This window comes from Lemur catta, chromosome 6 (assembly GCF_020740605.2).
Source record: "Lemur catta isolate mLemCat1 chromosome 6, mLemCat1.pri, whole genome shotgun sequence".
NCBI lineage: Eukaryota > Metazoa > Chordata > Mammalia > Primates > Lemuridae > Lemur > Lemur catta.
Window position 1 is genome coordinate 46,055,705 of NC_059133.1, and position 72,089 is coordinate 46,127,793.

The following is a 72,089-nucleotide window of genomic DNA, read 5'->3' on the forward strand; positions in this document are numbered from 1 at the left end:
AACCTCAGGCAGAGACATTTCATCCACTAGTAAACAGGGTCCCAAGACTGTCAGCCTATCACCAATCCTATCAGCCACTGGCCTCCTTCTCCTCCTCCTCCTCCTCCTCACTTTTCCCTTCTTCCTCTCCTCCCTCCCCTCCTTTGGGGAAGCAGCATGGAGACAGAAGGAAATAGGCTATGATATAAACCAGCAGTGTTTCCTCGAGTCACAGCTATTTGGAGGAATAGCTGCTTCCAGATCAGGGCCGGGATATATTCATGGTGACTCTGTGATACCTTGTGCCAGAAAGCAAAGAAGTTATCAGAATGAATGGATCCTATCAAAAGGACACAGGAGTCAACATGACAGACTGCCTATGGCCCAAGATGAGAGTATTTGAGCATCCAAAAGAATAATGATGCAATTAATGGAAATGCATTGAATACATAAAGACCCATAGCTTCATTTTGATACTTAAGAAAAGCCTCCCCCCCACACACACACACATTCTTATTGAAATACCACTGGAAGTATTTGGCACACTAATTCCTTGTTCTGAAATTGGAAGGAAAGAATTAGCATTCATTCTGCCCATTTTATAAAAACTGCATTTCACAGTAAGCAAACAGCACTAATTGAAGGAAGGAGAATTCTCCTTTACAAAATCATTTTAGCTAATAAATAGAAAAAATGTTAATAGGATTAGAAAAAGATTATCACTTTGTAAACCCCTAGTGAAATTCCAACAATGATCATCAGTGGATGAAACCATTAGATTAAAGGTTGAGGAGGAACCTTACAATGGAAGAACTGGGCTGTCATCACCTGAAACCACCCAAAGTGGGACAACTAGACATTGAGTGATGTGATCTCATAGGAAGCGTTCATAACCTGTCTCTACTAAGTTTGTGGAGCAGCTCTTGTTTTGGTTTGAACCAGGTCTCTGTTGCTTGCTATCTGTTTTACCTTAGGCAGGTTTCTGTCCCTCTCTGAGCTTTCACTTCCCTGTCTATGTGATCTGCTCCGCAAACTTAGTAGAGACAGAAGTATGTTTGCTTTTTAAACGTCAAGTCCCATAGGCCTTATTAGCGAGAAGCCCGGCATCCCCCACTGGGGGACCCTCCACCCTGCTTCCCTCACTGCCCAAGACTCTGGGTTTCCTCAGCCCACAGGCGGCACAGGCCTGGCTCCAGGGCCAGAGGGGCCCTCACTTCTCAGGGACACACAGCGTCAACTTTGGAGCTTCATCCTGCCTGGCCACCCTGTCCCTGGATGGCCTTGCTAATTCCCAGCATGGCCTTGGGTGAGGGGTGAGGGGGGATGGCTTGAACTCCAGAATTAAATCCTTCTTGGGTCACACACACATTTTCTGCAATGGCTCATAAAAGCACCACACGTCATGGCTGGTTCTCAGCCACATGCTGTGCCAAGATGAGCAGTTTCTATTTGCCAAAATACCAACCCTACTATGTGGCAGGCACTGTTTTAGGCACTTGGGATATGTCACTAAACAAAAAATACCGCTACCCGCCTCAGGGAGCTTGGGGGCATCTGCCACATCCCTGAGCCCAGGTGGCCAACAAAGACCCCTTCCCCGCCCTCCACCAGTGAGTTTTGCCTGGGGGGCCCTCTCAGTCCCACAGTTTGACCCCAGCCTGCTTCATCAGTGTGCATGTCAGGTGGAGGGCTGGAGCTTACTATGCTCCACACGTGTGCATGTCTACAGACACACACCCACGCACACACCCCTTATTTAGTAAAGTGGGGCTTGCTAATCTATACTTGTGTGACTGAGTGACACAAAAGTGATCCTTCACAGAAATCAGGACATTTCTTCAGACTGGAAAAACTTTATATATGTCACCTCACGTCAAATTAAGGCTCTTACCCATCTTGCAGAATTGTTATGAGGATTAAATCAGGTTTCTTCACTGGACTGTACTCACAAAGGCTGTATTTTGCTCATTGCAATGTCTATTTTTTTTTCAGGACATCCTTCTATATTAGTCCTAAAACAGCACCTGGCACATACTCAGGTGTAGTGCATGCGAGTGCACACACACACACACACACACACAAACACACACACACACACAGTGATGGAATGCGTCTGCCAACAGTGTCATCTCAATAAACGTTAGACCTGCAGATTCCCGTCAGGCTGGGCTGGGGCCTGAGACTCTGCATTTTAACAGGCTCCTGAGAGTTGCTCCTGCCTGGGAGGACACTCTAAGTGGCAAGGCATAGAGGCACATTTTTTTTTCCCTTAAAGCAAAGTTGCAACAAAGGTCTGCTCCTTACCTTCTGACGTACTTGTGGGGAAGATGCAGGTAGAGGTGGAACATTGATATACCGTATTTCATGGGATGGAAGATGCCATCGATTATAAAATACAGTCTGACTTCAGAGATTTTAAAATGTGGAAAACAAATATATCTTAGAATCAAAGAAATAAGGCATGTTGAGTGGCAATAGAGTATAAATGGTGAATCGCTTGATGTCTGGAGTCTGACAGACACGGCTCCGCCATTCGTCACCTTTGTGGCCTGGGACAGGTTACTTAACCCTAGAAAATTGAATTTCCTCCCCTCTAACATGGCAATAACCACTTAGGGCTGCCTGGTGATTAGTATTGACCCAGTCAGCTTGATATTTCAGCTCTCTGTCCAGTAAAATAAAAATCCACACACTGATCACTTTTGTATTTCCTTCGGTATTCCATACCTCTCTGAAGTAAAGTGACTGGATAAAAAATTAACCTGCAATAACAGTTTTTATCTTCACTTTGCCCTGTAGAGCTCTGAATTTTTTTTACTATTTTACAAGACTGTATTCATGTATTAGTTGTATAAAAATAAATGTGTGTGTGTATAATAACTGTATAATTACAGTTAAAAAAAAAAAGTGAGCCCAAATAATTGCTTGAAGTGCACTTCATTTCTGGTGAAGGGCATCCAGCACATCTTGATAGAAACCGCGGCCACCTCGAAGTGCTAAATGCGTGTAAAGCGCCGAGTGTCCAGCACAGCGAGTGCTACGTATCCGTGTGTTTGCCACTTGAAGGCAGGCTCTTCTTTCTCTCGTTCTGCTACTGGTCCAGCGTCCTAAACTGTGCTTAGAATATGGTAGGGACTCAGCAAACCTTTGACGAATGCACAAATGATTTGATCTTTTCACCTCAGACTACCCTTGCAGGCGGGCAGGGGAGGAAGGAGGACTGGGGCAGGCTCTCGCTGGCAGCAGCAGAGGCCTGCAGCGCACGGGGGTGGGTGCCTTGAGCTGCTAAGCCAAACCCTAGGCAAGTGCCGAGGGAGCGAGTCGGGCCAAGTCCCAGGGCCAGGTGTTTGTTATAGGAACACTTTCAGGTCCTTTAGGTAGTGTTCTGTGATGGTACCGATTGCGGAGCCAGAGCACATAAAACGATGCACTGTGTGGTACTTGAGCGAAGGGAGAGGGCACACTGAGCACTGTACTTAGCACAGCGCCAGGCGGGAGTGGGGAGGGCAGTTGGCTTATTCCTCAACATCTCAGCATTTGCAAAGGGCTGCCTCGTACCAGCGCGTTGTCCAGGAAAATGGTAGAAGTCAACCTGCCTCTGGAAGATTCTCTCCAACAAGGAAGTAGGGAAGCAACGAGGGAGGGTGGGAGAAAGGACAGAAGGAGGGATGAGAACTCTCCAGTTCTCCGTCTCCTTTTTGAGTTCTGGAGGGGACTTTATAAATTCCAAGGATAAGGATATTCTTGGAATGGGAAAAAAAGCTGCAGGGTTGGGGAAGGGAGCTACCGCATGCTTATATTATAAATCCATTATGTTCACTGAAATTTGTTTGAAAAGATTGCTCATCAAGAAGTTTCAGAAGCACAACTCTTTCTAGCCCAGCTAAATGTCCCCTTCACATTTTCCCCCTTTGCAGGTGACCTTGTACAAGGACTCTGACATGGAGGACTTTGGGTTCAGCGTAGCAGATGGCTTGCTGGAGAAAGGGGTGTATGTTAAAAATATCCGCCCGGCTGGCCCAGGAGATCTTGGTGGCCTAAAGCCCTATGACAGGCTCTTACAGGTAAGGCTTCAGGTAGAATTTTGATTCCTTGCAACTAGCTTATAACCAGGAACTTCCTCCAAATCTTCCTGCACGTTTGGAGCCATTTGCTCTTCTTCCCTTCAAACCTTGTCATTAAGATTATGGAATCAGTAGGAGTGAAGAGCTGAACAAAGAATTTTCAGCCCTAGTAAATTGGATCCCAGCCCCAAACGTTCTCTGATTTCTTATCAGGTATTTTTGGCAGTGAGCTCAAAGCTATCTTTCCCAATCTAATGCTTATTCCTCAGACCCCACCCAACCACGGCCGTCTCCCACAGTAATATAGTAATAACATAAACATTATAATACCTAGTTACCTGACTCCACGCCCCACCAGTCTACTTCTCCCCACCCCTCAGCATGACCTACAAGGCCCTTGGGACTTCACCTCTCTTTCTTTTGCCAGTGTCCTGTCTTGCTTTTCTCTTCATTTACTCTCTGGTTACGGCTGGACTTGTTTCAGGAATGGCCACCGCCGGCCTTCTATCTAACAGGCACCTTATCTGCCACCCACGCCCCTCTTCTTGACACAACAAGTGCATTTGCCCGCAGGCCTTTTGCACCTGCTGTTCCCTGAGCTTGTGCTGCTCCTCTGCCAAACATGCACATGCTCCCTGCTGTACTTCAGGTCCCTGCTTGCAGGCTGTGTTAAACTACTCTGTCTAAAAAGGCCTCCCTCCCTCTCCATGCCCTCCCCCTGCTTTTCTTGTTTGCAGGGCAGCCAGACTAGTCGTCATTTTCCTCTGTGTTGCCCATCAGAATGTAACTCCGTGAGGGCAGGGATTTTACTCACTGCTCTATTCCCATTTCTAAAAACAATGCCTATCACATAAAAAGTAGTCCGTACTGTATAAAAGGATAAAAGCATTTTGGTTCTGAACCTTGCAGTATATTATTCCCTTTCTCTGAAACACTCTTCCGTGCCCCATTCCTTACTGGCCTAACTCCTACTTAACTTTTCGGTCTCATGTAGATCAGTGATTCTCAACCTTGACCAAAAAATGGAATCACCTGATTTGCCCAGACCAACTCCAAGACCCATTAAATGAGCATCTCTAGGAGTGAGAACTGGCATCACTGTGTTGTTAAAGCTCCCCAGGTGATGACAATGAACAGCCAAATGGAAAACTACTGGCTTAGAGGACTTCAGTCTCACTTGACCAATGCACACCCAGCCTCCTTTGCCCCAAGACTGGATTAGGGGCCCCTCCTATATAGGATAGAAGCCTTTTCCTTTGGTAGAATTTGTTATTAAAACTGCCTGTTTCCCTGTATGTATCCCCAGCAGACTGTAAACTTCTGCAGAGCAGGGCTAGCACCTTATTCTCTCGTTTCCCATTATACGGTGCTTGATAGCTCAGTATCCCACACAATATCTGAAACCAAAAAGCCGAACCTGCCTTACTTAATGTAGTACTATTGTGGTCAGGTGCAGTTTCATTTAGCAAAGCAGATTTCTGATCTTATGTACAGGTTTTAGGAAGAGCGTTTTGCAGGAAAGGGAGTGGGTTGACATCAATCTTAGAAACGTATTCACCTGGAATGAGTCTGTCACCAAACAGCTAACTTTCAAAGCATGAGGCTGCCACCGATGGGTTGGCTTTCAGAGATGTGTTCACTGAAGCAAGTTGGTTGGCATTGATCAATTAAGTAGTTTTAAAACCAATTCTGGTAGTTATTTTTAACATGGCAGCAGAGCAATCAGTCTTGTCCTAGGAGCATGGGGACAGTTTATTTCCCATAGATGCTCTAATATTTGCTGAATGAACAACTATGGACAAGTTACTTAACCTCTATGAGTGTCTTCCTAGTCTATAAATTGGAGCTATACCTACTGTCATGGAAGTTGAGGCTATAAAAGTAGACTACATTCATAGTATGATAAAGCTCTTGGGCTTTCTGCTGGAGGCATATTAATTTCTTCAGCAGAATGATGACATAATTTGTAATTTAGGCAATATTATCGGTGGCCGGAGGTACGACAGGGAATAGGAAGATAACAGACAAGAAGACCAGGCAGGTGTGGGTAAGACGCCTGTCTCAGACCTAATGAGACTTCAGTATCTTCAGCACTTCCTAATAGAGCAGTGTGGAAGGCAGTTGGCAGTTTGGATCTGTTGGGTAGGAAAGATGTTAGAGACGGAGCTAAAGATTTAGGATACTGAAGGCATGGGTTTGAATCAAGTTGCTTTTGGTGGGCTTACAATAAGGAAGAGAAGAGAACCAAAGATAGAATTCTAACCATAACACAGTTTAAAGGACAGGAAGAAATAAAGGCAGGAAAAGACTGAAAGTGAGCAGTTAAAATTGATAAAAAGATCAAAACAAAGTGGTGTCCTAGGAACCCAGGAGGGATAGTAGCGAGACCAGCAAATGCTAAAGGCCCAGGAGGATGAGCTGCAGAGCATTCCTGGGTGTGACAGGTGGGGTCGCTGCCAGCAGTGCAGTGTCAGGGCCCACACCTGATAAGACTGAGGAGCCACTGGGAAGTCAAGGAGTAGAAGCAGCACGTAGATGACTTTTAAAACTTTTGCTTGTGAAGGAGAAGTGGAAGAAGATGAGCACATGTTTAAGCTGAAGAGGGGATGAGCTCACTTAGAAGAGAGTAGTTCAGTATCATGGTTAAGAGCACGGCCTTTGGAATCAGACTGCCTGGGATTATATCCTAGCTTGAACCTTAACAACTGCTGATCTAAGACCAAGCTCTTAACCTCTCCAGGCTTCACTTTTCTCATCTGTAAATTGGGGATAATATTCAGCACTCAGAGAACGCCACACACAGGTGAAGCACCTGCTTGGCATGAGGATGGTAGGGTGTGTGCTTCTTCCCTGCCTTACGATCTAGTAGCAGAGAATAAGTGAGCCCATAGCCACATTATATGTAGCGTAGTCAGAGCAGGGATTGACCTATCCGTACGTGGTACTCTCTTAAGCACTTTCAAGACTGTAAATAACTTGTTGCACCTGAAGTATTCCTCTGGGCTTTGGGAATTACAGTTGCAGCAATCATTGAAAATGGCTCTTCTTGACCTTTCAGGTTAATCACGTCCGAACAAGAGACTTTGACTGCTGCCTAGTTGTGCCCCTCATAGCAGAATCCGGCAACAAGCTGGACCTGGTTATTAGCAGAAACCCACTGGCTTCACAGAAGTCCATAGAACAACAGACTCTACCAGGAGACTGGAGTGAACAGAATAGTGCTTTTTTCCAACAGCCTAGCCACGGTGGTCATTTGGAGACACGAGAACCCACTAATACATTATAGCAAAGCTTTTTATAAAGCAGGACAAAAGACTATCTACATGGTGCTAAAAAATCCCTTTAAGATTTCTGTGACGTTTGAAGCACAGATAATCACGTGGCATTAACTGCAAGCACAGGGGTCTTTTAAATCTCTCTCATGGCTCATGTTCACTTCCCTTTTCAAGTTGAAGAGGTTTCTTTTTTGGTGACCACTATGGTACATGGCAGGCAGTTCCCTGCCTGGCCCAGTGGTAGAGAAGAATAGGTAGGTTGCCCCTCCCCACAATTAACATCAGAGGAAATTTTTTACAAGTTCATCTTACTATCACTTTTTAAAAAAAAAAGAAATGCCTGTTTGAAAATATTCTCTATGATAATTTCCTTGATTCTCTTTGAAATCAGTTTCTTACTATGAAGTCATTAATGTAAGAATTTGACCAACAAGGCTTTTCATAAGCTGGCTCTACTAGGGGAATTAGTGTTTGGTAAACTGCTGAGACTGCAAGGACGGGAGGGGCACAGGTATAAAATTAAGTTATCTTAAGATGTTTCCGCAATGATGCACGTAGGAGACCATAATAGGTGGTGGTAAATGTTTTGCCCAAGTATAGGAATGATTTTTAAAACTAAGATGTATGCTATTCCCTATGCAACAAATTATCAAACAGGATATGTCTTGTGACCTGTTTTTTTTTTTAAGGACACATTTTTAATAGCTGAAAATCTCTGATAATGAATTAGAGTGTGTAGTCACACTGAGAATTAGTTATATTATCTTATTTTTAAAATTCAAGACTAAGAACTTAAGAGAGAATGAAGAGTCTATTAAAATGAGGTTCATCTTAATGATAGGCAAATCAAACTCATACTGCTTGACATGTTTTGAAAACTGGTAATATTGAGGGGTGTACAGCACATGTACTTAAAAATGACACTGGACTATCTTTTGTTCTGAGCCATGCCACTTACTGAAGTTGTAAATACATTTTTCACAAAATGCATTGCCAATTATCACCATCCCTCAAAGCAATAAATCGTGACAGTTGCTTTTACTGTTTGTCAGCAACTGTTTTCATTTGTTCAGATATTTTGAATAGCTACACTAATAACTGTTATTTGGTGAATAAAAAAAAATAGATCTGTATGTTGATGGTAGAATCTCCATATCAAAATGATTATTTTCCCAACATTTTCATTTTGGTCAATAATTCAAACTACCACTTAGGCAAAGCATTTGAACACTGTGTCCTTTGTTTAAGGAAAAAGTTCACCTTTCTTTTTGTGCAAAGAAATATATTACTTCAATCACATTTCAGAACTGCCAGGGCAAGAAAGTATAAAGCAGAATCATGTTAAGAAAAAAAGAAAAAAAGATCATGAGTCACTTAAATATGTATTTTTATTTGTAACAAACAAGTATTAAACTGTAAAGTATTTTTGTACAAATTTAATACTTTAATAGCATGGTATTTATCGTCTATGTATGGTTTTGGGGAATTCAAAATTGTTGCAAATATTTGTATGGAAAAAAAAACCCTCTACCAAATGGAATAAACAGTGATTTTAAAAAGCCAAAAAAAAAAGAAAATGTGACATGCATTTTTGGTGCTTTACTTCAGTGTTTTAGCCGAGTCCTGCATAGTGTTTATTTTTACAGAATTTTCTAAAGGGGAAAGGTTTTACCATAAACTTAAAAAGCACCATGGAAGAGTGGGAAGAGCATGGGTTTTAAAATTGGATCCAGGTTTGAATTCCAGCTCTGGTACTCATAAGGTATGACATCTACTTACCATGACTCAGCTTTGCCACCTGATACTGAAGGGCTCATCTCTACCACAGGACTGTTCTGAGGACTAGGCATGAAATACATGAGAAAGGGCTAAAAACACCCACACACAGGAACACCTCCAAAACCAATGGTGCATTCACTCTAGGTGACAAATATAGGACCACGGATCACATCTGTCCTCAGAGAATATTACATGTATTCTACAAGATACATTTACATAAACTGTGAAAACATGCACACTTTAATTATGCTACCTTTAAAAAAAGACTATACCTGTAGTCCCAACATTTTCATTCTTGTAGACTGCCTTGCAGGCCTTGTAAATTCACATTCATTTCTATACAGTTGCATTCAGTGTTCCCAGGGTTACATTCTGAGAGAGTATTCTCACATGACCCCAGCTGAAGCTCTATTATCTCAAAATCCAAGCAATTGTTCAAATTTCTATTGCACTGTATAGTTATATAGTGTGGCCCAACTTTTCCATAGAGTGCAGCTGAAGCCAATGAAATGAGTGTGGTTAAAACTATGTGAATAAAGGCAAATGAGAAGCTGTATCTCACGGAAAAGACTCAGAGTTTCAGTTGTAATCAAAACTAAAACGGAGGGGGGAGAAGATGGCGGAGTAGAAGTGACCTCCTGGATTTGTGCTCCCGGAGAGAAAGGCGTGGATCTCCACCTGCCACAATGCTAGAGGATTGCTTCTCCACAGGAACAGTGGGGTGAACCCATGGAGAATCACCGTGGGACACAGGGAACAGGAAAAAACAGAGGCAAGTGGGAAATCAGACCTAGATAATTTGGAGAGTGCGGGACGGAAAACAGACAGCGGAGTGCGGGACGGCCCTACCTGCCTCACCGACGAGTGAGGCGGGCTCAGCCCCACAGCAAAGCGGCTTGATCTCCCCACTGACCCCCACATCCACTCGGTCAGGGATCTGACTGAAATTGGTGCAGAATCACCGTGGGAGATGCAGAGCTCCAAGGACAGCCCAGGAGCTACTGTATACTCCTGAGTGCTCCAGACCCCCAGCTCTGATTCCTATCGGACCCTGAAAATTGCCCCCCAGTGCCAGTGATCTGCCGGTGGGCAGGAACAATTGTGCGGGCCAAGGTCTAATTGCTGCAGAGCCATAGGGTGCCAGGCGACTCCTCAGGAGGCTCCATCCCCTGATCCATAGACCCTCTCCAGGTCCCCTTCCCAGGTGTGAACACTGAGTGCTTCCCCAGACGCAAGAGTGTGGAGCCCGGACCTTGGGAACACTGGGACAGGGTAGACCTTTGCCCGTGGGAGCTGCAGCAGCTGGGGCACTGAGTGAGTGAGGGCACTGCCTCCTCCGCCTAGCCAGTGTCTTTCCTGCAGAAAGAGACAGAAACCACACATCCAGAGGAAGAACCAAAAGTCCGGGGGGGAAAAAAAAAAAGAAAAGAAAAAGAGAGGGAGAAGAGGCTTTCTGCTTGCAAATAGTGTGAATCCTGCCTACTAACTGAAAGTCCACAACACAGTGATTTAACTTGCCAAACTGGTCTTAGGTCAAGCCAACCCTCTGGGGGTGGACCCATCAGAAGCAGTCCCCCAACTGAGATAGAAAAGAACTCTAAACAACACACAACAGTCTCCCCCTCTAGATAAAGGAAGCAACATACCTAGACTGTTTCACAGCCTAAGAACAGGGTACAAGATGTGCTGTTAACTAGACTAAAGCTGTGAGAAAAGATCTAACGATAGAGCCAGATGGGAAGGGCTCAGCGGAAAAATATGGGGAGCACAAAAAAACCAAACGGAAACCTCGCCCCCAAAGGGAAATACCAACTCTCCTCCAATTGGCACAAGCCAGTTTCAGAATACCAACATGTTACCAGAAGAATTTCAGTCTTGGGTTATAAATAAGCTGAATGATATACAAGAAAAAATTGATATCCAATGCAAAGAAACCGCAAAAAAATTCCAGGATTTGGAAGAAAAATTCACTAAAGAAATAGACATATTGAAGAAAAACCAAAATGAACTCCTAGAAATGAGGGATTTATTCAGGGAGCTACAAAATACAGTGGAAAGTCTCAAGAACAGGGTAGATCAAATAGAAGACAGAATCTCAGAGATCGAAGATAACTCTTTCCAATTAAATAAGACAGTCACAGAGATAGAGCAAAGAAATAAGAAAAAAGATCAGAGTCTTCAAGAAATGTGGGATTATGTGAAGAAACCTAATGTGAGAGTTATAGGCATCCCTGAAGGTGAAGAAGATAATAAGCAAGGGCTGGATAAACTATTTGAAGACATAACAGAAGAAAATTTCCCAGGCCTTGCTAAAACTTTAGATATACAGGTTCAAGAAGCTCAAAGAACCCCTGGTAGATTCATAGCAAATAGGAAAACACCACGCCACGTAGTTGTCAGACTGACCAAAATATCCACTAAAGAGACCCTTCTTCGAGCTGTAAGGAAAAAGAAACAAGTAACATACAAAGGGAGACCCATTAGAATTACGCCAGATTTCTCAACTGAAACTTTACAAGCAAGAAGAAGTTGGGGCCCCATTCTCACTCTTCTGAAACAGAATAATGCCCAGCCTAGAATCTTGTACCCAGCTAAGCTAAGCTTTCTATATGAAGGAGCAATTAAGACATTCTCAGATAAACAAGGACTGTGGGAATTCACTAAGACAAGACCACCCCTCCAAGAAGTACTCAAAAGAGAGTTACACACGGATCATCACAACAAAGACCCACGAATGTAAAACCACCCAAGAGCTAAAGATCAAATTCTAGCCACCACAATGGCTCAAGAGAGAAAACATAGCAATGAAGTTCTACCCAATAAGATAAACAGAAATCTATCCCAATTATCAGTTCTCTCACTAAATGTCAATGGCCTGAATTCCCCACTCAAGAGACATAGACTGGGCCAATGGATAAAAAAACACAAACCAAGTATCTGCTGCCTTCAGGAAACTCACTTAACCGGCAAAGATGCATTTAGACTGAAAATAAAAGGATGGAACTTGATATTTCAAGCAAATGGTAGCCAAAAGAAAGCTGGTGTGGCAGTTTTAATTTCCAATAACTTAGTCTTTAAACCAACAAAAGTAATAAAAGACAAAGACAGTTACTACATACTGGTGAAAGGCACAATTCAACAAGAAGACATAACCATACTTAATATATATGCACCCAATCTAGGCACACCCAGATTCATAAAGCAAATCCTACTCAATCTAAACCAAATGATAGACAACAACACTTTAATAGTTGGAGACTTTAACACCCCACTGACAGCACAGGACAGATCCTCCAAGCAGAAAATAAGCAAAGACATAGTAGACTTAAACAGAATGCTAGAACAAATGGGCCTGACTGACATCTACAGGACATTCTACCCGAAATCCACTGAATATACATTCTTCTCATCAGCTCACAGGACATTCTCTAAGATTGACCATATCCTAGGTCATAAAGCAAGTCTTAAAAAAATTAAAAAAATAGAAATCATACCCTGCATCTTCTCAGATCACAATGGAATAAAAATAATAATGAACCCTAACAGGAACTCTCATTCCTACTCAAAGTCATGGAAGCTAAACAACCTTCTCCTGAATAACAATTTTGTAAAGGAAGAAATTAAGTCAGAAATCAAAACATTCTTTGAATTAAATAACAAAGGTGACACAACTTATCAAAATCTATGGGATGCAGCTAAAGCAGTCCTGAGAGGAAAATTCATTTCCATAAATGCCTATTTCAAAAAGACAGACAACTTACAAATAGACAACTTAATGAATAGACTCAAAGAGCTGGAGAAAGAAGAACAGACTGACCCCAAACCCAGCAGAAGGCGAGAAATTATTAAGATCAAATCAGAATTAAATGAAAAAGACAACAAAAATACTATAAGGGAAATTAATAAAACAAAAAGTTGATTCTTTGAAAAGATAAATAAAATAGACACACCACTGGCTAGACTAACCAAGAGCAGAAAAGAAAAATCTTTAATAACTTCCATCAGGAACATGAAAGGAGAAATCACAACCGAAGCCACAGAGATACATGACATTATCTATGAATATTACAAAAATCTTTATGCACACAAATTGGAAAATGAGGAGGAAATGGACAAATTTTTAGAAACACACAGCCTTCCCAAGCTCTATCAGGAAGAAATAGAATTCCTGAATAGAGCAATATCAAGAACTGAAATTGAAACAGCAATAAAAAACCTTCCCAAAAAGAAAAGCCCTGGTCCAGATGGGTTCACACCTGAATTTTACCATACATACAAAGATGAACTGGTGCCCATCCTACATAAACTATTCTTCAATATTGAGAAGGATGGAATTCTCCCCAACACATTCTACCAAGCCAATATAACATTGATACCAAAACCAGGAAAGGATGCAACAAAAAAAGAAAACTACAGACCAATTTCTCTCATGAACGTAGATGCAAAAATTCTCAATAAAATCCTAGCAAATCGTATCCAAGTGCTGATTAAAAAAATAATTCATCACAACCAAGTAGGCTTCATCCCAGAGATGCAGGGGTGGTTCACCATACGAAAATCTATAAATGTAATTAACCACGTAAATAGAAGCAAAATAAAGACCATATGATCCTCTCAATAGATGCAGAAAAAGCATTTGACAAAATTCAACACCCTTTTATGATAAAAACACTTAACAACATAGGCATAAATGGGACCTACCTAAAAATGATACAAGCCATATATGACAAACCCACAGCCAACATCATACTGAATGGGGAAAAATTGAAAGCATTCCCACTCAGAACTGGAACCAGACAAGGCTGCCCACTGTCCCCATTACTTTTCAACATAGTATTGGAAGTCCTTGCGAGAGCTATCAGACAAGAGAGCAGAATCAAAGGTGTCCAAATAGGGACAGAAGAGATCAAACTCTCACTCTTCACTGATGACATGATATTGTATCTGGAAAACCCCAAGGACTCAACCAAGAAACTCCTGGAATTAATTAACGAATTCAGTAATGTCTCAGGTTACAAAGTCAATACACACAAATCAGAGGCATTCATATATGCCAATACCATTCAATCGGAGAACCAAATTAAGGACTCAATACCTTTCAAAATAGCAACAAAGAAAATAAAATATCTAGGAATATATTTAACTAAAGAGGTAAAGGACCTCTATAAAGAGAACTATGAAACACTAAGGAAGGAAATTGCAGAACACGTAAATAAGTGGAAATCCATACCATGCTCATGGATTGGAAGAATTAACATCGTTAAAATGTCTATACTACCCAAAGTAATCTATAGATTCAATGCAATTCCTATTAAATTACCAACATCATTTTTCACAGATTTAGAAAAAATAATTATACGCTTTGTATGGAATTAGAGAAGACCCCGTATAGCAAAAGCAATCTTAAGCAATAAAAACAAAATGGGAGGTATTGATTTGCCAGACTTCAAACTATACTACAAAGCTGTGGTGCTTAAAACGGCTTGGTATTGGCACAAGAGCAGGGACACAGACCAGTGGAACAGAACAGAAAACCCAAATATAAAACCATCCTCATATAACCATCTAATCTTTGACAAAATAGACAAAAACATACTCTGGGGACAAGAGTCCCTATTCAATAAATGGTGCTGGGAAAACTGGATAGCCACATGTAGAAGACTGAAACAGGACCCACAGATTTCACCTCTCACAAAAATCAAATCACGGTGGATAACAGATTTAAACCTTAAATGGGAAACGATAAGAATTCTAGAAGAAAATGTAGGAAAGACTCTTACAGACATTGGTCTAGGCAAAGAATTTATGAAGAAAACCCCTAAGGCAATCACAGCAACAACAAAAATAAACGAATGGGACCTGATTAAATTAAAAAGCTTCTGCACAGCCCAAGAAACAGTCATGAAAATAAAAAGACAGCCTACAGAATGGGAAAAAATTTTCGCATACTACACATCAGATAAAAGACTGATAACAAGAATCTATTTAGAACTCAGGAAAATCAGCAAGAAAAAATCAAACAATCCTATCAAAAAATGGGCAAAGGACATGAATAGAAATTTTTCAAAAGAAGACATAAGAATGGCCAAAAAACGTATCAAAAAATGCTCAACATCCCTAATCATCAGGGAAATGCAAATCAAAACCACAATGAGATACCACTTAACTCCGGTGAGAATGGCCTTTATCAAAAAATCCCAAAACAACACATGTTGGCGTGGATGCGGAGAGACAGGAACACTCATACACTGCTGGTGGGAATGCAAATTAGTGCAACCCCTATGGAAAGCAATATGGAGATACCTTAAACAGATTCAAGTAGACCTACCATTTGATCCAGCAATCCCACTATTGGGCATATACCCAGAAGAACAAAAGTCATTCTTTAACAAAGACACCTGTACCCAAATGTTTATAGCAGCACAATTCACAATCGCAAAGATGTGGAAACAACCCAAGTGCCCATCAATCCACGAATGGATTAGTAAACTGTGGTATATGTATACCATGGAGTACTACTCAGCTATAAGAAATAACGGTGATACGACATCTCTTTGGTTCTCCTGGAGAGAGCTGGAACCCATTATACTAAGTGAAGTATCCAAAGAATGGAAAAACAAGCATCACATGTACTCACCAGAAAACTGGTTTCCCTGATCATCACCTAAATGTACATCAGGGAAGGATACCAATTGGATATCAGACTGGGATGGGGGCGTGGGGGGAAGGGGTGAGTGTATGCCTACATGATGAGTGCGTTGCACACCCTCTGGGGAATGGTCATGCTTGAAGGTGCAGACCCGGGGAGGTGGGGGGGGGGGATGGAGGTATGACTACATGATGAGTACCAGGCGCACTGTCTGGAGAATGAGAACGGACGCGCTTGGGACTCTGACTCGGGGGGGATGGGCGGGACATGGACAATGTATATGACCTAAACTTATGTACCCCCATGATGAGCTGAAATAATAAAAAAAAAAACAAAACTAAAACAAATCAACAAAATTAGAAACTGGCTGTTAAAACAACAACAAAAAAAGCCCTCATGATTGCAGGTAGCACTTTTCAAATATAGTGGCCAGGCCAAAAGAAGAGTTCCTCCATGCTATGGTCAGCCAGCAAGTTTTGAGCATCCCATTCCTCTAAGAAGGGCAATGGCAAACTATGACCTGAAAGGGTTATGCCTTCTGGTTATGCCACCAGAAGACTGGCAGAAGGGACTGGGGATAAGCAGACAGGCATGGCAGAGAGACAGGTCTGTTTGTATCACTGGGCCAGAATTAGGACTGATGGACAGAGGTTCCAATGAGGCAGACTTCAGCTTAATATAAGGAAGTGATTTCTAATACTAGTGTTGTGCAATGGTTGTCACTATCCAATCAAGACCATCAGCATCAGAAGTGTGTGTTCCACCGGTGACTGATGGGCATCTAGCAAACAGTGACCTGAGGTAGATGACCTTGCAATTTTAACATGCTGTGATTAAACAATGTTTGCTTTAAATCCAAATCATGGGATCCTAGAAGTATCCTCTTTTAATAAAATCTTACAGAATTTTGAATTGGGTAAGTTATTTGTATTTTGACCAATAGTACATTCATGATATAAGAGTTAGTGCTTTGGAATATTCAGTTACATAGTATTATTATAGTTTCATTGTGTTTTAATGGCGAAAAAAAGGCTATTTTCATGTTCTTTTTGACAATGTTAAACTTTACCAGAGTCCTGTGCTCTGGAATACAGCCAGAGTTAAAGAAATTATATTTCTATAAGTGTCGTAGTAACTGCTCTGCCAGCATTTGTGTTCCAAGAAATGACTCAGTACAAAAGAACCATGCTTCCCCACATGATTTAGGTAAGACTCAAAGATGCCCCTCTTTTGTTCACCTACAACAAAATCAGATACAGAACCTCCAGGCAAATTCCCATTCTTTGCTTCAAAAATGATTAGCTGAACTGTTTGTACCCACTGACCAATCTATACAAAATATTAAGCTTCCTTCCCACAGGCCCCTGAACTCTGACCAACCCTCAGCCTGAAGCAGCATACAGCCCCTCCTTACCCCCTCCTAAGAGTAACAAAGATAAAAGTTAAAATTAGTGAAATAGAGAATAGAAAAAAATAGAGAAAAATCACTGAAACCAAAAGTTAGTCCTTTAAAAAGATCAGCAAAACTCATAAACTTTTAGCTAGACTAAGAAAAAAGAGAAGGCTTAAATTACTAAAATGAGAAATGTAGGAGGGGCTTTACTACTAACCTTACAGAAACAAAAAGAACCATAAAGGGACACTAGGATCAACTGTATGCCAACAAATTAAATAACATAGATGAAATGAACAAATTCCTAGAGAGACACAAACTATCAAAACTGACTCAAGAAGAAATAGAAAATCTAAATAGATCTATACCAAGTAAAGAGATTTAATTAGTAATTTAAACACTTCCCAAAAGAAAAGCCCAAGCCCAGATGGCTTCACTGGTGAGTTCTACCAAACATTTAAATACGAATTGGTACCAATTCTTCACAAACTCTTCCAAAATCGAGGGGGAGGGAACACTTTTCAACCTGTTCTATGTGATTACTATTTCCCTGATACCAAAAACAGACAAGATATCACAAGAAACTACAGACTGATATGTCTTATGAATATATATACAAAAATCCCCAACAAAAAACTAGCAAACTGAATCCAGCAGCACATAAAAAGGATTATACACTATGACCAAGTGGGATTGTCCTGAGATACAAAGTTGGTTTAACATCCCAAAATTAGTGTAATACACCATATCAATACAATAAAGGACAAAACTACATGTTCATCTCAATAGATCAAATGAGATTGGGCACACTCAGGGTAGTACCACCATAGATGATCATCTCAATAGACAGGCAAAGCATTTGACACAATTCAGTGTCTCTTCATGATAAAAACACAGAAGAAACTAGGAACAAAAGGGAACTTCCTCATATGGATAAAGGGCTTCAAAGAAAAGCCCACAATTAACATCATAGTTAATGGTAAAAGATTTTTTTTTTATTTTAGAGACAGAGTCTCACTCTGTCACCCAGGTTGGAGTACAGTGTCATGATCATATCTCACTGCAGCCTTGAACTCCTGGGCTCAAGCAATCTTCCTGCCTCAGCCTCCTGAGTAGTTAGGACTTACACCATGCCTGGGTAAGTTTGTTTTAATTTCTGTATAGACAGGGTCTTGCTATGTTGCCCAGGCTGGTCTCAAATTCCTGGATTCATGTGATTCTCCTGCCTCAGCCTCCCAAAGTGCCCAGCCAGCATGCCCAGCAATGGTGAAAGGTTTAATGCTTTCTCCCTAATACCAGGAACAAGATAAGGATGTTCACTGTTTCCACATAGAAGTTTTAGCCAGGGCATTAAGTCAAGAAAATGAAATAAAAGGCATCTAGATTTAAAAGGAAGAACTAAAAGCATCTCTATTTGCAGATGATATAATCTCTTATACAAAAAATCCTAAGGAATCACTAAACACCTATTGGAACTAATCAACAAATTCAACAAGGTTGGAAGATATAAGATCAATCCATAAAAGTCAATGTATTTCTGTATAGTAGCAGTGAAAAAAACAAAAATAAATTAAGAAAACAATTCCGTCTGAAATAGGATCAAAAAAATATGTTGGAATAAATTTAATTAAAAAAGCATTATAAATTTAATGAAAGAAATATAAAACTTACACTCTGAAAACTACAAAGAAATTAAAGAAGACCCAAATGATTGGAAAGACATCACATGTTCATGAATCATAATACTTAATATTGTTAAAATGGCATTACTCCCCAGATCTATAGATTTAACACAATCCTCATCAAAATCCCACCTGGCTTCTTTGCAAAAACTGACAAGTGGATCCTAAAATGCATATAAAATGGAAGGAACCCAGAATAGCCAAAACAATCTTGAAAAAAGAACAAAGTTGGAGAACTCACACTTCTTGATTTCAAAACTTACTACAAAGCTACAGCAATGGCATAAGAACAGATGTATAGATCAATGAAATAGAATTGAAGATCCTTAAAAAAAAAAAAAACCCTCACACTTATAGTCAATTGGTTTTTAACAGGAGAATTCAATGGGGAAAAAATAATCTTTTCAAGAAACGGAGCTGGAACAACTGAATATCCATATGCGAAAGAATGGAGTGGAACCCCTACTTCACATACAAAAATTAACCCAAACTCAATCAAAGATCTAAAGATAACAGCTAAACCTATTAAACTCTTAGGAGAAAAAAATAATAGTAAATCTCCATGACTTTGAATAGGCAATGTTTTCTTGGCTATAACACCAAAAGCACAAGCAACAACAAAAACAGATACACTGGACATCATCAGAATTAAAAACCTGTGCTTCAAAGGACACTATCAAGAAAGTAAAAATAAAATCCACAAAATGGGAGAAAAATTTTGCAAATAATGTTTCTGATAATGGACTTATTCACTGAATATATAAAGAAAGAACACTTACATTTCAATAATAAAAAGAAAAATTATTTAAAAGTAGGCAAAAGATCTTAATAGACATTTCTCCAAAGAGGACATACAAATGGAAAATGTTCAACATCATTAGCCTTAAGAAAAATACTGCAAATCAAAACCACAAAGCAATACCATTTCACACCTTAATCAAGAAATCAGATGGTAACAAATGCTGGCAACAATAGGAAGAAACTGGAATCCTCATACACTGCCAGTGAGAATATAAATTGACACAGCTGATTTGGAAAACCGCCTGGCAGCTCCTCAAAAGGTTAAAGGTAGAGTTATCATATGACCCAGCAAGTCTACTCCTACTTACATACCCAAAGGAAATGAAAGCTTATGTCCATACAAAAACTTGTACCTCGGATGTTCATAGCAGCATTAGTAATAATTGCCAAAAAGTGGAAACAACTCAAATGTCCATCAACTGATGAATGGACAAATTCAATGTGCTATATCCATACGATGGGATATTATTTGGCAATAAAAAGAGATGAAGCACTGATACACTACTGATATAACATGATGAAGTCTGAAAACATTATCTGGTCAAAGAAATAAGGAACAAAGGTCCACATGTCCAGAATAGGTAACTCCCACTACTAAGTAGTGAGACTAAGTAGATTAGTGAGCCTAAGGAGATTAGTGGTTACCTAGGGCTGGGGGAAGTCAGGAGATTATGTCTAAGGGGTGTAGGGTTTCTTTGGGGGGTTTGAAAATGTTCTAAAATAGATTATGATAATGGTTACACACCTCTGAAAATATAATAAAAGCCACTGAATTGTATATTTTAAATGGGTGAACTGTATGTCAATTATATCTCAATAAAGATATTTAAAAAACACTGGGATGATAAACACATTTTTCCTCTTAACTTTTTCTTTTACCATTTAACAACAAATAAAAATTTAAAAGTCAAATTACTCTCAAAGAAAAAAATTTTTCCTAAGTGGACTATATTCAAAACAATGTGCTCCCAACCCAGAAGGCATTTCCAGAAGAAAGCCCCATATGTACTAGACCCAGACAGCAGTGACGGAGTGAGTAGCAGCTTTGTAAAAGGACCCCTTTGTGGAAAGTTCCACGTCCTGGAATGTGTATCAGTACCATCAACAGATTGATTACAATTTATCTTTGCCCCTGCTTCAACACATTGGCAAAGATGACCCACAATGATCACGAAAGTTACTAAGGCATTAATTTGTCCTAGGAACAAATTAAAACAATTTTTAAAGTACATAATTTTATAAAAATATATATATAAAAAAAAAAATCTTTTCCCTTCATTCATGTCCAGAGCTACCAGTTCTCATGATGACAGATGTTGAAATTGTTAAGGTCTTCTTTGATCAAATGGATTTAAAACATCTGCTAACGTAAATACCTTAAAATAAAACTCCAGTTACAGGCGTCATCTTTTCTCTTGATATTTTGAAGCTACAATGTTCATTTTGTCTTGAATGGAAAAAACAGATGATTATTTTGAACAATCTGAAATAAGATTAAGTTTCCTCATTATTTGTGGGTTTGAAAAGTTGCCTGGGGGCTAAATTATTGAGTCTCAAATTCTGAAGTATGGATGACACTTGTGGAGATTCTCTCACCTGTTAGGACAATAAAAATACAGTTAATTTTGTAAAAATGTAGTCTACCCTTATATACTTCTATTCCCTCTGCTTCTGAAAAATAAATAATGCATTTTCCCCAACCTTTGAAAGACTTGAGCAACCAGAGCAGTTGGCTATCAGCTCCTTGCAGGATCAGATCTGCTCTTACTCACTGTGGTCTCTCCAGCATCCAGCTCTGGGTCTGGCGTGTAGAAGTGACTATTTACTGAATGAGTCCATGTGTCTAACTTCTAAAGGCATGGATAGGGCCCCCCACGGAATTTGGCAGCCCATTAAAAAATTAAAATGCTAGCCCCTTGTTCAAAAATTAAGACTTTCAAGATGGCAACTGCAGAATATAAGAAAGTGTGGGGCCCTTCTAAGCACAGGGTCCAGGATGACTGCCCAGGTTGCATGCCCACGAAGCCAGTCCGGATGTGGTAAGATGAAACACTGCAATGCCTCCATCACATTCTTCATACTGTTAGTGATTCCCAAGCACAGTGAGCCAGGATGATCGTGATAAAGTTAGTATTTGCAGAATTGGATGCTGATCTGGCTCCTGCGCAGCTATGTGAATGTGAAGGGCAGGTGTGTGGGCAGCACTTGTCGCTGAATTCCACCTTTTAGAAATAACAAGTCTCAATGCACCCAAAAGTCTACAATTAGGGAAACACATAAGTCCCTCATTTACCAATCCTGAAGCTGTGAACTCTTAGTTTCCTGATTTCTAGGGATTCTTGTAGATGTCACATACTTTTGGCAAACCTTGCGAGAAAACTTGTCCTCTTTGGTTAGAGAACTTTGTGCAGTTGCCGTTGGGCAGTGACATCAGCCCACTGTCACTCTGTGTTCACAGAACTGCAGTACTGCCCTTGGCCAGAGGGTAAAGGCTTTGGCAGGCTCAGAATCGAGAACAGAGAAAGCTGCCACTTTCTTTGTGACATCGCATAACCCATAATCCCCTATCCCATGTTGGCGCTAAGGAATGTAATGCAAGAAACTTAGAAAAAGGCTCTTTCTTTGGAATTCCCTCTCGTTTCTGCTTGGGTTAAAAGCCTTATTCCAGGGCCTCTGCAAGAGAGGACAAGTTTACTTTCAGAAAAAGATGCTTTACTGACATGGAAACTCCATATCAAAGAGTTGATCTGGGATACAGAATAAAGCTTAGAATCAGCAGTGACTCTACTACTGCGGGGGTGGCGGGGGGGGGGAGAAAACCTTTTTTTCCCCACTATGTTCACTTTAATCACTTTTCCCACAAAACCCGTGCCTCGGCCTCTTTTCCCAATCCTGGGTAACGATACTTGGATCCACCTGTATGCTCAAGCCAGAAGCCGAGGAGTCATCCTCAGGCCCCATCCTACCCACACATAACGGAGCACTAAGTCCCATCCAGTCTGCCCCTCGGCACCTCTTCTCCACCCCTGTAGCCACTACCCAACGTTAGAACATAAGCATGTTATCCAGGCTATTGAAATAATCTTTTTGCTGGGAACTCACCCCCTAATCTCTCTGAATTTCTCGTTCTCCACTGGACTATTCCAGCAACACACTAAGATGCCTTAATGTACCCATCCAAAGTAAATAAACCAACAAATCTTTCCCTGACCACAAGTCCTCCACCCAGATACAACCCGATCTCTCTGCTGCTTTCCATAGCAACCCTCTCCCAAAACTCCCCCACTGCTTCCTCCACCTGTTCCCCTCTCATTCTCTCACCAGCCCACCCTGAGCACGCTTTCGTCCTCCCCACATAACACTGGTTTTCCCTCTATCTCACTCACACTCCTCTGTAGTCTCCTTTGCTCGCTCCTCCTCCTCTGCCGGATCTCTAAAAGCTGGGAGCACCCTAGAATTCTGTCTTCAGGGCCCCTCCTCTGTCTGCGGTCTCTCCTAGTCCTTTCAGTATCACCACGTGCAAAAGACTCCCAAGTGGGCCTTTCCTACCCCCTCCCCTGAGGCTCTAAACCCCTCTACCAATTGCTGACTTACTCAACACATCCACGCACATTTCTACTAATAATTGGCAGCTTAAGCACAGCGCACCACAAGAGAGTGCTTCATTTCCTCAAGCGAGTTCTCACGTCTTTCCCATCTCAGGAAACGGCAATGCTATTCCCCAAATTGCTTCAGCCAGAAATCCAGGAATCATCTTCCATTACTTTTTCTTTTACCCCATCACACCTAATCAGCAAGTTGTGCAGACTCCATCTCCAAAACGCATCGGGAATCCAACCACAGGTCCCTTGCCCTGCGAGTTCACTAGGTTCTCCCCAGGACAACACCCCGACTGGTCTTGCTTCCACTCCACTTTCCACAGTTGCCCTCCACAGGAGCCAGAGGGATCGTGTTTAAGCAGATGTCAGATGACATCATACCCCTGCTTCAAGCCTGCGGGGATTCCCACTGCAAGGAGAATAAAATCCCAAGCCCTTCCGTGGTCCTGCCCATCTCCAGCCACACGGTCGTCCTCACTCACTAGCCACACTGGTCTCCTTCTCCTTCCAGTAAGATCACTTCTTCTCGAGTGCTGCATTGTCTACATCCTCAGCCTGGATGCTGTTCCTCGGAGCCCCACATGCTGTTTCCTTTGTGCCCTTTGGTGCCCAGCTTACATGTCACCTCCGTGGCGAGGCCTGACCTGGCCAACCTGGCCGCTGTAGCCAAAGTGGTGCCTCCTGCTCACCCCTCCCCTGCTGTTCCCCATCTCATTGACTCATTTCATTTTCCTCACAGCCTCTTGATCTAAAATTTTAATTTTCTCTCTTATTTATTGCCTAGGGCCCATCAGTGGACTGTAATGTCCACAAAGCCAAGGACTTGTCTACTTTCCTCCAACATTTAGATCAGGGACTTGCAGACTTTTTTCAAATTTTTACTAAAATTTTTTCCGAAATGTTGAATGAGGGGAGGCAGAGAGAAAAAGGCATTCAAGCTGAGTCACACAGTAAGAGCCAAAAGGAAGAGACGGGGAAAAAGTCTGATTCATTTTAGTGAGTGAAGACATTAGCTTGACTAAAGCAGAAAAAGAATAGTGGGAAATGAAATGACACTGGGAATGCTGGCATCAAACTGACAGAGGTTTCAAATGCCAACCTAAATAATCTCTAATTTATACGGTAGGCACTAAGGAGCCACTGAAAACTTCTGAACAAAGGAGTGAGCTGAGCACTGAAGGTGGGGCGTAATCTGGTGACAATGTGTGGCCTATATAATAGTGCCCCCCTTATCTGCTTATCCATCTTGGTGGATGCCTGAAACCCCAGGTAGTACCACACCCAAATATATTGGTTTCTTTCTATACATACATGCTATGATAAAGTGTAACTGGTAAATTAGGAATAGTAAGAAATTAGCAATAATAACGAGTAATAAGAAGGAAAGATTGAATACAAGCACTGCGACACTGCACCAGTCAATCTGATGGTGTCTAACGGGCAGGGGCTTCTGCAGCGTGCACTCACTGGGCAGAGGGAGGGTTCACGCCCTGGGCGGGATGGAGCAGGATGGTGCAAGATTCCATTGTGCTACTCAGAATGGCCGGCAATTTAAAACTTATGAAGTGTTTATTTCTAGAATTTTCCATTTAATATTTTTAGACTGTGGTTGACCATGTATAACAAACCATAGAAAACAAACCACAGAAAAGGGGGGGACTACTGTGTTAGAAGAATAGGAACAAGGGAGGGGAGGGAAGCCAGGTCATCAATCATCCAGGAAGATGAGATGAAGACTTAAAATAGGGCAGACTAGATGGAATGGAAGAAATCCCTCAGAGAGACACTGTGCAGTAAAGTTAGCCACTCCCTGGAGGTAGAGGGTGAAAGCAAGGTGAGTCTAAGGTGATTCCAAGACTTTAAGCTGTGGAACTAGGAGAACGGTGATCGAAATGGGGAAATCGGAAGAGAGAGTAAAATGTTGGACCGTGATTCCAGACAGTCAATCTCTGGGAGCAAAGACACAGATTAGGCCGTTGGTTCATTAACCCCTCTTCAGTGTTAGAGCACTCCGCAAGCCACCAAGTTGTTTACATCATCCTCTGTTTCCACCACCGCAACCAGTGCAACAGTGAGAACATGGCTCACTTATCTTTGAATTCCCAGGGCCTGGAATGTCACTACAGTTGAAATGTTGTTGAACGAACCCCGTGGTGCAAAGGGAGCTGTGAGGATGGGATCAGTTCTCAAAGGAAACACGAACTGAGCCTTGGGGAAGCGACTCCAGTTAGAGAATGGGAAGGAGAAAAGGAGTGAGGAAATAAAGAGGAAATGACACAGCAAGGTAGGGGAAGTGCTGGATAAGGGAGGACACACTGAAACAGGGGCCACAGTTAAAACTATTAAGTGTCAAGAAAAAAGTCAAGGAGAACAAGACCTATGAAAAAGTCCCTGAAGTAGACAAGAAAGTAACTGGGAAAAGTTGTTTCAATGGAGTTGTGGGGACGAAAGTGAGATTATGGCTTGCAAAGTGGAGTGGGGGAGGGGAGTGTTGCCGAGGAAGATATCTAGAAAGAAGGGGTAAGATGACAAAGAGGTTTCTCTTGGTCCATTATCTCCCATCAGTCTGTCGGGCTGCCTGGAGTGACAGCCTCAAGCAGAGTGAGGAAGAGTGACAGGATCGATTGGGCAGAGAGGAGGGGAAATTTGACAGACAAGAAAACAGCTATTTTTACGTCCTACAGCACAACGTGCCACTGATGGAGGTACACAGTCATGTATAAGCACACTGAAGTTAGTAGTATCTAAATAAAAGTTGAGCACATGCAAACATCACTCCTACCATAAGTATTTTGCTTGGACTTTCATCATCATTCACATCACTGGTTCTTTTGGACCCTCGTGATTTTAATAAATCCTCATCCATATCCACCTCATCAGATGCCACTGATTGCCATCTTCCAGCAAAGGCGTGTGTCTTGTCATCAGCCGAAGAGGCCTTGCCCCTGGTGACGTCATTTGTTGCCATTTCAGCCATGACTCCAGGGAATGGTGATGCTGACAGTGTGCTGGGTCCTCCACTGATGCCATCTGTCACCATTTCAGCCATGACTGCAGAAAGTGGTGATGCCAGTGGTGTGCTGGGTCCTCCACTGTCTCCAGCACTCTTCGATGGGGACGGAAAATCTGCTGGAGGTGCACAGCTAAGGGAGAGACTGTTTTGCAAGAAATGTTTCAAACGAGTTTTTCTGGGAAAATTGCTTTTCCTGATGGCATTCCGGAGCTGAGACTCTTCTGCAATCACATACACCCTGCAGCGGCCCCTGGTCACCGCGGTGTAGACGTGCTGCCAGTGCTGGCGGCCCGCCTTCCCCACCACATAGATGACTGACTGCTCCTCGGACCCCTGGGAGGCAATAACACGGTGTGAGGATTTAAGGCCACGGAATGGCTTCAGACAGTTTACAAAGGAGGAAAAGAGACAAGTCCTCAAAGTGCTCTCAAGCACCTCCTACCTGGCCAGAGTATTCTTCTACGTCCATCTTATGGGTTCCATATTATTCACTATCCAAGAACTCATGTTTGTTAAATATGCTGCTAGGTTCAGTTCTCACAGGTTCACAACTGGCTTGTAGAAACCCAGCAACACACTTTAAAGCCTGCACGCAGTGCTAAATCTTCCCTAATAAAAGACTTTGAAACAACTGCATAGGCTTTATGTGTAAATGCACTATCCCACTGTTACTTATAATGGCAAAACAGGAATGCCTTACATAGCCAATAATAGGAGAATGGAGAAATAAACACACACACACTTGATATATTAATACTATTTTGCAAACATCAAAAATGCTTTAAAATGTAATAAAATTTTAAAAACTGGATACATAAAGAATGGTCACAATTGTATAACAAAATAAAATTACTCTGATCCAACAAAGCATGTCAAAAAAGAACATAAATATGTAACACAAATCACAAGAAAAGAAAGAAAATGCTACCAAAATTTTAATGAATCTGTCTCCAAATGGAGAGTCTTTCAAATTCCATATTGTATATACCCAGCACAGCTCAATTTGGATGCTAAATTTTCATCAGAAATACTTAACCTATATTTAGAGTTCATAAAATTTACAGTTGAAAAAGGAGAGTCACATATCCAAGTTGTTCCAAACATACTTAAGATGTTTGAAGGTGCAGACCCGGGGAGGTGGGGGGGGGAGGGGATGGAGGTATGACTACATGATGAGTGCCAGGCGCACTGTCTGGAGAATGAGAACGGACGCGCTTGGGACTCTGACTCGGGGGGATGGGTGGGACATGGAAAATGTATATAACCTAAACTTATGTACCCCCATGATGAGCTGAAATAAAAAAAAAAAAAATGTTAAAAAAAAAAAGATGTTTTCCAATGACTGAATCTTAGTGTCAGTTTTTTAAATTAAAATTCTATTCCTCAATCACTCTAGCCACATTTCCAGGGCTCAATAGCCACGTGTGGCTAGTGGCTACCATATTGGATTGTGCAGGCCTTCAAAGGCCCTAGGAGGTGATCTGGGCCCCCATCCTCCTGCCCCCTTACCCTATAGTACTTCTCCTACCTCATCTCCTGCCACCCTCTCACAGTGGACTCCTTCCTATACTTGCTATACTTCAAATATATCAGACAGACTCCCATCTTAGAACCTTGGCCTTGACAATTGCTTCTCCCTAGAATGCTCCTCTCCCAGACATCCATACAGGTAAACTTCTTTACCTCCTTTGAAGGGGTCTTTGGTCAAATGCCATCTTCTCAATGAGGCTTACACTGACATTCTACTTAAAATCACAATTGCACCCACCCTCACCTCTTTTCCATAGCATTTACCATCTTCTAACATCATAGTTTTTTTTTATGATTGTGTCTGTTTCTATTGCCTTCCCCACCAAACGTAATGTCCTTTTTATGGACTAACCTATACCAAGCACCAAGAAAATAGTTTGACTCAATAGATATTTGTTGAACTGAATTGAACTTAGAAGAAACAAAATGTGCTGATATAAGATAACAATCACAAATGTCCTCAGAGCTAAGAGACGCTATTTCAACCATGAAATAAGAACTAGATTCAATGAAAGATAGCTACTCCAATCTCAACCTAGTAATAATAAAGACTCTTTCACTTTTCATTTATTCATACAGAAAAATTAGATTATAAATTTGAGGAAATCTCTTAGAAAATAGAGCACAATGATAATGAGATAAAAATTAGGACAGTTTGATAAGAAATTTAGGTAACCAGTTCTAGAAGTCTAATATCCACATATAGTAGAAATTCTAGAAAGACAAAACAGAGAAAACTGAGGACAAGAAATCTTAAAGAAATTATTCAAGAAAATTTACCAAAATTAAAGGACATGAGTTTCCAGAATTAGAGACCCCCATCATAAAGATCCCCGGGAGAAATCTCTCCAGGATCTCACAGCCAGGAATACTGCACTTCTAACAGCTGGTTTGTTTTATACAATAGACACAGTCAACCGACTGCTTCTCTGTTTACTTTGGGAACTTTGGTTGCAAGGGCACTAAAAGCCAAATCTGAGTCTACCTTATCAAGCAAACAGGAAAGCATGCACATGCACATTCCAACCACCCCTGGCATGAACCATTTTACCATCTTTACCTTTATTTTCCTCTTGACATCATTTCTTTATCATTTTAAAAAATCATACTGAATGGTGGGCACTTTTTATAAGACATTTCAAATTCTTTTTAGAAGTGACATGAGGTAAATTCATAAATAAAACCCCATCCGCTTCAAAAAACAAAATAAAACTCTATTCTAATTAATATTTGCTTACTAGTGAAGATACAAGCTGACTTAAATTTTTCTACATAAAAATGAGAGTTGATACAGCCTCCCTGTTAAGGCAACATAACAGCAGCAGAGAGGGAAGCTCAAAACAGTAAGACAAATAACAGACCTTCCAATAACTTATGAGAATTCAAGGGTATTAAAATAAAGCTTAACAGCAAGTTGCACTAAATGCAATATGCTATCCTGGAACAGAAAAAGGACATTAGTGGAAAAACTGGTGAAATTAAAATATGGTGTGTAGTTTAGTTGGCAGTATTAGAGCAATAGTAATTTCTTAGTTTTGACAAATATATCACGGGTATACAAAATGCTAACTTTAAGGAAAGCTGAGTGAGGTGTATATGGGAACTCTCTGTACTATCCTTCCAACTCTTCTGTAAATCTAACACTATTCCCAAATAAATGTAAAATTAAAAGAAGAAAGTGGCTGTCTCACAAAGGTGGAGGGAGAGGATACATTTGTCAAAACTCATCCAACTTTATAATTAAACTGTGTATGCAAATTATACCCCAATAAAGTTGATTAGACCAAAAAGAAAAGCAAGATGCAGACATATAGAAACATGATGATACCATATGTAAACCTGGGTAACACAGAAAACAATTACCTATCTTGTTTCTGCATGAATCGGAAAGAAAAACACCAAATTCGGGGCAGAGTCACTTAGGAGGAAGGGGAGAGGCAGGCTCAGGACTAGGGTAAGTCAAGTGAGGCACTCGCCTGGGGCACAAAATTTAAGGGGATGCCAAGAAACTCGGCAATCCAGATGAATAATATTTTAACGTAATATCTTTGAAAATCCAAAGACACAAAAAGATCCAGGATAAACAAAATATCAAAATTTTAAATAGAGACAAGATTAGTACAGTGTCATGCCAAGCCATACTGGAGACTGAGACATGTAGGGGAAGATGGAAAGGATGAGACTTTAACCGTATCTTAGTTCCTGAAGCAAAAAAGAGTGAAAGGCTAGTGTCTATATAACATTTTCTATACTTTTGTGCATTTTGTTTCTTAACTAACAAAATAAAAGCAACAAAAATTACAAAGAAAACAATGCAGGGTACTCTGTGACTTGGTAAGCTATTCAAATAGCTTTATAAAAGTCCACTCTTACCTGAAAGGTGTGAATAGTTCTTGCCCATGCATGTTTTATGTGACAACATTTCATTAATTTCTTAAAATCCACAGTTACTTCCAAACCGGCCATATTACTAATGGTCAAAAATCTTTTCTTTCCAAAAGTTACATCGGTTACATCCTGTCACCAAAATAAAGAATTATTTTGTATGTCTTCAAATATGCACACAGTAAAGACATTCTATCTTTGGGTTGAACATAAAATATAAGCATCTTACAAGTAAAAGAGCATGTATATTCATTAAAATTACAAATTTCAAAAGGCTTAAAATCTAAACTTGAGTACAAACAATATCCACATCCAAATATTTGAATAAACACAAATAGAAGTTTTCGGTCCTTGAAACTTAACTTCAGTTCTTAACTTCGGTTTGACACTGTGAAGAACAGTCTATGTTCTTTCTTACCTTGAAGTCTAATATTTCATTTCTTATATTAATTACATAAGTCTGTAAAGACTCTGAAAACTTTGCTTTTCTTCACAGCTTTCAAAGAATACTGTAAGTTTAGGAGGGTGTCTACACAATGAGAACAAATAACAAGGCAATCACTTCTACAGTTTCTATATTTAGGCAGCAACCAAGGAAATGATGCTTTTTAAAATATGGGTCTCACTTGTGCCTTGTTTTTTTGTTACTCAAATATTTCAACTTTCTTAAAAATATGCTCCTTCACAAAGTCTTCCAGAAAATAAAAAGAAGGGGCACTTCCCAACTCATTTTATGAAGCCGACATTATTCTGATACCAAAACCAGACAAAGATATCACTAGAAAACTACAAACGAATATCCCTCATAAACATGGATGCAAAAATCCTTAACAAAAAATTATAGAACAAGAATGTCAACTCTCATATAATTAGATTCTTAATCAATCGTAGCGCAATTAAAAAACCCAAATATATATCTCTAATAGGTAAAAAGGTATTATTTTCTGTTTTCACTTACATTTGTAATGAAAAATATTTCTCCATTGCACAGTCGAATATTACTTTCAAAGTCATGCTTATTTTTAGAAAAATCATGAGGAGTACGACTGTCATCTAGATCACTGTCTTGCTGACTTCCAGAGGTATTTGCAGGCAGTAACTCTGAGAGGTACGCATTTTTGGTACAACAAATTTTATCACCGATTCCAAATACAAGTCTGTTCTGATGGTCTCTGGGTTAGAAAATACATAATCAAAGTTTGGAAAGTTTCAATTTCATTTGTTTAAACATCAACTCCCAGTCAGATGTGATCCAATTATCAATATGATTTCCACACTCTCTGTACCTCACCTTCATTCTCCAATGGTCAGCAAGAAATCAGGCTCCCACAGCTGTCGTCTGACTATTTACACACATTCTATGCATCTCCTCAAATTCAGTGACACTTCCCAGCCAAATACTTTCAAGTTAGAAATTTCGGCATAAATGCTAATGTCTCTCTTTGCCTCTATATTCTAAGTTACCAAAAATCTCACTGATTCTTCCTTTAAAATTCATCCTTCCCCTCCAATCTCTGCTATTACTACCCTATTTCAGGTCCTACAACATATTTCTGTTGTAATGATTATGACACTATATCAGAGTAACAGCAGCAAATTGGATAAACGGTGTTGATATGCCAGTTACTGTGATAAGGGCTTTATTATTTCATTTCATTCTTACTACAACTCTGTAAGGGAAATTCTGTATAAGTATCCTCTTTCACATACATGGGAAGGGGGAGTTACCCGGGGAAGCTACCAGCTACCACTGGGATGCTGAGTGCCTGGCCTCAGGCCCATGCTTCCTAGCTCTTTGTCAAGCTCCCTCCAGATTTTTGGGTATCTTCCCTCAGCAGACAGGAGCTCCTCCTGTACCTTGTACATCTCTAGGATCTCACCACTTGGCAAACAGTAGGTACAGTTAAATTCAAGAGAAATGAATTAATTTCTCCTATGTATGAACAGAGTGGCTTTTCTATGCTCACAAGTCTCTGATATACACTCACTAAGGTGCTTTCTGCAGGCATCCTATTGCTAAGGTTCTTAGAAGCACTACACACATATTAAAATTTTAAAATTCTCCTGAACTCCCCACACTCATCTTGGAGAAGCTGTGGGTTGCCAACCTGGAAATCATGAGGAAAATTTCATTCCTTATTTTTCTTCTTAATACACTCACTACCAAAAAGTCAATTCCTAAGGATATATATTATATTTAATTGAAGAGATGACTATATTTCACAAATGAGGGGGAAAATGTTTTTAAATATGTGGCTATGATAAATGTCAAAGCAATCAAAAGAACAGCGAATCAAGACAGGACCGTCCTCGAAAGTTTCAGTTCTTGAAGACGCTCACTTGATGAGGTGGCCCGTGTAGTGCCTGCAACAGCAGTTGTTGATGAGGTCACAGTCTTGCCTGAAACACATGAGAGTGCAAGGGTCACCTTAATGGTGTCTGTTATGTGCTTATTTATCTTACCAACAATTATGATACACCAGAGTCTCTAAAGGGTTTCCAGAACTTTCTCCAGGAAAAAGTAGTTTTGTAATTTTTATCTTAACATAAACTTTTGTTCCATTCAGATTTCCTATGAGTTTTCTAATGATAATATTTGGTAGATAAAACCCTATTTAGAAAGTACCTTTTGCCATGTCTAACAGAAAACACCCCCAAATAAGAAAAAGAATTAACAGTGATGAAATAGGAGAGTCTCCCATCCAAACAGAACCCAAACATTAATAAATTATGAGAGTAAAAGCTAGATTAAAAACGTTAAAATATCGTAACTGCTTTACCTTCTAAATGCAATAAATTGTGATGTTTTTGCATCTTGTAAGTCATTTTCTTGCAGTAAAGTTTTAACTGCAGAATATAAATCTGATAATTCAAGAGAAAAAAGTTAACACAGCAAATCATTAAATTATAACACTTTCTGTGGAGAAATTATTAATAATTCGGAATTTCTGTTAAGGGGCCAAGGAAAACAAATGGAATGCAAGTTCACCATGGAAATGTAAACGTCATTCCCTACATCAGCCAGAGCAGTAGGAAAGGGAATGGAAAGAAGAGCTCCAGACATCCACTTTCAGCAGAGAGGACAACCCTGGCCAGGAGGGCTCCTAATTTGCAATATACTCACACTGTGTTCACTGATGGCTTGTTTCTGAATGCTGAATTTAAGTAATGAGCAAGAGTATAAAATGTGTAACAGAATTGCTAATGTAAAACTTCCTGTTTCAAGGCCCTGTGGTAGTAGCAGTAATGAGTTAGAATTTGAGACTCTATATGCTTTATGTTATCTCACTTAATATTCACAACACCCATATGAGGAAGGTATTATTATATCCAGAGCTGATATTTAGCTGGTACATACCAATATAAAATACCGCTGTATTAGCTGGAAAATAGCCACTCCCCTAACACCACAATGCCCCACCCACTACCCCAACCACCTCTTTCTCTCTCTCCAGACCTCCCCACAATTCAGCAACTAAAAGGTTGGCCCTGGCACAGCGGGAGACATCTATTCCAATGGTGCTCATGCCCTCACCAGCTGTCAAGTAGTGTGACCTCTAATGACATCTATATTATGAATGTGAAAACTTAGGCTCATGGAAGTACAAGTCATTCCCAAATGGGGCAGGGTAGCCTGCCTCCCTTTTTTAGAGCCCAGATGATTGACAATGGTGACATCTACTTATAACTTGTCCCTTCACACTGGAATGCTGAGAAGCAGGTTTCCTCTAGTCTCTCTTGGTAATGGTATAAAAGGGCAAACATTTTTCAGGAAAGAGAAGATATAAAAATCAGGGCAAGAACATTCTAGGATTTTGTGTGCTTCCCTCATAGCAGATGAATCATGGGGGAATAAAAAGGCCCAGGCCTTGTGAAGCCCTCCTCTGGGAAGACTAAATTAGCTGTTTGCTGAGCCCTTCATTTTTCAGATGAAGGGGAACTGTCACTAGAAAATGGCCAACCTCTGGTCTGCCAGAGCAGGAATTTCCAAAGTTCTCCCAGCACATTGTTTCCCTTTACAGGTACAGGATCTTACTGTTCTATACCTTGCTTTTTTCACCCTCTCTACATCTTACAGATCAGTATGTATACTGTATTTTATTGATTCTAAGATATACATATTTCTCACATTTTAGCATCTCTGAAATTCTAGTGCAGATATGAATACTGTCTTAGGTCTTTGGTACTTTGCGATAATGGGTATAATTTACTCAATAATTTTTTTTTTTTTAATGTGAGACAGAGTCTCCCTAGGTTGCCCCAGCTAGAGTACAGTGGCATGATCATAGCTCACTGCAACCTCAAACTCCTGGCTCAAGCAATCCTCCTGCCTCAGCCTCCAAGTAGCTGGGACTACAGATGTGCACCATTATGCCCAGATAATTTTTCTATTTTTAGTGGAGACGGGGTCTCACTCTTGCTCAGGCTGGTCTCAAACTCCTGAACTCAAACAATCCTCCCACTCAGGCCTCCCACAGTGCTAGGATTACAGGTGTGAGCCACTGTGTGACCAACAACTTATTGATGAAAAAGTACTATATGTTTCACTAAGGAATATTTACTCAGTTTTCTTAAAGAAGAGAATAATTTTCTAGCAGATTTTAATTAAGATAGAAAAACAACATCAAGTAAGCTCTGCTACCACTCTGAAATGGACAACATATTTTTTTTTAAGTACATTCCCATTAATGTAAAGAATGGATACCAGAAATAAAACTAACAATATTTTAGGTAGATCTAAATGGAGTAGCAAAGAAAGATAGCTACTTAACCATCTAAGTGTCATTTTCCTCATCTGTTGTTATACCTACTATTAACTAAGCCGTTGTGAGAATAAACATCACCTATTAAGTATTTACAACGTATTTCCAAATCATGAAACAATATGCCGCTTATAATCTAATTTATGTAAAACTAAACTAGATGATACATGTTTGTACACGGATACAAGGTTTAACCGGATAAGCACTGTGCTAGGGATGTGACGTTTATGGAGTTGTCTTGGGGGAAAAGGAGAAAGGAAGATTCCAAGAAACATACATTTTTACTTCAAACACTTCTGTATGATTTGACTTTTTTTAAGGAATATAAATTATTTCTACAATCAAAAACCACAAAAAGCCATCTTATAGAACACTATGTATATATCACTCCACTTATTTAAAAAAAAAAAAAGAATATCGTAACTTGTAACACTAACCCAGAGCAAGTGAGACTGGCGACAAACACAAAGGAGAACAGGTGTACGGATAAAGTTGTATGTCACTTAATTTCACGTACACAGTGAAACTAGGTAAGTGGAAAGCATACATAAAGACATATACTGTATTGTATACTCTTGGCAACTACAATAAATCCTCAGTAATAATCATTTAAATCTTACTAAATCAATTTTGAGTAAATCATTACATTATTTTTTTTTAAAGTTTGCAAAGTCAGTATAACGCAAGTGAAGATTAAAAGAGGTTCCATCTATTTAAATAAATTAATTTGCAATAGCTAATTTAATAATAGCTATTAGTCACAAAAAACTAACATTTCTATAGTGCCTCATAACTGATGGATGTCTTGGAGCCTCACCACAGCTTCACAGGCAGTGGTGCTATTAAATATGATTCCCATTTTAGAGACGGTTCAGTGGATGTGACATGGGTCATATACACAAGGGGGAGAAGACTTCCTGTCCCACGTTCTTTCTCAACCCTGTCACATTGTCATCCTAACAACACCCATAATTAGAAGCGATGTTTGTTCATTTCATAAAACAGAACTATTAGGAACTCAACTTGACAACAGTTTGACAGCTATAACTATTGTTTCACAGCAAAATAAAACTATTTGCTTTTATTAGTATGAAGTATTTGTACTTAAAATAAAAGTATTTGCTTTTCAATTTGCCCTAAAAGAAAAACTTCATTAATTAAGACTTACTTTCTCCTGAATGAACTTGGATTACTGGAGCTTTGCTTTATTTTAAATGAAACCATCTATGTCTATTTATTCACTCAACAAATATTTACTGAGCACTTACTATGTATCAAAAGCTTACTTCTTAACAAAATTCTAGCATATTCTGCTTTTGATGATTAATAAGTTAGTTTATTGATTTTCAATGCCTCATTTTTTACTAGTGATATCTTTACTATCAAAGTATAGCTAGTCATTTAATAACTATATTAAAAACTGAAATATTTATATTTAACCCTCATATCCTAGAATTTTATACTTACAAGAGCGATGATTACTTTTAGATGACTGAGAACTGGCATCTTCTTCTGGAAGTCTGACAAAAATAAATGTCTTATCTTGAATTGAGATGGGGAGTGTTGGATTATCAGAGATATTTAGTTCTGCATCAAATTTTGGAAACAGGCGTCTTGAGATTCTTAAATAAAGAAAAAATACATAAAGAGCATTATTATCCAAAAATGTGTGTTCATATATGATCAGAGCTTATGTCCTTATAATACTTAATATCTGTTAATAGATAATAATAAATAGGGAGAAAATGCCACCTAGATATACATTTTAAATAGTAAAAGAGTTTTATAATAGAAGACTATATAGTTACTGTACTACATTTTAGCAATTGGTCTTCAACCCCTAGCAAACTAAAAGCATCAGAAAAAATTATCAGAGGACTTAACTGAGCACCATTCTGAGAATTTGGCTTACTTATCTCCAGACCACAAAAGAACCATACATGAAAGAGGTATCACCCCCATTTCTCAGGTGAGCAGCGAGAGGCTTAGTCGGGCACAGTGGGTTGCCCAAGGCCGCAGAGATAGATGCAGGGGAAGTAGAAAGCAAATCTAGGCCCATTTGGCTTCATATCCCTTTCTATTTGAATTAATTTGGACTCCCTGGGGCCTTTTCCATCCATTTACACCATACTCTTCTCCTTTCTTCTGTGTATATTGCACATATGCTCCCATTTTCCCAACTGAACCAAGGGTCCACTCCTATTTGTCTCTATTCCCTCCTCATCTTTCCTTCATTCTTGTATTTTCCAAGACCAAATCTCATCAGAAAACAAAGTAACGTGCAGGTGCCTTGTCGTAACAGAGCCTCTCCTTCCTTGGTTATTTGGAAGAAGAGAAGACTGACTCCTCAAGCAGACCTAACAGCAGCATGGTGGTCAGAGGTGGGGAAACTCTACTGTGCCATCTTCAACTTTTCTCAAACAAGACTTAAAAGGGAGGAAATTAGAAGGAAAAGGCTGTCCTTAGTGTAAATAGTGAAGATTTAACTGGAGTCTTAAGAGTCATCGTCTATTTTTCTGTTTTGCTTTGGAGCCAGGACATACAGCATCCTTCCTTCTATCTCTAGGAGCTTTGCCCTGGTATATCACAGGGATCCTTCACTGTCAATAAATATGTGGAGAAGATGATTAAGAAAAAACGATGAAAGGAGCACAGCTCAAACCAAACAATATTGAAAGAGTTACTTAAAAAATTCCTGAGTTTCAGGTAAAATTGAGTTCTAAGAAATCTAATGTACTTTAGATTCTTCCAAGTTTTTTTGGCCTTAAGAATGAGGTGGCCTTTTAGGAAACGCAGAAGGATTTCAAGAAAAGAATATTACACATCCAACTCCATTATTTTTCTTAATGTATTAATATGAACCCACATTGTCCACCCTATTCCTGTTCATTTCTCTTCTACTCCCACTATCCTGTCCAGGGTAGACAAGGGGATAGAGAAAGTAGGTTCTGAATGTTCTATTAATAGTTTCTGCTGACACCCAGCCAAGGAGATATTCAAGCAACAAAAACAACTCTTAGTAAAAAAGAGTAAAAAACAAAGATAAATTTTGGTCCATTGATTAAAACATCCTCTTAGTAGTCCAAGGTCCCATCACATCTATAGATTTTAATACAATCACAACACTTGATGCTAATGACAGGGATATGTTCTGACAATGCATCGTTAGGATATTTCATTGTTCTGTGAACATCACAGAGCATACTTACACAAAAGTACACAGTATAGCCTACTACACACCTCGACTATATGGTGTATAGCCTATTGCTCTTGGCTAGAAACCTGCACAGCATGCTACTATACTAAATACTGTAGGCAATTGTAACACAGTGTAAGTATTTGTGCATGTAAACATATCTAAACATAGAAAAGGTATAGTAAAATCATGGTATTGTAATATTATGGGCCCACCACCATAGACACCATCTGTTGTTGACCAAAATGTCATTATGTGGCATGTGACTATATTAAAATAAATGTCATGAAATAGTAATAATTGTGATTTTCTGATGTATGGATTATGGAGAAACCAAATGCCTAAGCCCACCGGGGATCACTCCAAAGGCTTATGCAAAGATGAAGGAAAGAGAAGGATTAATTTTTATTTAAGTGTAAGCAATGTGCCACGGGTGCCTGCAGGATTCATCTAGTAGTGAAAAACCACATTAAATGTTTTTGCTCTGGGCTTTCCCCTACAAAAATTAGGGGAAATTTCTTCCCCAATTCTCCTTTTAACTCAAATGAGCTTATTTCCAAGACTCTCTTCCCTTTGGGTTTATTCCAGTCTCTAAGCTTAATGCAACTTTAATTCATATACACATTTTTAAAATAAGAAAAATACATCCATTCTTAAATTTCAATAATAAGCTTATGTTGGACCAGTAATGAAAAACATTAACTTTGTTTTCTAACTATGGGGCAAATGGTATATAGCTAAAGGATAGAAGACGCTTGCTAAAAGGTATAGTATTAATAAATGTATCGCACTAAATCATTCTAATTCAGAAGTCAATTTTTTAACCTTTTATTCTTAATACGAAAGAAAGAAAATGCAAAATCTTAGTTATATTATACCTTGTAGCATTGTCCACAATTAGCTGAGATTCTGCTCTATGGTTTGTCTTTAGCTCAATAGCACAATTTCTTGACTTAAGAGTCTCAAAAAGATCTTTCAGCAAGTTACCGGGCTCAATACTCGGTAACTGTCTAATATCACCTAAAGGATAAAAAAGAATAGATACAGTAGGTTTCAGGTAACCAGGATTTTAAAATTTAGAAAGCATTTTTATTTTTCCCCACTGATACAATTATATGATTATGTGATTACTGATATGATTATAAAGACTTATTCTGAGGAAAAAAATCAAGAAACCTTTGTTTAAAATTATTTAAGAATGTCTTTAAAAATATTTAACAAAAAAACATTCAAAGTAACAGCATAAGATATAAAAAATAGTAATAACAATAAGGTAACAAAATCTAAGTTGAACTTCTTTCATACCTATAACCACAGGAAAACTGGGCAGCGGCCAACATGCAAAAATATAAACAAATGGGCCTTAGATAACCAGTATTTAGTCACTTTTTCAATTCTACCCAAAGTCTTACCAAACATGGGAGAATCTATGGTCTCAAATACATAAATGTATAAAATATAAAATAAAGTAAATGCATCCGATAACAAATAAATTTTGGTAATCTAATGATAACGTTCTGCTCTATTAAAAATCTTTTTTTTTGGCTTGAAACAAACAAACAAACCTAGAGATAAGAAAAATATGTACTGGGTAGAAATAAGGAGAATGCTTAATCCATTAATAGAACTAACTGCATACAAAATATCCTCAAATATCTAAAAAACTGTTTTTATATATAATTTGATTCTCAAATTGCAGTTTTTTTTGTCCATTAAATCATACAGTCTATAGATCACTACTACCCAACAGAACCTAACCGAACCTCATCAGAATTTAAAGGACTTCAGAGGCTGGTGAGGTCTAATTTGAGTTATATTAGCTTAGCATTATAAAATAACTTTGAAGTGGTTCATAATTCAGACTTTTTACTATTTTCCTGATTTACTCTGAGTCTGTGACATTTTTACTATTTTAGTAGCCATCATTTAGGTGATTAGCAGTAACCCTTCACATGCTAGCCTACTAATATATCCTGGCCAAAACAAAGAACCACCCAAGCTGATTAGGAGAATGGTCAGTTTTAACTCAGTGTAGCTTTGGTATGCATTCTGAGAAATGGTTTTCCACCTTTAGGAAATGATACAGTAAAATGATACCAACTAACCACAATATTTTGAACAAAACTTTAGAATTCCAGCAATATTTTAACTTACCAAGGATAATAAGCTTTTTAAGTTTGGAGTGCTCACATAATAAATTTAAAACAGATTTGAAGATGCCAACAGATACCAAACTCCCTTCATCCACAACCAGAACTCTAACCGAAGCAAATTTCCATGGCCTGTCCTGGGTCGTCTTATTTTTCCATACATAGAAGCTATAATTGACCTACAAGCAAAGTATGGCATTTCTTAAGTCAGGTTATAACATTTATAAAAATAAATTAACAGCAAGTTATTTTAAAACAAAACTCTTAATTTGCAAGGGGGGGAGTAGAGAAACATAAGGAAAAGGCTAAAGAAATAGAACATAAAAATTATAGGGATGAATATTCAGAAAAAGACTCATTAAACAAATCTAAAAACAAAAAATGATCAAATAGTTTTTAAAATTTGCCTCCTAATGAGTAGTGTGTTTAATTTAATAAGTTTCATACATAGCACTATTCCACTGCAAAAATCTCAACACTTCTCTCATCACTCGGGACCAGAGAAAGCTCCCTATTCTTTTCCATTCCCAAATAAACATTCTCTTAGCCTTCTGAGATACCCAACTTAACCCCTCCTCTTCTCCTAACTATATTACTACATTCTGGAAATAAAGTGCTGCTTTCTCAACATAATTATAAAAATATTGCTTTTTATTTCAAGTATTCTAAGTTTTCTCACCTCTTCAACATTTTAAAATCTCACCACCTCCTCAACAACTAAACAGCAAAACTACTTGTTACAAAGGTAATACTATTATTTTTAAAATACAGCTAAGAAAAAAAATTGGTTACAAAATTGCAACCAGAGGATATTCAACATTTTAGCGTATATCATTCGAAAAATGGTTCTCTGTTATAAATGTGGATATTTATAGGTTCAGTATTTCTAATCTGAAAATTTGAAATCTGGAATGCTCCAAAATCCTTAACCTTTTTTGAGTGCCAATATAACGCTCAAAGGAAAAGCTCATTGGAACATTTCAGATTTCAGATTTTCAACCTGTATGTACATACAGATTTTTAAAATGGTATCCTATCGTTACTTAATTTTTCTACTAAAACTAGATTCAACGTGTCTATTAAGTAAAGCCTTCATATTTCCCACCCAAAAGTATCAATTCCTTTCAACAAAACCCTCATTCTCTCAGGAGCCACGTCTCGTAATAGTACGTTTGGAATTATCTCTGATTGTTGGCTTTCTCTCATTTAATACATTTAAGAGTTATCTTAGAAATGCCTGACTGACACTTTCCACTGTATTTCCAGTGCTACCAACTCAATACAGGCCCTATCTATGAGCACCTTGAGGACTCCAATAGTTTTGTAGCCAGGTTCCCCTGTACACTAGCCCACGATGGGACTGCCAAATAAAATATGGGACACCCAGAAAAATTTAAATTTCAAACACACAATAAAAGGCTTTTTAGTATAAGCATGTCCATGAAATATTTGGTATTAATACATACTTATACTAAAAAATTATTTGTATTTTTATCTGCTATATCTGGCAACCCTAGTCCAAGGATGATACATAAGTGGTATAAATGCTACTCCAATGCTCTTTCTGTGCTCTTGAACTCTCTCTTGAGCCTTGAACTCTCTCTTGAGCCCAAATGTGGCTTCAGAAATGTTCTTTTAGCATCCAAATAGATATTAAGATATTACCAATTAATCAAGATTTACACATAAGATGAAACTTAATAATGATCTCTCTGTGGTCTTTCCCCTTCTCATTCAATCCTTCAGACTAATCAGACATGAAGGCATAGTACAAAAAAGCATAAACTAGTCAGAAGGCTCTTCCACCAAGAAGCTACACTAAACTTCTCCAGGTCTCCATTCATTCATGTAATAAATAAAGGTAATGGGCAAAATAAATTTTGAGATGCCTCGTGGCTCTGTGATTACGGTCTTCTTTAAAGCTGTTTTCTTTATTTCACTCTCTTGCTTAGGAACCTAAATGGCTCTCTAGTAACTAAAGTTCAAGTTTTGTTGTTAGGTGTGCAAAATCCATAACAAACGAGGAAATTATGGCACCGTGGAAAGTGCAATGAACTGGGAAATTGCAATTCAAGTCCTAGTTCTGCACCTAACTGACATCTTGGGCAAGTTGTTTAACACCCCCAAACTTCAGCTGGCTTTTCTATAAAAGTGGAGATAACATCGCTTTATCAAGGATTTCATGAGGTAAGTCAAAATACTTTAATAACTTTAAAGCTTGAATTCACTGTGTAAACCAAGTTTAATTTCCATTATTCTGCCACACAGACTTTATCCCAATCACCTTAAAACCCTCCATGCACACTATGATCATATTCCTCAATGCCTTTGGAAAGGCCTTTCTCCTAAATAAAATACCCTTCTCCCCACCTGAGCCTCCATGTCCTTCAGGGTCCAATTCAATTACCTTCTTCAAAAATCCTCTAACTACCAAGTTCCTTTATCTATAAAATGGCAGGTCAGGGCTAGAGGAACCTCCCCCAACTCTTTACAAGCTTAAACTCCACAACTCTTAATTACAGCTCATACTATTTTCTTCAAGAATATGAATTCATTTGAAATTTTTATTATGTGACTATTATTTGCCAGGCACTATTCTAGGTGAAGGAAATAAAGAAATATACCAAACGATCAAAATCTTCACTCTCATTCTACAAAGTATAAACTATTTCCTTCCATTTCTGATGCTATTCAAATATGGTCTGTGGACATGTTTGCAACAAGTCCCCATGAGAAATAGACTATTGTGCCAGGATCTAAACTAACTACATCATTAAGCATACACTTTGGCTCAACTGGCATTTTTTTCATTATGACTTTTTTTTTTTTTAAGACAGAGTCTCACTCTGTCACCCCAGCTAGAGTGCAGTGGCATCACCATAGCTCACTGCAACCTCAAACTCCTTGGATCAAACAATCCTCCTGCCTCAGGCCCCACTCCACCCCTACCCTCCCGTAGCTGGGACTACAGGTGTGTGCCACCATGCCTTGCTAACTTTTTCTACTTTTAGGTCTTGCTCTTGCTCAGGCTGGTCTCAAACTCCTGACCTTAAGCAATCCTCTCACCTCGGACTCCCAGAGTGCTAGGATTACAGCCACCGTGCCCAGCCAAGACTTTCTCAGTGAAGGAAGTAATGCACCGATTTACTTTCTGGCACTAGCTCCTTTCTCACTACAAACCAGTAACAGTTTACAGACCGGCTGTTTTAAAAATAGTACCGATCTAAATGATTATCTACTGTAAGACAGAGATCTAGGAGATATTCAATAAATAACAACTGAATGTGGAAAGACATAAGTTTGTCTTTAAGGCAAACGTTTTATCTACTGATGAAATGTTAAAGGTTTTACCTGACATAGCGTATACGCATGGAAACCAGTTTTCTGTCTCAGTAAGCCAGTTGCTTTCCCGGTAGGTGCCGTGAGCAAAACTTCTATAGCCTTGACGGCGTCTGGCTGGCTTTGCTCAGTAAAGGTAATCCATTCTTCTGGGACATCCTGGTCTTGCTCAAAATCTTCACAAGCTTTTTTTACTTCTCTTTCTTCCAGCTGCTCCATATGCTTAAAAAGATGGCTAACAATTGTGGTCTTCCCACAGCCACCTTTCCCACTTATGACTGTCACAGCATTAGAGCAAATCATTTCCAAAGCAGCCACCTGATCCTGATCCAGCCGGACTTCACTTATTTCTGCATTAATTTCATTGTCTCCATTAGTCCAGATATGGTCACCACTGTCCTGTGAGTCTACGATATCCACAGGACTTTCTAATCTTGTTTCATCAGGTTTGCCTTCACTCAATGCATCATCACTTCTCGAGTTCTCAGGTTTTGTGGTGTGAATTGATGCAAGCACCTTTTTGACATCAACATGTAAGTGCCATGGAGGCCTCTGCATCAGGTCACATATTGAAAAGGCAATGCTTCTTTCAGCCTGGTAAAGGTCATAGGGGAAGACACAGGCCTTCTCACATGCTACCACACCAATATCCTTCAAAAACCTCAGCGACTCCCAAGCATCCTGAAACGACATATGCTCTGACAATATCGAAGTTAAGTCAGCTTCTTCAACATATGTGTGCCCATGCTCTCTGCACATCTGCTTCAGATTAGAATACATTATCAATGCATTCTTCTCCAAATCAGTCATCAACCGGAGAAGAGATGTGCACTGACAAAATGCCATCCAACTTGCCTCACAGCGCAGAAGTCTGAATTCTCGGTAGGTTATCTTTAAGAAATAAAGTTCAAGTTGCTTTACAAAAATCATAAATGTTTGATGAATATTATTAGAATTACAGTAAAAACTACGCTATTTGTTAATAATCTTAGTAAGTCCTAGAAGACATGGCTAAATTTGGAGGAAAAAACTATAGAACTAACATCACTAACTTTTTTAACACATTGACTGCCACACTAGAAAACAAAATTTTTTTCCCTGGGGTTTTATTATAAAATGAAAACAAAAAAAGTTTTTTCCACAGTGTTGTATCATGAAAATAGAATAAAAACTTGGAAAACAAAACGATCCTTTCTAATTTAATGAAAAATTTGTTATTTTTTTATTGTTTTCTGTGCATGAGTTCTATGCGACTCATGCGGCACTAGAATCAATTTTTACACCTCACGCCAATTGAGTTGTATGTGACTTACAACATACTGAGTTTGTTTCAGAGAATTGAGTCTTCATATGTTTCACAAGGCCCCTGGGCTCAAAACTAGCATAAGTTAAACACAACTCACATGGCAGTTAATGTGTCAAATTGTACTGTAATTAGAGATCTACATAATTTTTAAATTAAAATTGTATTTTATCAAAGTAATACACATACAGTTTTAAAAGTCAAATAATACATAAGGCCTAACACAAAAAAATGGGAATCTCTCCCTTACACTTTCCCATGCCTTCTAGGCAAAATCTCCAACACTTTTTAGTTATTTCTTCCAGCACTTAGCTCTACATTTGTCAGTACTATTTATATTATTCCTTGATTTTCAAAAGAATTTTAGATATTTATTAACTCCCTACTATGCAAAGTCTTCCTCTGTGGAACATCACTCTATCTTTTACCATCACCTCCACAGGTGCTGCATCTCCTCCCCCATCTTTGAAAACAATTGTAGTATACATTTTGTTAATCAATTTAGGTTAAGCAGGGTGTCTACGATGCTTTTGTAAATAGGATTCACAGCAGAGTGACATGATGTACTACGATCACATTAATTTTTGTGCTGAAATCAGTGTGCATCATGAAGTTAACATCTGCTTCATTCTCTTGGCTCATTTAGTTTTCTATGTGTCTACAACAATTCTGCCCAAACTCTACATAAGAGGTATAGAACTCCCTTCACCATAATCCACTGAGCAGGTCATTTCCCAGCTCTAGTATTTTCATATCACTCCTGAACCCTCCATACATTTTATGGACTGAAATGTGTCTCCTCCAAATGCATATGTTGAAGTCCTAACCCCCAGAACCTCAGAATGTGACTATATTTAAAGGTGGGGTCTTTAAGGAGGTATTAATAAAGGGGAAATGAGATCATTGACTTCATTAATGAGGTCCTAAGGGTGGGCCCTAATACAATACGACTGGTGTCCTTTTAAGAAGAGATACACAGATTGGCACAGAAGGAAGACCATGTGAAGACAGAGAAGATGACCACCAACGAGCCAAGGAGAGAAGCCTCAGAGAAAAATCAAAATCACGCCGACACTTTGATCTCAGACTTGTAGCCTCTACAACTGTAAGACAATAAATGTCTGTTGTTTAAGCCATCTAGTTCGAGGTGTTTGTTATGGCAGCCCCAGCAAACTCACACAATACTTGGATGGTGGTTTACATGCTAAATGGTGGGACCTCAAGCCTCCTTTTCCCATTTGAGTCCCAGAATGCTGCAACCAGGCTTAAATTCCCCAAGTACGATCCTTCTCTGACAAGAGTGACTGGACAGAAGGAAAGACTTCCAGATACTGACGTGGGGGAAGGGAAAGGACTGTTCCCTAGTGAAAAACCCGAGTCACCATCAGGTAATCCCTGCCTTATCCTCATCTGGTGTCCTCAAGTTTGGAATCTCTCAATTGAGTATCTTCAAGGTGAACCTCTCTTCCTCTATTCTCTTGCTAGGGTGGGAAGTGGTAATCAGTTAATGCCTATGCTGGGAAGAGAATCTAGGGCTCTCTAACAGTTTTGTTTTTTTTTTTTTTGAGAGAGGGTCTCACTCTGTCACCCAGGATGGAGAGATGGAGTACAGTGGCCTCATCATAGCTCACTGCAACCTTGAACTCCTGGGCTCAAGCAATCCTCCTGCCCCAGCCTCCTGAGTAGCTGGGACTACAACTACATGCCACAAAACTCAGCTAATTTTTCCATGTTTTGTGGAGACAAGGTCCCACTATGTTGTCTCTAATACTAAGAACAGTAAGTGGATTCATTTGTAAATGATGTTATTGTGCCTAATAAAAATCAAATGATATCATGATACCATTATGAATAATGAAAGTTTTCAATAGCTCAAATTGGGAAGTGGGAAATTGAGTTGCACAGCAGAATGGACTCACCAAATTCATAAAAACTTTTGTCTTCAATGAGATCTATATTTAAGTTGCAAACGACAATTTAGTTACAGGAAAACATTTGTTATGTTAAATTAAATTATACATTTAAACTAATACTGATAACTTGAATGTCATCAATTTTGTTATTTTGTTTTTCATTTGTAAATGTATTGACTTAACAGTTGCATAAGAGCTACAGGCATAAGAAGTTTGTGTTTAGCTATAACACTGGAAGAAAAATAAGGCAATCTTGGGGTCCATATAAATTTTTTTCCACTGAAAGAGATGCAAAAATTATCAAACTTGAGAAATTCTGCCTTACACAAGGTCACTAAATGCTAACCAAATGTCTTACTTACTTTACTAAATCCAAATTTCCATGGATGCGTACCTAAAATTTCTTCTATCTTTGCCAACACCTCTTCAGAACCTGAGTTGATGACCCATTTAAAGTGTCGAGGCAGCAGAATCGGAAGGAATTCCATTATTTTCGGAAACTTTAAAGCTGTCATTACATTTCTAAATGGAGCTACAGGATACCAGAAAAGAACAAAAAGAACAAAGTAAAACATACAAATGAGCCCAAAGAATGACTGATTTGAAGGACTTTCTCATTTAGCACAACCAGTTCAAGAAATCCAAGTCAAAAAGAAATCAATAAATTTGTTTTAACCAGTAAGAAAATTGATCATATTATGACAACTGCTTTTGTACTGAGATGGTTTTCATTATGTATACCACCAAAATTTATGTTCTTTAAATGCTTAGATAACTACTTCTTAGCCTTTTGTTTCCTGTTGCTTATAATACAATCAGAATAAAAATTCTGACTCAATTATATAAAGATAAATTTAAAGCTAAGGATAAAAAATAAATCATTTACATATAGACCTTTATTTTCATTTTTCCCAACTGTAATCATGATTCTTTTGTCATTGAAGTCATTCACTGATGCACCACCAAACTTATTTGATACATCTAAGAAATGAAATATTACATATATATATATATATATATATATATATATATATATGGATGTTCAGATAACAAGCCATATTAAAAAATTATTTGAAACCATTGTGGACTGAAATCTTTCCAAAATGGATTACTCATATCCTTGTCTTTCTCCTCTGCCTTCTTAAACAAATAATTAACAACTGAATTTTTTATTAATGACTCAAAGTAATCCCTATGAACACAAAAGTTAAAGAGAGAAAGAGTCACAATTTTAGAGCTGGAAAAAATATGGCAGGATCTTAACGGTCATCTCATACAATCCTCTCATGTTACAGATGAGAAACCTGAAATGTCAATGGCAAATTCCAAAAGCAACATAAACACAGCTTTCAAAAAACTAAGTTTAAAAAAGAATACTATGCCAAAATATGATAGTGATAATATTTTAAACACTCTAGTCATTAAATATCTCAATCATACTAAAACTCTATGACAAACATCGCACTTACTTGTGTTTTCCATAGGAAGACGCATCTCACAATCTGGTAGCAACTCTTCCTGTTCTTTCTGTGCAGATTGTTTTTGATCTTTCCTTCTCTTTTCCTTATAAAAAATTCTGAATGTTTCCCTAAGATTTTCAAAGTTTAGGTCATTATAGCTTGACACCTCATTTACCCATGCTAAAAATTTCATGCGATCATCATCGTCGACCTGACACTCTTTAAGAAAGGTGGAACAGATTTGTTTTTGATCTGGTGGTGACATATCAGACTGTAAAAAATAAGATGGAAATCCCTGAACTTGATAGGACCTCGATCCCACAGGCTTTACTTGTACTTTCACTCGCCACCAAGGACCCGTAATTGGAAAACGTCCAAACACAGTACATTGTTCTTGAGTGTTTTCATCAGGAATTAAAACTAAAAAAAAAAAAAGAAAAAAAGGTTAACTTAGATTTAAAAACCTCTTCCCCAATGTTTCATCAAACGTACCACTGTCTTTAATTCTCTCCATAGTACCCTATACGGACATTTATTAGGGTGCCCATAACACTTTATCCTGCCTGTTTTTCTGTCTCCCTCTACTACACTGTAAGCTCTCTACAGCAGGACGGTGTTTTATTTATCTTTGTATTTCAAAAGGCAAGCACAGTACATGTTAAATGTCTGTTGTTCCTCTTCTAAAACTAGGCCCCTCTCTGCTATTCTGACCTCAGTCAATACTGGCCTTCATGCAGTTTCTAAAAAAAAAAAGCCATGGTCCTTTGCCCAAGTTGTTCCACTTCCTTTAAATGTTCTCTTCCTTACTGTGTACAACATTTTCTACAGACCTCAGCTTAATTTTCACTTCCTCAAGAAAGTTTTCCTTGAATCTCATGAATATAACACCTCAACACACTATTTACTATTCCTTCTAAGCACTAAGTAATATTATAGTTACTTCTGTGAGTATTTAAAGAATATCTGTTTAACTCACTAGAGGGTAAGCTCCATTAAGACAGCAAACCTTGTCATTTTATCTCTCTGGGTGATCCCAGTGCCAAAGACCTTGCTTGAAACATTCTAGCCAGTTGATAATACTTCAGAATGAGTGACTAAACCCTTCACAAAGACTTGAAATATTTCTGTCTAAACCTACACTGTCCACCTGTTTGGGACAAAAAAACAAGTGAGAGGTAATGTAAATCAGAAAAACAGAAAGGAGAAAGCAGTTACAGAAAAACAATAAAGGAGGAAATGGTTGCAGAAAAATATAAAGAAGGAATGGTTATTTCAGTCTTAAAGAATGAGGTAATTATAGACCATCAATCAGAGAACAGCTATGGAATTTTCCCCATCACATATATAATAGAAAAAAATGATTGGAACATAATCTTTAAGTCATGTCCATACCTGGAAAGAATTCAGTCCCCAAAACAGTGACATATAGTTACGAATAATTATAACTAACCTTTACCTAAATTGCTAGCATCTTAAAGGAAAAACCTAGAAGTAGACAGTGTCTTCTCCACTTGTGGAGACAGATCCATTTCCCCTTAGGAAATGTACTTTTCTTTCCCTTTGCATCCTTAAACTTTCCTTACAATAAATTCTTCACGCATATTTGGTGAGTGTCTGTCACCTCTCTCCGTGGAATGGGCCAAGGCTTGTGATTCCTCCAAGCCCAGAGCCCAAGAACTGGGGCAACACTTCCAAGTCCAGCTGTGGACTGAACAGGACTGTGACACACTTACATGTGGCTATTTAAATTCAATTTAGGCCGGACGCGGTGGCTCATGCCTGTAATCCTAGCACTCTGGGAGGCCGAGGCGGGTGGATCGCTCAAGGTCAGGAGTTGGAGACCAGCCTGAGCAAGAGCGAGACCCCGTCTCTACTAAAAAAATAGAAAGAAATTATCTGGCCAACTAAAATATATATAGCAAAAATTAGCCGGGCATGGTGGCGCATGCCTGTAGTCCCAGCTACTCGGGAGGCTGAGGCAGTAGGATTGCTTAAACCCAGGAGTTTGAGGTTGCTGTGAGCTAGGCTAATGCCACGGCACTCACTCTAGCCCGGGCAAAAAAGCGAGACGCTGTCTCAAAAAAATAAAAAAATAAAAAAAATAAATAAATAAATAAATAAATAAATTCAATTTAAATAAAACTTAAAATTCGGCTCTTCAGTTACACTGGCTGCATTTCAAGTTCTCAATAGCCACATGTGGCTAGCGGCTATTGTATTGGACACTGCTGATAATAAAACACTGCCATCATTCCAGAAAGTCCTACTTAACAGCACTGGTCTGCACATTACAATATTCTTAATTATCAGTCACAAAGTCCACATCACAGGTGCAATTTACAGCATAGGAAACTACACAAGGTTAACATCAACCACAAGGTTATTAACACAGGTTAACGAACCAACAATGCATCCAGGTGTTCCTTGTGGGGTTTTTTTCTCCCCTAAGAAGCTGAAGAACAACCATGTATTTTACTCCAGGCAGTACAGGGTCATAGTTAAAAGTCCTGATTCTGGCTGTAAAACTACCTCAAAGAACTGTGAGCATGAAGTTGAGATGAAACAGGTAAAGGGCAAGCTTAACCAGTCGCTGCTATTGTTACTATTGTATCCTAAGTAGGATGGAGCTGCTAGGCCATCTCGAAGGGTGCCTGGCTCCGCACAAAGCCAGAATGGGAAACACCTGGTTCGGCCCCCAATCCCCCCGTGGGGCAGGGGGCGTCCTCACCGCGAAGGCGCCCCGGGAGGCCGCCGGCCTTCACGCCGCCACTGCAGAGCTCCTCGGCGTCCACAAACACCGTGTCCTCGTCCTCCTCCACATCCTCCCTTAGGCAGTCATCGTCCTCCTCCACCAGGTCCTTGGGCGGGAGCAGAGGGCCCCGCAGTGCGCGCAGGTGCTGACTCGACTCGGCCATACTTCTCGGGCACTCAGCACAAACAACTCCGAAAAACCCGCGCCGACGGCCTCCCCGTGATCTGGCAATCAGCGCCGCCGCCGCCGGGACACGTCAGCTTCCGGGAACGCGCGGGCGCCAGTCAGCGTGCGGGGCTCCGCCCCCGGTCCCCGGGCTGCGGGGCGGCGTGGGGGGCGGGGCGAGGACTGGGGAGCAACAGGTGTGGCCCCTGCAGAATCGCGAGTCCACCGCATCTCCTGCGGAGAGAGGAACGCGCAGAAAGGCTACGTTTGCGGAGCCGGGAGAACCCAGAAAAGCAAGCCCTCCCCAACCTCCCCAGAACGAAATTGTATTAATAGTGGATACCCTTCAGGACCGTCTGTCCACACCCCAAACACAGAATCATGAATCTCCCATCAGAAGACTCAGGTGGTGACTGCTTTGGGCCTCTGTTTCCTTAGCTATACAAGACCTGCAGAGGAATTGGGTTTATATCATCTAAAGGCACTTATTCAAGGTGCAGAGTTCTAGGCCCCAGTCCAGACCCACTGAATTGAGATCTAGGGCTGGGACCCAGGATTCTGTGTTTTTTTTTTTTTTTTTTAAATGTACTTCCCAGGTTGTGAATTTTGATGTTCAGCCTGGTTTGGAAACCGCTGGATTAGATGACATTCAAAGTCCTTTTCATCCTTTCCTCGGTGAGTGCAGGCTGCTCTCCCAAACTTCTTTAAGCTGGGCTGCTGCCCGCTGACAGTGGGGCAAAAAGTATCTCTTTGCCTCGCAGAGTATGAAGGGGAGGGGAAGGGAAGTAGAAGAGACAGGAAAGCGGTTTTAAGAGAGGAGAGTGACAGTTATCAGAGTCTGGAAAGGTAGCAGGGATGGGGGAATAAAGTGAGGATGGTTAATGGGCGCAAAAATATAGTTAGATAGTTAGGGAAAATGAACAATATTTGATAGCACAACCAAGTGACTAGAATCAACAATAAGTTGATTAGGGTATCATTTAAAATAACTAAAAGAGTAGAATTGGAATGTTCTTAACACAAAGCAATGATAAATGCCTGAGGTGATAAATACTCTAATTGCCCACATTTGATTTGATTAATTCACATTTAATGCTGTATTAAAATATCACATGTACCCCATAAAGATATACAACTATATCCCGGCCACGCAGACTGTTTGCGGAGGTGAGTCCCACCTCTGGTGGGCAGCCTGGGAGCCCCGGTGGACATGCAGGCCCCGGGGCTCCCCGCGGAATGCAGGGGTGGCTGGGCCCTCGGAGCCGCGGTCAGCCCGCTGTTGCCTGCAGGACTTTGGGGGCTATGGCTGGGCTCGGATGCTGCCTCAGGGAGGAGGCCCAGATGAAGGCCAGAAGTCAGCAGGGACTGGGGTCATGTGGGACACCGGAGGCCCGCCCTGGAGTGCTGCGGGCACAGGAGATGGCCTCGGCCCCTGCCTGCCCTTGAGTGCCCTTATCTTCCGAGCCAGAGCCAAGCATCTGGTTCCCTGGGCAGCCACTTGGGGTGGAGGGACCCGCAGGAGTTGCGTCTGTGCCAGCCATGCAGCATTTGCTCTTGAGTGTTCCTCTCGGGTCTGACGCTAGCACCAACTCGGGAAGTTACAGAGTGGCCCCTGGCCACCAGGCTCTTCCCGCTGGCTGCAAAAGGGGCCTTCTGATCCTGACCGGTGAACCCTTGTGTGGTCAGGTGGCCCTGGCTGGGTTAGCTCTCGGGGTCCCCTTAGTGCCCTAGATTTTGTTATCAAACTGCAGGTAACAGGACCGGAAAGCAACTGGAAAGCCTAGAACTTGTGAGGCAGGCCTGCGTGTTTGAGGTCCTGCAACCCAAAGGCCAGTGGAGAAAACTGGGACTCTGTTGGGTGCTGAGTCGGGTGTGTGCTTCTCCTTTGGGGACCCCTGAGCTCCCTCTGCCCAGGTCTGAGGGCTGCAGAAATGTGAGTCACAACTGGGTGTGGAGAATGCCCCATAACTGCCTCCTTGCTCTCAGAGTCTGGGACTAGGGGAAGAGGTGAGGGCAATTCTACCCTTCCAGTTCTGAGTGACATTCTCAAATGCGCAGAGGGGTAAGAGAGAGAGTGTTTCCCTGGCCCCAGATAGACTTGGGATGCTCCTGCTCTGTGGCCTGGCTGGGGAAGCAGGTCTTATGGGAAGCCAGCTCAGCCTGGCTTTGGGGTTGGGCATATCTTATTTCCTCTGAGGTCCTTCTGCTTCTGGGAGGAGTACCCCTCTTTTTTCCCCTTCCATCTCTGCATCTGAGACTCTGGAGCTGCTTGATTAGCAGACAGGCCACTGACCTCAAGTCCTCAAGGGAGCCAGGTTCAAACCCTGCTGGGCCCAGGCTTGGTGAATTCACAGGGATTTACTGTCTGGGCTTCCTCAGACCCTGTTCTTTGAGAGCAGGAAGTGGCTGGCCCCTCTAATCCTGCATCAGTTTTACAAATGAGGAAAACGAGGCTGAGAGACAGAAGTTGCTGGCAGGGGAGGGGCCAAGGGAGGCTGGGCATCCAGGTCTCTGACTCATGAAGCCAACTTTCCACCTCCTCATTCTACAACCTTATACATAAATCCTTGAAAACTGTAGATGTTGTTCAGGGGCCTGAGCACGTTGGTGAAGACCCTGAAGGAGGGCATCTGTCCACATGGCTGTTCCAAACAGAGCAGCCCCTGGTCCAGCCCTCTGGCCCTTGGCGTGACACCTCTGCTCACTGCACCAGGCATGGACACATGCTAAGAAGGCAAATGATATAATTAAATGGAAACAAGTTGGGTTCTTTGAAAACACAGCTACAAAAACCCAGGAAGGCTGGTGACGTCACTTCCACATCAGCCCAGGGCTGCCACTCTGCCCTAGACTGTGAGGCTGAAAAGACGTGAGACATGGAGTATGGGTACATCGGTTTCTTCAACATTGAGAGTCTGAGCCCAGGCCCAGAGGAAGGATACTCCCTGCCCTGGGGCACGCACAGGGGGCCTCTACTCTCTTGTTCTCCTGCTTGGACTGCTGTCCTCCTCACTGCTCTGTCCCTCTGGTCCTGCCCTGTACCCTGCTATCCAGCACCTGGCACAGCAGGAGCATCCAAACACAGTATGATCGTGTTGCTCTTCCGCATCTCTCCTGACCCCTCAGCGAGGACACAGGCTTCCCTGCCATCTGGCTGTCCCCTCTGGGTGCAGTGAGCAGAGCCACTTGATCCACATACCCTGCTCTGCTGACAATGCCCAGAAGGTCTGCCCTGCTCTGACGTTTCCTCTCCAGCCCATCCATCCCTGGCTCCCTTCCAGAACGTCTGCCTGCAGTGCTCGCACTGGCGCTGCGAGGGGTGTTTCTGTCTCGGCAGGCGCAGCACTGTAAAGCCCCACGCCAGGCAGCTGGGCACGAGCATCCACAGTCAGCTGCTGGGCGCAGGCAGCGCTGGCTCACTTGAATTCCGAAGTCTGAGGGAAAGGGGAGTGCCACAGTGCCTTTGGGAACGCGGGTGGCCACACCTGACCTCAGCTTGTTTCTGAGTCTGAGAGAGGAATGGACTTGCTGACTTGTGACCCTCACAGGAGCATCTCACTGCTCAGCCACACCCTGTCACTCTGGGTCTCACACAGTTGAATGGAGATGAGTGGCCCACGGAGCTGTCTGGGGTGACTGCGCATGGGCTCCATGGATGGCTGCGTTGGTGCCACTATGACTGGGTCTGCAGGGGACAGGGCTGCAGGAGGGCAGAGGGGCCTTCCAGCTCAGTGCAGACTCCAGGAGAGACAGTGTGGGGCCCCCCATATGAGCCACAAGGCCCTGGCGTCACGCTATTCCTTTGCTCCTTTGCACGCTCTCCAAGTGGCCTGCACAAGTTGCTGCACAGGAAGAAAGCAGTGCGGCCCTCCCTCCCACGAGGACTCATCTAGGGCACCAGGGCAGACTCACTTGTATCCTGTGGAGTGACGTGCATGGACCTCACCCCTCCTGTCCTGAGTAACACCGTCATGGCTCTGCTGTCCCACACCCTGATTTCTCAGCTTCCCTGAGGTCAGAGGGAAGCTGCGAGGGTCCCTACCTCCCTGGTAGCCAGGCTGGAGGCGGGGCCTGGACAGGGCTTCAGGACATCAGGAAGAAGACAGGTCGATAGCTGCTGTTTGAAAATGTCACAGCAGCTGTGCCCAGTTTCAGACAGTCCTTACAGCGTCCTGCTCCTCCTCGGTGGAAGAAACTTTGCAGCAGAGGGAATTCCTCCCCGCACCCTCCCCACTCTCTTTTCCTGAAAAAGTCACCCTTTGGATTAAAGTCACTCGGCAGGTTAAACCTCTTACACCTTCTCCCCCCTGCTTCATCCCCCACCTTCCACACCCTTCAGTGGGAAACACAGTGAGTTCTGGAACTTTCTGGAGCCCCCGCCCTTCCTGCAAATGTGGCTGTGGAGAGGCCAGACTCACAGGAGGAGGAAGTGCCCAGAGGCCTCCTCTGGGTCCAGGGCCACACAACTCCCTGTCTGCCTCTCTTCAGGCCAGCAGGAGACGTGAGTGCCCCCACCCTGTGACGCCTGCTTTGCCACCGCCAAGGCCACCAGGCTGCCCAGGCCAGGGCTACATCTACTGCCACTTGGCAGATGGAAATATAGAAGTGCCAAAAAGAAAAAAATAATAATAAAGAAAAAATAATAATAAATAATTATTTCTTACTTGATGGGGATAGTATCTAAAAGTCATGGTGCTCTTTAAGGAACAAGATAAAATATATTACTACATTACTATATTGATACTGTTTATTATGTAATTACTCTATAAGTAATAAACTGGATGGGTGTGGTGGTGCATGCTTGTAGTTCCGGCTTCTCCCGAGGTTGGGGAAGGAGGAATCCTTGAGCCCAGAAGTTCAAGAGTGTAGTAAGCTATGATCTCACCACTGCACTCCAGCCTGGGCGACAGAGAGACCCTGTCTCTAATATTAATAATAATAAACCTAAAATAACTAAGCATACACTATTTACTAAATCCAAAAGCATCTTGTGGTAGATTCCAATATAGATAAACAATAGCCAGCAACAAATATTCAAGAAAAATTTATGGGAGAAAATACTAAAATTGATTTTTTTTCCTTGGGATACAAATAGACAAATGTCCACTTTTGTTGCTTTTAAAAGAAAAACTTTGTTGCAGCTGAAAAAACACCTGTGTTTCCAAGGATTGTCTACAGGAGGTTGAATTCCTTCCTTAACATTCACGAGGCTGCTGTTTCTACCACAACGTTGAATCTGCTCTGACAAATGTCACACTTAACTGTTCTCTTTGTTAATAAAACCAGTGGATACTTTTTAGCCTTTGTTTTACCTGACCTCTCAGCAGTATCTGATACTGATAATCATTTTCTTCTTGTAACATTCTGCTGTCTGGGCTTGTGTGACTTCTCTTCTCAGGTTTTTCTTCTTTCTCTCTGGCCATTTATAGTTTCTTTGGGCTCCTCTGCTGGCCCCTTAAGTACTGGTAATCCCCCAGGGTTCTGTCCTTAGCAGCTTCTCACTCTGTAATCTTTCCCTCAATCATCTTTCACCTAGTCTGTCACCTGCGTGCTAATGACTCCTAATCTGATCTCCAGATCACAGAAACACCTGCTCATTAGATGTCACTACTTGATGTCCCTTGGCTACTTCAGACACAATATGTCCAAACTGAAACTTATCCACTGCCCAAATCTGGGTTACTTATGTGTATATACATAGGATAGTCTTATCACCAATATGATGACTTGGGTACAAGACTCCAGATGTTAAGCTTCTATTCATGTAACTCAATCATATTGTATTGAGTAGTGTAATTGGAGATTTAGGATGGTAAGAACCTTGCTTCTTTACCTGTTGTTTTTTCATTTAAAAAGAATTAACAGTTCTGGATTCCTGGATACGTTTTTACCATACACAAAAAGCAATAGTACTCAAACCTAGCTGTGCATCAAAATCACTTGGGATAGTTCTAGAAATGAGATTCCTGGATCTACCCTGAAGCTACACTTCCACAAACACAAAATATCATAGACATAAGGTTATTTGCTGTATGATTTTTGTAATAGCAAATGATTGGAAATAGCAGAAATGGGCATCAGTAAGAGATCAATGGAATACATTGTGGTACATTTATACAGTAGAATATTCTTCAGCTATTTGAAAAACAAAGAATGAGAAGGATCTCTACAAACTGATAGAGAGTGGCTTCCAAGATACTATGTTAAGTAAGAAAAAAGCAAGACATAAAACAATGTATATAGTTTTATTTATATGTGTATATATTCATGTGTGTGTGTGCTTTAAAAAAAGCAGCACAGGAAAGATAAATAAAAAATTAATGAAAATAGTTACCTACAGAGGAGGTGGAAATAGTATAGAGATGACAGAGATAGGGACAAAATCTTTGAGTTTAACATATAGTTTGACTTCTGAACCATGTAAATGTTTTACACATTCAAAAATAAATAAAAGAAATAAAAAGCAAAACCTAAAATTGAACACAAACAGAAACAATTGAGTCTGTCTATCAAATGAATAGCTAACCTCTAGGGGAAAATAATTATTTCAAGTTACTTTTGAATACTTTGAATAAATACTTTAAGTTATTCTGACTATACACCCTTAATAGGTTACACTCTATAGACAAAAGATCTACAAAGTCATCTTAAACTTCACTAACTATGGTTAATGTGAGTTGTAATATTGTTATTGTCATCTCGAAATTATGTATGTGTTGTAGGACTGTAGTCCCCACCCCCAGGACATGGACAGGTACTGGTCCCTGGCCTGTTAGGAACTGGGCCCACTCAGCAGGAGGTGAGCAGCCGGTGAGTGAGCAAAGTTTCATCTCTATTTACAGCTGCTCCCCATCACTCTTCCTCTCACCCCCACACCCCCTGCCAGTCTGTGGAAAAATTGTCTTCCGTGAAACCGGTCCCTGGTGCCAAAAAAGTTGAGGACTGCTATTGTAGGATAAAGAAAATATGTAAATATATTTATGTTTTATCAAACAGAGATTTTCAGTGTACATGAAAAGAAATACAAATATAAAATAAAAGAGGTTAAGAAAAACTCATACAATGTTAAACTTGAGTTGGAAATATTAATGTGATTTCTTAAAATATATTTCCTAGCTTTGTCTACTGAAAGGATTTGAAAGCGATGTAACCCTAGTAATTCTGATCACACCTACCACCCTAATCTTGGTTTTTGAATACCATTTCTTATTAAAAGAAATGGAGGCTTTTTAAGAAATGGCTGATTTCACCTCTGGGATAAAGAACAAGGCGAACCTGGCCCTTCTTATTCCAGAAAGCAAGGAAGCACTCCAAAACTAATGGAGTTATGATACAAAGATTCAGGAGCCAGCTTGAAGGGCCTTCCGCTAACCAAATTTAAGGACATTTGAATATCAAAAAGAATAATGACTGCACTTGATTATAATATACTGAGTAAATAAAAATTTATGTGTTCATTGTAATACTCACTTTAAAGAAAAGGAAAAGAAGAAAAGAATGCCAGTTAAGAAAAAAATTAAGAAGAAATTCTAAAAATACAAAACACCATTTTGTAGCCCCTAGAGTAATAGCAAGGATTACCAAAAGATACTAACACCATAAATGGAAAGTCACTCGGGAACTGATAGTCTTATGACAGTAATGGATTACAAATTGCAAAGAGAAAATTGTACCTATACAGTGGAGATATTTGTCAGTCACCCCTTAATCAAGTTATCCAATTTAGTGTCATTACTAATGGGACACAGCTGATGTTATGTGTCTCATGCTGTGTGTGATATTATGTATATAAGATTAGCTATGAAGTACTCTTGCCAAAAAATTTAACCTGATTTTAATTAAGGTTCTAGACCACTATTGTCCAGTAGAAATATAATGTGAAACACACATATAATTTAAAAGTTTCTAGTGGCCACATTAAAAAGAAGCAGGTGAAAATTTAATACATTTTATTTAGTATTACTTAGACACATTTTATTTAATCCAACATATCCAAAATATTATTTCAACATAGTAATCAACATAAAAATTTATTAATGAAACATTTTATACTCTTTTTTTTATCCTAAGTCTTTGAAATCTGGTGTGTATTTTACCTTACAGTACACCTCAACTTGAACTAGTCACATTTTAAGTACTCATATGTGGTTAGTGACTACCATATTGGAAAGCACAGTTGTGGACCTAATTTCCAATTTGCCCAAAATCCAAGAAACAAAGGAAGCAACTAAATGACACCATGAAGAAACAGAAAGATCTAGAACGGAGGTCAGAAAACTTTTTTACAAAGTGGCAAATAGTTAATATTTTAGGCTTTACAGGCTCCATATAGTTTCTATCACATAATTCCCCTCTTCCTCCACCACCTCCTCCTTTCATCTTCTTCTGCCTCTTCTTCTTTTTCATGACCCTCTGAGAATGTAAAGACTATTCTTAGCTGTAGGGCTATACGAAAACAGGCCTTACTTTGCCCACACCTGATGTAGAATATGGGACATTCTATAAGACAACTGACCTGCATTTTCCAAAAAGTTAAGGTCATGGAGAAAAAAGCAAGAAAGAGCAAGAGGCATTCGAGGATTGCCAGTGGCCAGTTACTGAAGTAGAGAGTATAAGGAATGGGTACGAGATGAGGCTAGAGAGAAGTGGGCTGGAGCCAGAACTTGTAGTGTTTCAGGAGGTCGTGGCAAGGTCAGTGAGAAGCCACAGGAGCTTAAACAGAAGCCTAGCCATTTTCTTTTGGAAACACGGCTATTCACCTCACATAAACCAAGCTCTCATTGCAATGCCCCTTTGAAATATCCTAGGAAATGTTTGTTAAATAAATCAATGAATCTGAATAATGAAGCTGTATTGCTCAGTTATCTAGTACATAATACTTCTCACTTGGGAGATTTGTTTTCCTATGTTACATTATGTGTTTCCTGGTTATGTCTGAAATACACTTGTTTTAGTGTGCCTGGAAGGCGTCAAGGCAGGTAAAACACTATGAAGTTGTCATTTGTAAAACGTAACATTTTATTGGGGGAATGGGGAAGGAATAAGGTTTAGTGACCTGTTTACTTAATGTGATGAGGTAAAGGAGGAAATTAAGGTATAGCCATGATAATGATGGTTTCATAGTTATGTTGAAAGCACTTCAAATTAATTTATCCTGATGGATGTTTAAACTAGTATTTTATCTGTCTTCTTTGTTAAAGTAGGGTCCAAAGGGCAGTGATAGAGTTAAGACAAGAAATGAAACAATTGTAGCATTACCATAGAGATTGGCAACTATATATAGTACAAAAATTATAATAAGGATGTGTTAGATTTCATTTAGTCAGTAGATGTGCACATGCATGACATATAGTACTATTGGTCACTGATACCTGTGTCTCCTCTCCAGGCACACAGTAGGGCTGCACTTCCCCAACTATTTGAAATTCATCATGACCATCTGACTTGCTTTGGCCAATGATGTGAGAGCAAAATGTCACTTCAGGGTAGAAGCATTTAATTGTGGGTGATCAACTGGCCCCACATGGCTTATTCCTCGCCTTGTGATTGTGAGATCGTGAGGTGCAAGAGTGAGCCATCGTGTAAAGGGCAACTGCCATGAAGTTATGTGGACCTACAGTAGATTCTGAATAAATGAGAATAAATCTTTGTTGTATTAATGCACTAAGGCTGGGGAGTTGTTTCTTATTTCATCAGAAGCTATCCTATCCTTCCTGACACAATGCTGATTATGGACTAGATGGTCATATTTGGTGGGTACAGGGAGAGGCATTAGGAAACACTAATGACCCTTGCCAAAAAGTTTCTGTAGTTTAATTAAGAAGGTATGTCTACTGGGAGTCAATGGAACAAAGGACTGGAAAACTGCATTGGGGGCTGATTCAGAGGAGTTTTGGATGCTAAAACACTGTGATAGCATTGTACAGTACCAAAATGGATATAAGGAGGCATAAAGTCTTACCCACAAAGAACTGATATCTACCGTCATGTATGACTTAACTATGAGGATACCTTCTAAGAAATGTGTTGTTGGGCAATTTCATTACAGAGTGCACTTACACAAACCTAGATGGTGCAGCCTGCTACATACTTCAGCTATGTGGCATAGCCTATTGCTCCTGGGCTACAATCGTGTACAGCATGTTACTGTACTGAGTACTGTAGGCAACTGTAACACAATGGTAAGTACTTGTGTATCTAACCTAAACATAGAAAAGTTACACTAAAAATACAGTGTTATAATCTTACAGAACTATTAATATATGCAGTCCACAATTGACCAAAATGTTGTTACATGGCGCATGACTGTAGTTCTATAATTCTCTAACTGGGAATACAGACTTCTAGTAGGTAAGTTATCATATACCAGAGGAACAAAAAGACTCAAGGTAAAAGGCTTTGTGGTGCCCAGTTGACTCTTATTATATTATTTGACACATTGTTTTTATATTAAAACAAATATAGATATATAGGATTAAAAATTGACCTGAATATTTAAGATAAAAGATAAAACTTGAAAGTGATTCCACCTTTGAGTGGACAGATTGGGCAATGCCTCAAGAGTCCATGGGGCATTCATGCCTTCTTGGCTACATGAATACATCAGTGGAAATGTTGATCTAATTAATTGATGCCAATGTAAAGCCTTTGTCTCTAAATACTATAAGCAAAGTAAGAGTCCCAATCACCTCAATTACAATTCAACTTAGTTTGCATTATTACATAAGTTTTTACCCAGGCTAAAATATTTGTAGGGCTAAATTCACATCCTTATATTTCTGTTTCAGCATATGAGTGTAAGTTGTAGGAGAGTATGTTGATTAAAAATTACTGCCTCCTCATTTTAAAGAAGCTCCTTTCCTAACAAACATGCCACGATGGAGGTAAGCACTAAAGCAAAACCACATCAACTCTGCTAGCACAGAGAGATGGTGCTAGGAATCGATCATTAGTTGGCTATGTTGGTCTTTATTTGTTAGGCATTTTATGAAAATTATTTATTTCATCCTTACATGATAAGTTTAAAAAGCAGCAAAAGTTTGGAAAGTATTACTAAGAAGAAATAAATAATTATAATATATTTATGAAGTCAATAAATATTTCAGGATAGTCACTGGAGACTAATAATAAAATGAAACAGACCAAGTCCCTGCACCTCCTAGGAGGAGGAGATAGGCAAAGAACAAGTAAATATAATGTCAAGGTATGATGAGTACTAGAATCGAAAATAAAAGAGATTAAGGATTAGGTGTGGTGGTGTGTACCTGTAGTCCCAGCTACTCAGGAAGCTGAGGTGGAATGATCACTTAAGTGCAAGAGTTCGTAGGAGAGAGAGAGAGAAAGAGAGAGAGAGAGAGAGAGCACGCCAGCGCACACGAGAGTGCAGAGATAGAGAGTACTATGGTTTGAATGTTTGTCCCTTCCAAAATTCATGCTGAAACTTAATCCTCAATGTGACAGTATTGAGAGGTGAGGCCTTTAAGAGGTGATTGGGTCATGAGGGCTCTGCCCTTACAAATGGGTTGATGCACTCCTGGATTCATTAATCCATGGTTTAGTATGGATTGATAGAGATTAAGGGGTTAATGGATTAATGAGTTATCACAGGAGTGAGACTAGTGGCTTTATAAGGAGAGGAAGACAGATCTGAGCTAGCACGGCCAGCCCCCTTGCCATGTGATGCCTGCACCACCCTGGGACTCTGTGAAGAGCTCCCCTTAGCAAGAAGGCCCTCACCAGATGCAGCCCCTCAACCTTAGACTTCTCAGCCTCCATAACTGTAAGAAATAAGTTCCTTTTCTTTATAAATTACCCAGTTTCGATCATCACCTAAGAGCACATTTAGGAATAACATTGATCGGGTGTCGGGCAGATGTGGGGGTGTGAGGGGATGGGTGTATACATACATAATGAGTGTGATGCACACTGTCTAGGGGATGGACATGCTTGAAGCTCTGACTGGGGCGGGGGCCGGAGGCAAGGGCAATATACATAACCTAAACTTTTGTACCCCCACAATATGCTGAAATAAGAATTTTTTAAAAAAGGAAAAAATATATATAAATAAATAAATAAATAAATAAATTACCCAGTTTCAAGTATTTTGTTATAAGCTGCAGAAAATAGACTAAGAGAGTGACTGGACTGAAGGTTTACTATTTCAGATATAGTGATTGCTGGAAACCGAGGCAGAGAAATTGAAAACTGACAATGATGAGATATTGTGCTACACTGGCTATGGAATGAAGTGTTGAATAGAAAGAATGCAGATCAGGGAACATGTGAAAAGTGCTATGCTTATGCAATCCATCAGCAGCAATAGACGAAGAAGACCTACTTTGTGGAATTTGCGTGTTCCACAGAGTCAGTCTTTTTGCAGATGACAAACAGCACTCAGATTAGCAGGTGTGTTTTCCTGGGTTTATTTTAAATGGTTGGAAATTCCCTCCATTTATGTGAAGATTCCATACATAACATCTACTCTGGCCAAGAATGGGGAAAATATAAATCACCCAGCTCTTAGAGCATTTGAGAAAAGTGTGCTATGAAGAACTAGGTTGGGATGACAATGAGCAAAAAGGGAAGCAATGACCAAAAGAGGGACAAGAAGGAGAATGTGGAAAGAGACCACAGTGAAGACATAGGAAACAGATGCAGGCAGCTTCAAAAAAGAAAAATGTGCAGGCCAATTTCAAAAGAATTTGAAAATTCTCCTTAAAACAAAAAACAGCAAAGCCATAATGTGGTAATAACTTCATTTTACTCAATAGCAGATTTCATTAAGGAATACAAATCTCTGAAATTCCATATTTGATGGGAGAAAACACAGAAATTGGAGAGTGCAAACAAAATGCTTTCACATTCAGAAGATAGGACATTTGCATATTTTTATCTTCTTCCTTTAATTATAAACAATAATTCTAATGGCTAACATTGAGTGTTTATGATGTGCCAACCATAAAGTACTTTTCATGAATTAACTCATTTACTCTTTGCAAGAGCTTTATGAAGTAGCTCTCATTAAAATGCCCATTTTTCTTATGAGGCAATTGCTACTGAGAGGTTAAATAACTTGCTTGAAGATGGAAGTGGCTGAACCAGGATTTGAACCTATGACATCTGGCTCCAGTGCCTATGCTCTTGCTACTGCATGTTCAAGCATAGCTCTGTGTTCTAAGTATCTCTGCATGCACCCAGGACACATTTGGGGTTGCAAGGAGGCAGATATTGCAGCACAATGTAAACTCCCATTGATTTGCTGCCTCTGTTTTCTGTGACATTTTTAAAACAAATACATACTTCTCTGGGACCTTAGTGTAGATTTAAAACAATTATAAAAATACCACAACTTCATGTCATCAATAAGTGATAAATAAATTTCAAGGTTACTTATTTTTCATATAGCTGCTGAATCAATCTATGAGACTTTATACTCAGGGGTCTAGGATTAATAGTACGTACAGGAGACATGAATCCTCTACACATTGTTCCTGGCTGGTTCTGGTTTGGAGACATTATGTTGGCTGACACCTTGCCCATAATATTTGACCATGACTTCATATTTTGAGAAAAACTACTTTTGTCCAGCTCCCACACTGCTCTTTATAAAGCTCCACCTATTATCTCTTTGCTAAATGATATCATCGCCAAGGTATAGAGGTAAGCACAGGGTTTAGAGCAGCTCTGTAGCAGGGGAATTCACTTAAAAAGACACTCAGATAATAGTACATCCAACTAATCCCTAAATTGTGTCTGTTACTCCTCTTCCTCTGAAATATCTCTTTGAATTGCCCCTTCATTACTATGGCAAACTCAGGGTATGTGAGGCCCCACACAAATATTTTTCGCAGGGCCCCTCTCTTCTCAAATCCCCAGACTTTTCTGAAGGCCACCCTCCTACCACCGCCTTGGAGCCGAGATCATGGAGGAGAGCCCTGGCTCCCTTCTCATAAGTCCTACCAATGCCTAAGTCACTCACTTCCCCTCCCTCCCTGCTCCCGCCCTCTCTCCCCACCTCAAGGGACTATGTTCTAGTCTTGGAACATTGTGTTGGGGGCTGCATAGTGGTGGGGGAGCAGAGGACTTGGTCAGCAGGCTTTCTCATATCTTTCTGCACTTTTTTTTTAAACAAAAGCTAAGAATTTGACATCACTTGCCAGGTGTGGGGAACGGGAGCAGTTCTCAGGGTACTGAACGAGCGAAGAAAGTCAATGGATTGTAAATCTCGGAAAACTCATTTAAAACTTCCTGTATCATCCTGCCCTGTGCCATACTCAGTTCGTGCTTCTGACCTCCATGTCTAGCTTGCTTCCTGGGACCTCAGCAGTCGGTTTTCATTCATTCGAGTATCTGCTGGTCACCTACGGGGTGTCAGGCACTGAGCCAGATGCAGAGCTACAGGTGGACAAGGCATGGTCCTTGCCCTCGCAGAGAGGCTTGTGGTCTAATGGGGGAGCAGCCTTGTGAACGGTGGGTATGATGAAGTGTTCGAGGCACCAGGTTAGGTTAGGGAAAGGCAATGCTTTCCATGAGCTGAGTCTATGGAAACTGAGCCAACTGACAAGGTAGAGGAAAGAGCCTTCCAAACAGAGGGAATAGCAGATGCAGAGGGGAAAGAACAAGACAGCATGATTTCAGCAGCTGTCAGTAGCTGGAGAGATGAAGTTGGAGAGGCTGGCAGCACCTGGGTTATAGAGGCTCTCAATGCCACACTAAAGAGTGTTAACTTTATACTATAGACCAGTGGATTTTAAACTGAGGATCCAGGGACCTTTGAGACCATGGAAGAACTTCATGTGGGTCAAGGATTGCCCAGCCACTGCATATAAAATTGATGAAAATAATGAGCTATCGATTTTTCCAAGGTCTGCAGTGTTTATCAGAAGATCAAGGCTCTACAAAAGATTGAAAACTACTGGATTAGAAAATGGGAGGCCATAAGAAAGGAACGTGGAAGAAAACAGTCACTAAGAGCATAGACTGTGGGGTTGGACTGTCAGAGAGACTTAACCTAGTTTCCTCATCTGCCAAGTGGTAATAATGGTAGTACCTCATGGGGCTATTTGAAGGGTTAAATGAACTAAATATGTCAAGGTAACTGACACATAGTAAGTGCTCAAAACCGTGATTATAATGATCAACATCATCATGTCATTGCACCTGTGGATGATCACTCTGGCAGTGGAGTGGAGTGAGGGAGGCTACTTAGGAAACATCTGCAGTAGTCTATGCAGGAGAAGGTGAGAGCCTGCACAGAAAGTGCAAACTGATAGCCTAAGGGCAGAAACTAGCCCGCAGGCAGTGTGTGCGTGCGTGAGTGTGTGTGCATGTGTGTGTGTGTGTTGTGTCCATGCTCACGAAGAACAGAGTGTAAATGTAGACTTCTCTTAAATTTAGAATGTCTGGCAATTCTGGGCCTGCATTCCCTCATGGCAAGAGTCTGTTTAAGCCAAGCACTTTGTGCCCCCTTTAAATGGAGATTGTGGTCTCTGGTTGGTCACAGTCCTCACTGTCCTGTGTCAATGACACTTGTCCTAGCTCACTTGTTTACCTCTTGTAAGCACTGAATCTGTGACTCCTGGCCTAAGCTAAGGCAGGGGTTGTGAGAGTGGAGATGAGATGATGGGTTCAAGGAATGTTAAGGGGGCAGGGTTGAGAGAACGTGGTGAGCAAGTAGATGATGGGGGTAGGGACAAGTTGATTTGGGTGGATAATGATGTCACTATCTAAATCATGAAATACAGAAAGAGAAGCTAGTTTGGGGGAAAGATGGGAAAGATAATGGCTCAGTTTTGGATGGTTTGAGGTGTCTGTAGAACATCTGGAAAGAGATATCTACATAACAGATGAATGTATGGATCCTAGGGAAATGGTCAGATCTAAAAATACAGATTTGGGAGTCAAGGAGGCAGTTTCTATGGTAACTAAAACAAGGATAGTCGATGAGATTGTGCAGGGAGAGTGAGAAAGAGCATGAACTCTGAGAGACATTCCTTTTTAAGGATAGAGTTAAGGAGGATCTAGCAAAGGAGCAGAGAAGGAACATTCAGGAGAGGGGGAGGAAATTGTCATAGAAGTCAAGGACCTAAAGAGTTTCCCAGGAGAAAACGGTCATTAGCCAAACATCACAGAGGGTGATATCTAGTCCTTCAGAACCTGATCTTCAACATATCTGAAAGTTCTGGGTTTATATCCCAGCCCACCCACAAGCTTAGTGTGGGACCTTTTGCAAGTCTTTAAATCCTAGGCCACGGGTACCACGTCCATAAATGAGGAGGCTGGACCAGGTGATTGATTTCCTAAGGTCTCTGAAGTGCTAACATCTTAGGATTCTTAGAAGCCTGCCTTCCTCCAGCCAGTTATCACCACCCATTCTTCTTGCTCTGTGTGTGTTTCTATAGCTTCTACATTCAGAATGATGACTAAGGCTGGGCTTGGCCAAGTCTTCCTGCATCTAAAGAGGAAGGAAGCAACTGTGCTCCGAGAGAGGAAGGAATTTAAAGAATGTCCTAGTGATAACTTTTCCAGTTTCATAGACCCACTATAACATATGCATGACTTTTCTCACTCTGAGGTGACTTCCAAAGGAATTCATAGGACTATGAGAACCATGATTTACAAAGGGCCCAGTTGTGCTCCAGCAACTCGGATCAATGTGCTTCTGAGACAGAGGATCTCCCCTCTGGTTTCTAATGTTTTATTAACTAAATTATGAGTTTCCTAATGGTAAAGCCTTTCTTCTACACAGTAGGTACTTAGTAAATGTGCACTGAAACGAATGTATGTCTCATATTATTCAATGTTCATGTTTATCAATTGGATTAAGTATGGACATCTCCACTTAATTAGAGAAAGGTACATTTAAGGAGGTCTCCAAATAGAAAGTGAGCCTTAGGGAAGAGGAAATATTGTAGGAAATTAATATGTGGAAAATGCTAGGTTGTGGAATGAGGAAATTGGGTTGTTATATGAGTTGAAAGACTCCAAGATGAAGGAAGGAGGGTTGATAGGAGTTATAACTGTCAAGGTGTGGAGTTAATGTATGATTACATATCAAGAACCTGCACAGCCTCTTTCAACAGCTACTTGCTTGGAGGACCACACCTCATACAGGAAGTAAGAGAGGAAGGATATGTCACCCTGCTTGTTCCAGGTTCCATTTCAGTCTTTCCCCAGTGCAGCCTTTGATATTGGCTGACCAATCCCCTGTGCAATGAGCATTCACGTTCGTTTTTTGGAAGCTCAACATGAACCTTCCCCCATCAAATTCCTTCCCGTATGTTCCTCATAAGGACAGACCCATGCCACTTCTTGAGCTTCAGGTTCACGTGCAGTGGCACTTGTTAGAGTTGCAGGCAAAATACAGGACATCCAGATGACTTGAGTTTCAGATAACAATAAACAATTTTTAATATAAGTATGTCCCAGAGAATCTCATATTTTTATTTGCTAGATCTGACAACCTCACACTTTGTATTATACGATGTTTGTTTTTGACGTTTCTGGGTTTGACTTGGTTCGGAAACATCATCTAGCCTCTCCAGGGCCAGCGCTCTTGCACCTCTGCTGCCCTCTGTTGGCCATGGCTGGTCACTAGCGCCAGAGGGAGAAGAAGACTGACAGCTTGGGCCTAGAAGAATTATGAAGGAATGCGGATGAAACACGCCCATTTTGTATACATTCTTGGAGCATCATCTTTCTATGTTCCAGCACTGTGCTGCGCTAGCTAACAATCCCATGTCCTCAGAAGTTCCCAGGCTAGAAGAAAAGAAAGACTTGCACAGAATCCATACTAGACTGGAAGTCAGAAGTTTCAGGAAAAGAAATGTTCTGGTCTAAAATCTATCACTGATAAGCTATGCAACTTTGAAGTCACTTAAGTTTTGGAGATTTCTCTCACTAAAATAGAGAACATTTAATAGTGAGTACATGTGGTGTAAAAATAATAAAAAATTAAAAAAAATAGCAGCAGGGGAAAATATACCATTTGAAAAGTACAGCAGAGTTTATCTTGGAGAGCAAACAACTTTTGGAAACCTCTTGGTTATGCAAAGGCAAGATCTAGAGCCTAGAAAGGATGAGAAAAATTAACATAATTACATAAAACTTTTTTTTTTTTTTTTTGAGACAGAGTCTCTCTCTGTGGCCTGGGCTAGGATGTAGTGGCATCATCATAGCTCACTGTAACCGTAAACTCCTGGGCTTGAGTGATCCTCCTGCCTCAGCTTCCTGAGTAATTGGGACTACAGGCTTGCACCACGATGCCTGGCTAATTTTTCTATTTTTTGTAGAGACAGGGTCAGGCTGGTGTTGAACTCCTGGCCTCAAGCAGTCCTCCTGCCTCAGCCTCCCCGAGTGCTAGGATTACAGGCTTGAGCCATCACACCTAGCCAATGAAATGATTTTGATTAAAATAGACAAGGGCATTGTCCTGGGAGGACCTCTTTGGATGATAACTGATTCAGGGAAGGGGCTGGGGACAGAGGATTGGAGTCTCAAAAAACAGGGAAGAGAGGAGCCAGGTGAAGAGATTTATTGTAAATGAGAGCACTTTTGGCAACACGGCAGTGGCCAAACAAGGAGGCTCAACAGTATGGCCAGTGGGAATAAGGGAAAGTCTAACACCTGGTTTTAAGTTTCTTACTTTTTGTAGTAATTTCACTTTATTTCCTTTCAGCCTTTTATAAAGCAAGTTGCAGATGACAGTGCTGGACTCCTAGGGTCTTGGAAGTGGAAGGTCGGGACTGTGTGGCCAAATTATAGGGAAGTGGTCCAGAGAGAGCTGGAGAAGCACAGAGAGGCAAGGAGGGGACAGACAGAGGGTTTCAAAGACAAGAGCACTGGTGGCTACAGGGGACACCAGGCTGTGGACACGTGGAAGAGAACATGATTCAATGGGCCCGTGCACTCTGTTGGAGGGACAGGCGTCACGCGTAGGTCATAAAGTCCATCCATGACCCCAGCAGCTGGCATGGATCACTCCTCCTCAGCACGCCCAAAATAGCTGAGACATGACTGTCTTTCCTGCAATACACCATACGGACCCGAGTGGTTTAAGGAAACCATAGAAGGCTGAAGAATTTTTTTTCTCTCAAAGCTCACATGAGATGAAATTGTTGCTAATCTCTGAGATCCCATACAGCTCCAACAGTCTGTGGTCCTAATGTGTGTTCTGTATTCTATCAGAAAGAGAGATGACATTCTAAACGAGCCCAGAGAAAGGGGTGATCCGTGTCAGCTGTTGTGAAAGAAAAGCTATATAGTAGAAAGATATTTGCCTCACATAAAACCAAAATAGGCCTTATAACCAGAATATACGAAGCACTTCTACAACTGGATATTCACATGCAAAACAATAAAGTTGGGCCCACCTCAAAACATGCACAAATTAATTCAAAATGGATCATAGACCTAAAAGTAAGAGCTAAAAAAAAAATATAACTCCTACCAGAAAAAATAGGAGTCAATCTTCATGACCTTGGATTAGATATTGCATTGGTTTCTTAAACATGATATCAAAAATATAAGCAGCAAAAGAAAAAAATAGAGAAATTAGACAGACTATGTCAAAATTAAAAACTTTTGTTCATCAGTGGATACAGCAAGAAAATGAAAAGACAAAGGCCAGGTGTGGTGCCTCATGCCTGTAATCCCAGCACGTTGGGAGGCTGAGGTAGGAGGATCACTTGAGCCCAGGAGTTCAAGACCAGCCTGGGCAACACAACAAGACCCTGTCTCTACAAAAAAAGTTTAAAAATTAGCAGGACATGGTGGCATGCGCCCATAGTCCTGGCTACTAGGGAGGCTGAGGTGGGAGAATAGCTTGAGACCAGGAATTTGAGGCTGCAGTGGACTGTAATTGCACCACTATACTCCAGCCTGGACAACAGAGTGAGAACTCACCTCTTAAAAAAAAACAGCATTCAGAATATATAAAGAACTACTACAACTCAACAATAAAAAGACAAATAACTCAATTTTAAAATGACAAAGGATTTGAATAGACGTTTTTCCAAAGAAGACATACAAACGGCCAGTAAGCACATAAAAAGATGCTCAATGTCATTAGTCAGGGAAATGTGAGTCAAAACCATAATGAGCCAGCATTTCACAACCACTAAGTTAACCATCAAAAAAAAAAAAATGAACAGAAAATAACAAGTTTTGGCAAGAATGTGGAGAAGTTGGAACCCTCATACATTGTTGGTGAGCTTGCAAAAGGGTGCAACCACTTTGGAAACAGTCCACATGATCTAAATACAAAAAGTGATCTGAGAAAATGCCCATGTGGCACAAAGGGGAGGTTCAGTAGCATAGAGAACTGCTAGAAAGATCAGTGAATGTTGAGGCTTTTCCAAAGTGGTGAGAACATCTCTAATAACAAAATCTCTATGCAATCTTCTCACACATACACACCGAGTTGAATGAATGTAGATATAGTTTCCCTGACACACTATGGAGAAATGACCCACATCCATATACAGTCATTAGAGGAGCAGGCTTCTGTTATGGGCTGGGGACATTCCATGGGCTTTCCCAAAGCTTACAGGAAATATTCCTTGTGACTCATTGTATCAAGAAACTGCCCTTTAAGTAATTCCTCCCCTGTGCTCCCACAGCACTTACTGCATGTCCTGTCAATGCACTTACTTTGTGGTATTTAATCATTTGTTGGCTTCTCTGTTTGTCCTAAAGGTTAACAGTGAGTATTGCTCAGTGTTCAGCCATTCAATTCTCTGTGCCATTATGTGTTCAATGTTGCTAAGAACAATATTCTTCCTTAAAAACAGAATCTTAATACTTTGGCTGCTTTGGAGCCCAGTCAAGAATTTTGTATTTGAGGAAGTCACCAAAATAGTAAAGCATTATGGCTGTTCTAAGTATATTTGTACTGCATTTA

The 72,089-nt window shown here is 40.3% G+C and overlaps 2 protein-coding genes across 2 annotated transcripts in view; one reads left to right on the forward strand and one right to left on the reverse strand.

Annotated features, from left to right (window-relative positions):
* The window catches only part of GRIP1 (glutamate receptor interacting protein 1), a 613,176-nt gene extending 604,287 nt beyond the window's left edge, over positions 1-8,889 (forward strand). The window contains exons 23-24 of the mRNA XM_045553418.1: positions 3,897-4,043; positions 7,102-8,889. Coding sequence (XP_045409374.1) covers positions 3,897-4,043; positions 7,102-7,329 — 375 coding nt within the window. The 3' untranslated portion in view covers positions 7,330-8,889. The remainder of the gene's footprint in view (positions 1-3,896; positions 4,044-7,101) is intronic.
* An 11,664-nt stretch (positions 8,890-20,553) lies between these two features.
* HELB (DNA helicase B) lies at positions 20,554-51,232 on the reverse strand. Its single transcript, XM_045553419.1, has 13 exons — positions 51,002-51,232; positions 48,283-48,693; positions 47,176-47,345; positions 43,610-44,488; positions 40,263-40,437; positions 38,987-39,128; positions 36,380-36,534; positions 32,930-33,011; positions 32,490-32,549; positions 31,108-31,321; positions 30,138-30,281; positions 26,004-26,567; positions 20,554-21,218 (listed from the first exon to the last, which is right to left on the reverse strand). The coding sequence occupies exons 1-13, from the start codon at positions 51,186-51,188 to the stop codon at positions 21,117-21,119; spliced, it is 3,285 nt and encodes a 1,094-aa protein (XP_045409375.1). The 5' UTR covers positions 51,189-51,232; the 3' UTR covers positions 20,554-21,116.
* Between the last annotated feature and the right edge of the window lie 20,857 nt (positions 51,233-72,089).

What these genes read in the sequence shown, in the direction of transcription:
- HELB (XM_045553419.1), bottom strand. Translation starts at nt 51,188, where the DNA reads ATGGCCGAGTCGAGTCAGCACCTGCGCGCACTGCGGGGCCCTCTGCTC. An exon ending in CCTCCCGGGGCGCCTTCGCG is followed by an intron (nt 48,694 to 51,001) that starts GTGAGGACGCCC and finishes TTTTTTTTTTAG; the next exon opens with TTTTAATTCCTGATGAAAAC. An exon ending in TAAAAAGCTTATTATCCTTG is followed by an intron (nt 39,129 to 40,262) that starts GTAAGTTAAAAT and finishes TTTATCCTTTAG; the next exon opens with GTGATATTAGACAGTTACCG.